This window comes from Tricharina praecox, assembly GCF_024521635.1.
Source record: "Tricharina praecox strain CBS 144465 chromosome Unknown BZA05scaffold_35, whole genome shotgun sequence".
Lineage (NCBI taxonomy): Eukaryota > Fungi > Ascomycota > Pezizomycetes > Pezizales > Pyronemataceae > Tricharina > Tricharina praecox.
In genome coordinates this window covers 1-52462 of record NW_026250437.1, presented here as the reverse complement: position 1 = coordinate 52462, position 52462 = coordinate 1, and the positions used below count along the sequence as shown (strand labels likewise).

At 54.3% G+C, this 52462-nt stretch overlaps 16 protein-coding genes across 16 annotated transcripts; 11 read left to right on the top strand and 5 right to left on the bottom strand.

Annotated features, from left to right (window-relative positions):
* Positions 1 to 700: 700 nt before the first annotated feature.
* Positions 701 to 1282, top strand: BZA05DRAFT_461690 (uncharacterized protein; the record flags this gene model as incomplete). Its single annotated transcript, XM_051487683.1, has 1 exon — positions 701 to 1282. A coding segment is annotated over one exon (582 nt), but the record flags the coding sequence as incomplete, so codon positions are not given.
* A 137-nt stretch (positions 1283 to 1419) lies between these two features.
* BZA05DRAFT_411281 (uncharacterized protein) lies at positions 1420 to 1934 on the bottom strand. The gene is made up of 2 exons (XM_051484978.1): positions 1811 to 1934; positions 1420 to 1756 (listed from the first exon to the last, which is right to left on the bottom strand). The coding sequence occupies exons 1-2, from the start codon at positions 1925 to 1927 to the stop codon at positions 1436 to 1438; spliced, it is 438 nt and encodes a 145-aa protein (XP_051335369.1). The 5' UTR covers positions 1928 to 1934; the 3' UTR covers positions 1420 to 1435.
* Positions 1935 to 3081: 1147 nt separating this feature from the next.
* On the bottom strand, positions 3082 to 4613 carry BZA05DRAFT_411277 (Tricarboxylate/iron carrier). Its single transcript, XM_051484977.1, has 3 exons — positions 4260 to 4613; positions 3412 to 4205; positions 3082 to 3355 (listed from the first exon to the last, which is right to left on the bottom strand). The coding sequence occupies exons 1-3, from the start codon at positions 4361 to 4363 to the stop codon at positions 3207 to 3209; spliced, it is 1047 nt and encodes a 348-aa protein (XP_051335368.1). The 5' UTR covers positions 4364 to 4613; the 3' UTR covers positions 3082 to 3206.
* A 1346-nt stretch (positions 4614 to 5959) lies between these two features.
* On the top strand, positions 5960 to 7004 carry BZA05DRAFT_411275 (uncharacterized protein). The gene has a single exon (XM_051484976.1). The coding sequence runs from the start codon at positions 6125 to 6127 to the stop codon at positions 6986 to 6988; it is 864 nt and encodes a 287-aa protein (XP_051335367.1). The 5' UTR covers positions 5960 to 6124; the 3' UTR covers positions 6989 to 7004.
* Positions 7005 to 12730: 5726 nt separating this feature from the next.
* Positions 12731 to 15686, bottom strand: BZA05DRAFT_321729 (fungal-specific transcription factor domain-containing protein; the record flags this gene model as incomplete). The annotated part of the gene is made up of 5 exons (XM_051480453.1): positions 12731 to 12932; positions 13377 to 13971; positions 14103 to 14718; positions 14787 to 14840; positions 15420 to 15686. Coding segments are annotated over 5 exons (1734 nt in total), but the record flags the coding sequence as incomplete, so codon positions are not given.
* A 293-nt stretch (positions 15687 to 15979) lies between these two features.
* BZA05DRAFT_411256 (uncharacterized protein) lies at positions 15980 to 16330 on the bottom strand. The gene has a single exon (XM_051484975.1). It carries the CDS (start codon positions 16260 to 16262, stop codon positions 16008 to 16010), a length of 255 nt encoding a protein of 84 aa, XP_051335365.1. The 5' UTR covers positions 16263 to 16330; the 3' UTR covers positions 15980 to 16007.
* A 142-nt stretch (positions 16331 to 16472) lies between these two features.
* On the bottom strand, positions 16473 to 17770 carry BZA05DRAFT_411255 (uncharacterized protein). Its single transcript, XM_051484974.1, has one exon. The coding sequence runs from the start codon at positions 17207 to 17209 to the stop codon at positions 16484 to 16486; it is 726 nt and encodes a 241-aa protein (XP_051335364.1). The 5' UTR covers positions 17210 to 17770; the 3' UTR covers positions 16473 to 16483.
* Positions 17771 to 33841: 16071 nt separating this feature from the next.
* Positions 33842 to 34761, top strand: BZA05DRAFT_186404 (uncharacterized protein). Its single transcript, XM_051479358.1, has one exon. It carries the CDS (start codon positions 33945 to 33947, stop codon positions 34416 to 34418), a length of 474 nt encoding a protein of 157 aa, XP_051335363.1. The 5' UTR covers positions 33842 to 33944; the 3' UTR covers positions 34419 to 34761.
* On the top strand, positions 34741 to 36956 carry BZA05DRAFT_186412 (phosphatase 2C-like domain-containing protein). Its single transcript, XM_051479359.1, has 3 exons — positions 34741 to 35261; positions 35321 to 36040; positions 36107 to 36956. The coding sequence occupies exons 1-3, from the start codon at positions 35062 to 35064 to the stop codon at positions 36702 to 36704; spliced, it is 1518 nt and encodes a 505-aa protein (XP_051335362.1). The 5' UTR covers positions 34741 to 35061; the 3' UTR covers positions 36705 to 36956.
* Positions 36957 to 37413: 457 nt separating this feature from the next.
* Positions 37414 to 39593, top strand: BZA05DRAFT_411228 (uncharacterized protein). The gene is made up of 2 exons (XM_051484973.1): positions 37414 to 38017; positions 38095 to 39593. Exons 1-2 carry the CDS (start codon positions 37753 to 37755, stop codon positions 39492 to 39494), a joined length of 1665 nt encoding a protein of 554 aa, XP_051335361.1. The 5' UTR covers positions 37414 to 37752; the 3' UTR covers positions 39495 to 39593.
* Positions 39594 to 39944, top strand: BZA05DRAFT_411227 (uncharacterized protein). Its single transcript, XM_051484972.1, has one exon. It carries the CDS (start codon positions 39665 to 39667, stop codon positions 39920 to 39922), a length of 258 nt encoding a protein of 85 aa, XP_051335360.1. The 5' UTR covers positions 39594 to 39664; the 3' UTR covers positions 39923 to 39944.
* Positions 39945 to 40788: 844 nt separating this feature from the next.
* BZA05DRAFT_431923 (uncharacterized protein) lies at positions 40789 to 42448 on the top strand (the record flags this gene model as incomplete). The annotated part of the gene is made up of 3 exons (XM_051486205.1): positions 40789 to 41029; positions 41101 to 41998; positions 42052 to 42448. The coding sequence occupies 3 exons, from the start codon at positions 40789 to 40791 to the stop codon at positions 42446 to 42448; spliced, it is 1536 nt and encodes a 511-aa protein (XP_051335359.1).
* Positions 42449 to 44236: 1788 nt separating this feature from the next.
* On the top strand, positions 44237 to 45001 carry BZA05DRAFT_422240 (uncharacterized protein; the record flags this gene model as incomplete). The annotated part of the gene is made up of 1 exon (XM_051485781.1): positions 44237 to 45001. One exon carries the CDS (start codon positions 44237 to 44239, stop codon positions 44999 to 45001), a length of 765 nt encoding a protein of 254 aa, XP_051335358.1.
* Positions 45002 to 45965: 964 nt separating this feature from the next.
* BZA05DRAFT_422239 (uncharacterized protein) lies at positions 45966 to 46346 on the top strand (the record flags this gene model as incomplete). The annotated part of the gene is made up of 1 exon (XM_051485780.1): positions 45966 to 46346. The coding sequence occupies one exon, from the start codon at positions 45966 to 45968 to the stop codon at positions 46344 to 46346; it is 381 nt and encodes a 126-aa protein (XP_051335357.1).
* Positions 46347 to 48616: 2270 nt separating this feature from the next.
* On the top strand, positions 48617 to 50783 carry BZA05DRAFT_448851 (uncharacterized protein; the record flags this gene model as incomplete). The annotated part of the gene is made up of 7 exons (XM_051487296.1): positions 48617 to 49293; positions 49363 to 49507; positions 49567 to 49877; positions 49948 to 50038; positions 50105 to 50293; positions 50369 to 50472; positions 50546 to 50783. The coding sequence occupies 7 exons, from the start codon at positions 48617 to 48619 to the stop codon at positions 50781 to 50783; spliced, it is 1755 nt and encodes a 584-aa protein (XP_051335356.1).
* Positions 50784 to 51616: 833 nt separating this feature from the next.
* BZA05DRAFT_448850 (glutathione S-transferase) lies at positions 51617 to 52336 on the top strand (the record flags this gene model as incomplete). The annotated part of the gene is made up of 2 exons (XM_051487295.1): positions 51617 to 51670; positions 51737 to 52336. The coding sequence occupies 2 exons, from the start codon at positions 51617 to 51619 to the stop codon at positions 52334 to 52336; spliced, it is 654 nt and encodes a 217-aa protein (XP_051335355.1).
* Positions 52337 to 52462: the final 126 nt, after the last annotated feature.

Below are 52462 nucleotides of genomic sequence, written 5' to 3'. Positions count from 1 at the left end.
GCATTTTTGTTGAATGTTGGCGGTGTATAGTAAGTGATCTGTCGTGAAGGACATCATACGTATTACAGCAAAGGCAAAGGCAACAGCTCATCTGTTCCGTGACCAACAAGTTACAACCTTCACCACTTCCTGTCGAGCGAGCTTCGAACTAAATGGAATCTCGCAGGTTCGATAAAGGGAAGAAATGAACTAAACGACACCTTCCATGTCAATAGAGCGACAAGATGTTGTCTTGGGCGTTCTAAGGAGTCAAATACGTAACATACCTCGTCACTCGGAAGTCCAGTATCTTCCGTTCGCCACGGAACGTCTCGTTTGCATTTGTCCGATCGTGTCGGCGAGACAACACTAATCCCTTGCTACGCCCTGTGGCTAGTGGCTGGTGCACATGCACCTTGTACCACACCCATGTGGCTAGTGATATCCGAGTGACATCGCCTGATTGCGTGTATGGCACTTCGCGACAGCTGTCAGACGTTTCATCCGATCAATCTGGCAGATACCTGTGTCCGCGATCGACTACTTTGTTTCAGAGAGAATCGAAGAGCACCGCAGAGTATAAGACACGTCGGCGCGCGCGAGATGCTGGAATCGTTGTGTCGATCCGCCAATTCTATTCTGTTTTCTGTTTCTGTTTTTGTTCCTGCACCTGCTTCTGGTCAAGCACATAGAAGGCGGCTTTTGTATTTGATCTTCACCAGCGAAGTTCCTGGCCCCACGTCGTCGCTGCTCTACCACTACATCGCCTTCATCATCCACACCTCGCTCCACCGCTCTCACCATCCTCACTTCTCTCCATTCTCACTTCAGCGCATCCACTTCATTTTCCTCACATCACCAACCTCACATCAAACAACCCCCTCCTCAGCCCGCCCCTCGTTCTCTCCACTGCATGGTCCGCATCCCTACGGACCTCAACCCAGCACCTTTCTCCCCCATCCCCTCACCCATAATGCCCCCGCAACTCCGCAGCTCGTGCGCGCCGCTCACAGCGACGAAGATTGACTTCTCCTTCACGTGCCACTGCTGCTCAGCAGAGTTCTACCTGTTCGGGCGTGCGCTGCCGGCCTCCGCGGCGGCCGAAACGCTTCACGAGCTGCACCAGCGCGGGATGCTGCCCAGTCCGCTGTACCAGTGGCACTGTCCGCTGCCGTGTCGCCATCGGGCCTGCGCGGAGTGTGTATTCAAGGTCCGCAGGAGTGTATGCGTCGACGGCGGAGTGTGGATCACTGCGGAGCAGCAGGAGTGGGCGGTTGTGAGGCCGGTTTGGCTCAGGAAATAGGTGCGGGATGCAAACTCGTCTGTTTTTTTATATGCGCTGGTGGCTAATACATACACTCTTCCTCCTTCAGCCCACCCACTGCCGCCTGCACAACCCTCCCATCATTACCCCCCCCCCCCCCCCCCCCCCCTCCCCTCCCTCTCTCCCCCAGCACTACACCAAATACGCATCATAAACCACCTTCGACCCGAGCCTGGCGCCGGAGGCAATCCACATCTTAGTATTGGTATGATTATACCTGCCATCGCCCGTTTCCATCGAGATGTAAAGGCGGAAGCTATACTCCGCGGGGGCGACCGCATCCGCCGTAGCCGGGTTCCCCAGGCGCTCCAGCACCTCGCGCGGCCCGGTCCGCCACCCCTGCGTGCGTATCGCTATGTACGCTGGCGGAACGTCGTTCGTCGCGAGAAGGTACGATGTGTCGAGGCGCGCGGACAGGTCGCCAATTACGAGCTGCGAGTCTTGGCCGCCCTCCTGTGTTTACACAGCATCAGCACCAGCTTTCTCTAGCTTTCTAAGGGAGCATACAACAACAACCCCACTCCCCCAGCTCGCCGCCCACCGCCCGCCAGTGAACGAGATCCAGTTCCGCTGGCCCCACGGGCCGGCGCCGACAGAGACGCGAGGGTTCAGATCGACGACCATCCGGAAGTCCGCCGTGAGCACGGGCACCGGCAGCGGGAATGCCGCGGGCGTCTCGTTGCGTGGGAGGGCGGATGCGAATGAGAAGTCGGGCTTTGCGGCGGGCTCGCAGGGACGGACGACCGCCGAGGCGAAGAGAGGGAAGGCCAAGGCGGCGAGGGCGCTGAGCAGGCTGAGGTTGGGGAGCATGCTGGCGACGTGTGGCGGGGAAGGGGATGCGGATGGGGAGATGGGGGAGCTGGATATGGCGAGGGGAGATGTTGCGGCTGCGGTGCTGGACACCTAGGCTGAGCAGTTGGGGGCGTGCAGGCTTCATATAGGTATGAATAATAGGTGCACAAATAGTCCACTGTCCGCCGTATGCGCACAGGACCGAATTGGCTGTGGTTTCCTAGCCCACCGAGCTTAATTGATCTGCTGTAGTGCGCGCTCTCCGCTTTGGCTCACGATTACCTGTACCCCACATCCCGTGCCCCATAACTACCCCGTGCCGGAAATCCCGTGTTCTCGATCCCCCGCACGGTCCAGCCAGTCAGCCAGCAGGATGCTACAACCGTGTGTGCGTGTGTATGCCATACCTGGACTCGAATTCCGCACGTAACCCAGTGTAGTGTAGTAGTGTGCGATTTCCCTCTCGCAGAATCTCGCAGAACCTCGCTTGAGTTACGCGCATGCACCGGAGGCGGTCGTCGGATGAAGGTGTATACCATACACAGATAGAGTATAGATCGAACTTCCCCGATGCTACCGACAACGTACATGCATGGTGACGCCCTCGCGACGACCATGCTCAGTTCGGTGTCACCATGATCTGAAGCAAATACCCGAGCCCGAGGTCTTGACCGGCATCTCGCCTGTGGTCTCGCCCGGCAACGCGCCTACATGATGTATGCATAACGGAGAGTGGCAGGGCGAGTTTTGCCGGGGATGGGAGGCTGTCTCTGTGTCTCTCCCTTGCATGAGGGATCGTTCTACACACAACGGGAGCGGCATCGGTATCTGGTGAGTGGTGAGTGCATGCGGTAGATTATGCACAGTATCTTGATGCATTGGATGCATCACGCCGACCGCACAGACTGAAAGTGGTATAATAGATAGGTGTCACGGCACGGAAATCGCTCCATCTTGACGGACAATCGATTTCAACAGTAGTTACGCCCCGCCCCGCCCCACCCCGCCACACCACGCCATCCGGATATCTAACTCTAATTCTATGTCCACTTCCACTGACCCAAGCAAGCACCGCAAACAACAGCACCGGTATGTAGGTATGATATGGTATCTAAATGCCGCGGTTGAACTCGACCTTGCTGTCGACGCCGCCGCGACCGTGGAATTCGGGCTCGAGACTATCGGCCTTGACGGCCTGGCGTTGCGGGAATGCTCCCAGAGCTAGGGGGAGCGCGAAGATAGAGGTGGCGAAGATCAGACCTGGAGGATAGAATTAGCGAACATGTCGAGAAGGAGAAGGAGAAAGAGAGACATACCGATATTGACCGGCAGCGCCATGCCCGGCCTCCTCTTCATCCACTCTGTCCTCTGCAAGCGCATGAGGAGCAACGGGGGAATGACCATGATAGGTGTAGCATTGAGCACCCTGCTGACCGCGGTCTCGCCGACCGCCAGAATCGCCGCCTTCCTGCTCTTACCCAAGCTCTCGGCCGGTCCTCCGTCGCTCTTGTCGTCGTCCGCGTGCGCCTTCTTCAACGGGAACACATCTATCCCCGCCGCGATCTCGCCCCCGCGCATCAACCCCACATTGACGATACCGGCCGACACCACCGCCGCGAACGGCACCAGCCTTCCGAGCACCATTTTCATCCCGGGGGTGACCCCACGGCCGACCTTCCTCCCATCAACGACATCGGCGACCTTCAAATTCGCAACCAACTTCCCCAGCCCCACAGCGACACCACAACTCGCGCTAACCGCGAGTACAAAGCTCGTCCCTAGCTGCGTCATCGACAGCGGGGAGGACTTATTGGCGTTTGCAGAGTTGATGCAAACGTTAAGCGTCTGATTTGTGATCTGCCAAGCGATGACGCCGCGCGTGGTGAGTCCGGGCTGCAGCATTCCCGCGGTGACCACCAGGTTACTAAAGATGAAGGCGCTCATGCGGAACGGCAGGAAGACCGGCGTCCCCGTGTCCGGGTGCAAGGTAGCGTCGCAGACTTTCTTTGCGCTCCAGAGCGAAGGCGTCATGGAGGGGAGCGCGCCGTGCTTGTACGCCGAGAGCGACGATTGCGACGCTGTGAGCGTGGATGACGAGGTGAAGAGCGTGCTGGACGAGTGGTCAGCGAGTGGGAGTGGGGGCACGCGGGTGCGGGTGGTCTACCGTGGATCGCAGAGGTCCGCGCTGTGCTTGACGCGGCCCCAGTAGGTGCTCAGGTCGTGGCGGGAGACGGGGAGGTCCCGGGGCCCGGGGATTGAGGACGACATCGTGAGCACTGGCGGCGTGGTGGTGGTGATTGTCGTTGCGTGCGTGGAATTGTCGACGTGGGGCTCCGGCGGGGGAAAGTTTATCTACTAGTACTCGACTTCTAGTTTGTCGATTAACTTAAGGCTGGTGGTGGTCCGTGCGACGATGCAAGGGTCAAAAATCAAGCTCAAAGCGGGTGGAATGAAACAGTACAAAGAACGTGCAAGGAAACGCGGGAGACACGTGGGCGGAATAGCGGTGCTTATGAAGCGCAACGGACTCGGTGTATCTTACTTACGGGCGAGAGCGCACGCGGGTGTGTGGTGGTTAGGTCGGTCGCGTGGTGCACGTGCACGTGCAATCCCTTTTCGGCCGTCACTTCGCGATCACTCGGAATCTTACCAGTAGAATCGATTTCCCAGATTCCAAGCACTTCGACCGTCCCATCTGCCACTCGTCTAGATCCTACACACACTTTACATCGCACTACGCTACTGACTGCCGCTTTTCATTCACTGTGCCACCGGATTTTCTTTGCGGAGGAGTGACAATCAAGTATGTGACCTGTCCGCCTGCGAGAATCGACTCAATGGCCACTCCCAGTCTCCCACCACCCCCCGCCGAGTGTTGTATCTATTGTTGGCTATCTGTGGTTTGCAATGTGCATAACGACCGACCCGTGGCACCACCACCGCGACCACCTCTCGCTGCCGCTATTCAGTATTGGGCATTCCCCTCACGGATAGACAGGAGCGTAAGTATCTAGGACCTCTCTGTGGGCAAGGAAGGAAACGTTTTTGTGCCACAGTGAAGAAAAATATCCACCAGTGGCACGGCGGGGTATGGGTGGACCGTGGATAAGTGGCTAATGACCCCGAGCCCCGCACTCTTCAGTGACAGGAAGGATGAATAAGCGGTTGAGCAGCTATATTACCCGCAACGAAGTCACTCGAATCCCCACAGCCTGGCTTGGAAGATACTTGGAGATATCGAACGGCTTTGTTGGCCACCTGTGGTTTGCATAACGACCGACTCGTAGTGGCACTACCGCTGCTGCTGCTGGGCATTACCATCACGGATGGACAGGTCTCCGTGGGTAAGGAAACTTTTTTTGTGCCACTGTGAAGAAAAATATCCACCAGTGGCACGGTGCGGTACGGTACGGTAGGTATGGGTGGACGAGTGGCTAATTACAGGTTTTACAGGTTCGCCGTCCAGGTATGTAGCATGTGGGATGTAGGAGTAGGACACAACGATGTATCTACAAGTCGCCTTTGTGCGTGCTACAAAAATACCCAGCGGACGTGGCGCCGAGGAGCCTCGCCACCTCTCCTCACTCTCCCGTTCTGGATCGATGTCCGAATACCGGGAAATCGTGTGGATTACCGCTATTATGGATCGGAGATAACACGCTGTACATGTCTACGCCTCCTCTTACGTGGTGATCCGGCTGTTGATCACCGATATACCTAGTCTTCGGTCTTTGGTTTGTTGATCACTGCTCAGTATGGGCCAGGGGATCTTTCGCCAGCTGTCTGTCCATGCTAGATATTCGTACAAGGAAATGGCGGTCTTCACGGGCTCAAAGTCTCAAAGTATATGGATGGTATTGTGTACCCAAGCGTGCTATGCATTTGTAGATGTATCAAAGTATATATACGCTCGTGTGAATCATCATATCACTACCACCATCACTACCACCACCGCCATCCTCATCATACTCGTCATACTCATTGTCTTCATCTCCCTCTCGATGTATCTACACTAAGTCATTAGCTACTATGATGGAGCCGTACACTCTCTCACTTCGGACTTGGCCATCCCTCCTCGCCGTTATACACCAACCTTCGGTCAATATATCCCTACTGAGTACCCGTAAGTACAGCCCATGTCCCTCCGGGCACCACTCCACGATCCCAGTCAAGATCGTCCACACCCTCCGCGAAGACGTTTCATGTTCCGCACGTGCCCTCCCCACTACCAATCACACAGCAAAGCGTCCTCCGTCCGTGCCTCGGTGCAACGCATATTTGTCCACATCGTTTTTTTCTTTCGGCTTCTCCACCTTCAAGTGCCAACCTCCTCTCTCTCCATTATATCCCCCGCCGCTGTCGGTTATAAGGTGTCGGTGGAGATGGCGATGGCGATTTCGTTCTGTCGTTTCGTTTCGTTTCGACGGCCCTCGCAAACTTCCCACTAGGAGTCCCCGGATCGTTCGTTCGGTCCACGCTTCTTCGGGCCAGCTTTGCATATCCACCACCACCACCCAGCATTCCCAACCCGCCCGTCTTCTTCCTCTTCCTCCTCCCCTTCATCGTCCTCCTCCTCATTCTCCTCCTCCTACTCCACCCGTCTTCGCCGTTCCTTCCTTCCCGATGTCGCCTGAGATTTCCGGGTTGTTGAACTTCCTCACTGAGCAGGAGGAGGTCGGGGCCGGACAAGCCCTTATATATAACAAATCAGTCGCCTCCACCACGGATAGCCCGCCAACGTCCATGCACACCATACATACACACCCATGGAACCCATGGAGATCGTTAAGTCCTAGTCCTTCGGACGAGAGCTCCCATCCCAACCCAACCCAACCCAACCCATCCACACTCCCTTCCACACACACGGACACGCACACGCACAAGGGCACATGATGTCAGTCATTCAGCCATTCTCTACGGTGTCGGCCCCGGCACTGGTATAATGGTGTGGTGGGGTGCGCCAGTTGATGCATGGAGTTGGGGGCCGGATGAGACTGGGTTCGGGGTGAGTGAGCGGGAGGGACGGAGGGAGGGGGGGAAGGGGTACGACGACGACGACAACAACGATGACTCTCGTTGCTGGTTTGCATCGGCGGTTGAATGGGTACTCCAAGCTCCAAACGACACTAACTACCGTTCACTTCGATCCCCCCCTCTCCCCAGCGACGTCAACCACTGCCGTGATTCTAGTACCTAGCCAGCCAGCGTTTGCATGCCGAGACCAGCAGTCGGGATAGCCTGGAGGCTAGCACTCTCAGTGAATTCTTGGAGTGAAGCTTTGCCGTCCGAGCTGGCCAGCACACCGATACCGACGGCTTGGAGAGTCCATTCACCATCAATCCTCCACCAACGTAGGTATACGTACCACCACTACCATCACCACCAGATATCGCTGTCGGCAGTCCGCCCTAGCCGGTCTCTCCCCAACACTAACACTGCCACCACCATCGGCGGTCCCTACTCCTCCCATTCCTTCGTCTCTCCACCACGGTGATCACGCGTCATCACTCGACCGAGACCTCTCTCCCTCGCTCGATGGAGCTTACAAATGCACATTGCTGTGGTTGCACTTCCGGCATAAATATGAAGGAAGCCGAAGAGGGGCGGGAGCGGGGCGAGGGCGGGTTCGAACACGGCCGAGATACGTTTGCGAAAGAAGTTTACACTAACTACTATGATAACTAGCTTGATCTTGTAGGTGATCTATGGATGGTGGATGGGCAGAACTGGGGAGCTAAGACGGCTAATTAGCCGCCAAGCCGCGCTTTGGGGGTGGATCTTCATGGGTTTACCCTCGTGGCAGTGAGTCTTCGTCTCATTCCGTCATGAACGGGAAGAGAGAGAGGCTCTCGCCCGTCAACAACGACGACGATGACGGGCGTCGGCTTCGTCCGAGTTGGCCGGCCGGCGCCCATCGACTCTGCACTTGGCCGCTTCGGTAGGTGTACCTGCCTATTCACGCTCAACTGCTCATCTACTCTCAAGTACCTATTCACTACTCATCTTCGCTCTAAAACGCAAGCTAACCGCACATAAGTTTTAGGATTCCGCCAGCAACAGCCATAACAACTCACTCGTCGATAGATGGATGGACGTACATGATGACAGATTATCTCCAAGCGCGCGCGCGGAGACAGACGATAACGGCTGGCGATGTTTCACTGCTCCATCTACCTACGACACGTCCACCGTGAATGGTTGGCTAAGCCTTATCATCACAGCCCTCAGCCCTCCTTGACATTATCTTCACGATCTGACGCGGTTGAACTTGGCAACAGAGGGGCAGGATCCCGCATCGCATCGATTCGATTACGACGGTTGTATGTACTGTACATACATACGGCCGCCACATCTACACACACACTTCGATGGTCTACCAAGGTACGGACGAGACAATATCATTTGGCTTGGGGGGAGGGGGAGGAGGGGGAGGCTAGGGTTCTTCCGTTCAGACACTTTACAGGGCCGCCACCCCCGAATACGGTACTCTACTCTCGACAAGTCCTCGCCACCAGGTTTCTCGCCGCGCCATCGCCATCTCCCGAAACCGTTCGTTTACCTCGTCACGATCACCGTCGCAGTAGATATCGCGCATCCTGTCTGTTCGTTTCCTCCCGTCAAACGCCGTCGCCACCAACTGCCAGCCAGCATATCTACTCTACATAACATCCGATCATGACGTTATAGTTACGGTTACGGTTATTCCCGGTGCGGTAAACCGTCTCGCTTCCCCGCTTTTCCCACTGACATAAAGTACACACAGCTTATCGTTTTTTTGTTTTTGCTGTTTGTTTTTTTTTGCTTTTGCTTTCCAGTCAGCGATTCCCTGACGCCAATACGTCACTCAGCCCTACATACGGTAGTGTACCTAATCCCCACTAGTGCTGGCTCCTGCCGTCCGTCCGCGCGCATCGCATCGAACGAACATGATCATCATGTTGGGCTAAAAACAGAGCAGATTAACTCAAAGCTTGCTGCAGCGCTGCAGCGCTGCAATGCTGCTTGCTCCTGCGTGTGCGGGATGTTGTATTCCCTGCTGCTGCGCCACCCGAGACTGGAAGGGAGTCTTACCAACAGCAAATAAGAGCCGTGCACGCGGGGGGCCTGACGGAGGGAGGAAGGGAGAAAGAGAACATGTCGGCAGAGGAAGGGAGGGGAAATTAAGACATCGGTCGCCCCCGCCGATAACCGAACCTTCGAATCAACGATTACGAGCCCGCCCGAAGGAACGGAGGAACTTTAAGGGCAGGGGGGCATAGAGCGAACGACAGCCCACCATCACTTACACACCCCACCGATGCTTCCGGTGTGCGGTCGAATCAGCTTGCTAAGCTTGCTAAGCTGCCCTTCGTGTGGCGCTGCGGCCTGCGGGCCTGCGCTTTCCTCTTCTCTCCACTCTCTGCGTCCGGGACGAGGCCGAATGTGTTGCGACGCCCGCTAGTGCAGGACAGGAAAAACAGTACTCTACATACGGTAGTACATGTGTTGACTCAGTGGCCGGATCGCAGTCCAGTCTGCTATTTTCGATAGGTAATAGGTACGTCGCGGCGCAAACAAGATACGGTACCTCGAGTACCTATACAACCGAGTTGGTGTTGCTGTTGGTGTTGGTGTTGGTCGCCGTTGTCTCACCTGGAATCGGGAATCGCCCGCTCACCGGCCACCACGTCGGGCTAGCCCATAGCACATTTCCTCGGAAGATTCGTCACAACGGGCAGAAGTAGGGGAGGCTTTCGATCAAGGCATCCACCTCCAAGTTCCATCTACATAATTCTTAGGTACTTGCATTACTCGACCTTGGAACTGGAACCAGTGCCCGCCCACCGAATCCTCCGCGCAACAAGGCTGTACCAGACTGGAGGGGACCGCATTCGATCGAGTCTGCAGCCTCGACGTCAGTCTCAGTCGGAGTGGGATCGAAATCGAAATCGGCCGGCCAGCGTCACTCGAAGCTAAAGTACTAGGTCAAAAGTTTTTGTACACCTCCCCAACAGCGCCACCACACCACAGACATATACCTCTCTAACACACAACAACTACACATTATAAGTAGTAATAATTGGCATATATCATGAATACATAACATTAAAGCTTCAATGAGACTTCCAGCTCGCTGGGCTGATTATTATATGCGAAGTAGGGTGGCTTGGCGGATTTCCCTTCCACCGAGGAAGGTCATTTTCCGCCGTAGATGCAGCAACCATAAGGTAGTATAAATATATGTGGGCCATCAGAAGGTCTCCCAAACCAGGTAGAGCACCTTAATCGAAATCGGCACATAATTCTGAGTTGCTGTGGTTGAGTAACACCGTATGGGAGAAAAGTTGGTGTTGAAACTGGTTGTCGCAACAATTTTGTGTGGGGGCCCCATACAAAATCTGAAATCACTCTCCAACCCGTGCACAACACCATACCATGCGCCTCCAGTCCGGAGCAAAAGTCGTCGGAATTCTTATATGTGATGCATCTTGCGATTCTGAAGCTTCTATGAAAGACTTGATGTTTTTCCGCCACGTGAAGGGTGTTTTTTGGTTGCTTGAAAATGGGCATTTTTGGTGTAAAACGGCCCCTGTACAAAAACTTTTGACCTAGTACTTTACATCATGTATCCTATGTAACGCACAGCAGACACACAGACAGAGACAATTACATATAGAGCCAAGGAGACACAGATAGAGACGCAGGCAGCAGAGACAGGCACAAAGACAGGCGCCACCTCGCATATTGGCTGCGTTCCCACTGCTACTCCTGCTCCTCTTGCTCCGTAGCGTCGACCGGGAGGATGGGAACTTGGAACGGCCGATTCGATTGGAAGTCAAGTGCGGGAAGTGCCGGATGCTGGATTGGATGCTGGGGATTATCGAAAGGAGGATCGGCGTGCATACATACCGTACATACCGCCAGATACACAGGTGCTGAGGTACATACATACTCAAGTACATACTTGGTCAAGTATTTCGATAAGGTAAATACTTGGATACTCATTGATTGACAGTCTGCCAACTCTCTCCCCCTCCCCCTCCCCTTCCCCTCCCCCACCGCCACCACCAATGACCACCAGCGACCACTCGATGGCCACCGTGGATCAGATACCGGTATCTATGGCAAAGCAAAGGCAAAAGCAAAAGCAAAAGACAAAGGAACGACGCGTGTCTCTACCAGCGCTCCGCCAAACGCAAATCTTTCGCAGTCTTGCGCAGTCTTGTGCATTCGGTCGGGTTTTTGGTTGGTTGGTTGGTGGCCGGGCTTTCGAGTTGCCTCAGTCAGTCCGGCCGGCCGGCTGGCCGGTCGATCGGTCGGTCGTCGACGGCCAATCGTACGGCGATAGGTCGGTTCGTGAGATGACTCTCATACTTTGAAATTTTTAGAGTAATCGTTGTGCCAAACGTCCTTCTAGAATTCGATATAAAAAAACATTCTAAAAAAAAAGAAATGGAGTGGAGAACTGAATGAAACCCAAAATCCTCCGTCCATATCCATGCCCACTGCAATCCCCCTCCCTCCCACCATTTCCACCGCGCCCCGCCCACCGGTCCCTTTTTTTTCTGCTTTTTATTTGATTTTGATCATCATCGCATTCGACCTTAAATGCTAGGTCATGGCAGTTACATAACCTCTTCCACCCCACTATCTACCCCTCCCCCCGTACCCCCGTCCATTTTCCCGGCCGTGAGTCGTGATCCTTCCCAATCCTCCCATCTTCCCATCTTCCCATAGAAACTCCCGCTAGCAAAAATCAAAAATCAAAACCAAAAACCAAAAACCAAAATCAGACCGCAATACAAAATCCCCAAATCAAAACCCGCGACAAACCAAAAAAAATCAGCTTTCCCGCGCCCCGTGCCACGTCCCATTCATTTCCTGCATTCCCGCATTCCCGTCCAACCTGCCAATCCAACCTGTCAATCCTGCCAATTATTCCCTCCATATCCCCTCCATATCCACCTTCCTCTAGCCACACAAATACATAGAAATCCCGAATCAACAAACTCCAGCCGGCCATTCCTCCAAATCCCCCACTCCAAATACCGCTCCCTCCAAATCCCTTATCATGAGAAAACCCGTCATGAAAGCAAAGCAAAAGATAAGCAAGACGCCAGTACGCAGAATGCGGAATGCAAAACAAAAACAAACTCCGAAGCAAAGAAAACCCGAAGAGCCAAGTAAATACCCAGAAAAAAAACCGAAAAAAGTCGGAAAAAGCCGGAAAAAGAAAAAGGAAAGCTAGTCATCGCACTCCAACAGCGCCCACCCTGCGGCGGCGCCGTTCATATCGACCTGCTCGACCTGGCCGACGGTCCTCGGACTGCTCCCGTCGACCTCAACAAACACCGAGTTCCAGTCGAACTCCTCGTGCATAATCATCATGTCCATGTGCTGATCGGGCATGACTACCACCTGCTGTTGTGGCTGCATCTCTTCTGCGGCGGCGGCGGCGGGCGGGGCGGTGGCGGCCCACTCGCCAAAATCCCAGCCAATCTCGCCGCCCTCCCAGGTGTTGCTGTTGGGGTTGGTGTTGTTGCTGTGGTTGTTGCTGTGGTTGTTATTGGTGGCGGTGGTGTTCTTGGCGACCATCTCAGCGCGGTGTCGCAGGCGCCCGAGCAAACGCCACGCCTCGCCGGGGTGGTCGGAGAAGAGGCTAAAGATCTCGTCGACGAAGACGCGGGAGCGGGGGGCTTCTGGGGCTAGTGGGCGTTCGTGGAGATCCAAGAGGAGGATCATGATGGCGTGGAGGGGTTGGTAGGTTACTGGGCAATACCAGTGGTAGGGGGCGAAGAGGGGGGATCGCGAGAGGTGGATGTAGCTTCGGAGGAAGGAGTGTGCGGAGCGGAGGGCGCTGCGGGGAATAGGCGTGGTTAGCTATTGGTCAGGATGGCAGATCAGGCTCGGATGCAAGGAAGAATGGATGCGGGGTATGCTCCGAGATCGTAACGTCGATGCATGGGGGTATTTCTCCGGTGCTTGCGTGCGCGTACACTACGCAGGGAGTGGGGAGAGGGCCTATGGTGGTGCGAATCACCATCGCTAGCACCCGTGGATAAGGAACGTTCCCTGGTTAGGGGACGGGGCCCTTAGAGTTACGCGGCTTCTTGCGTGGCTATCGGCCGAATAAGGCAAGTCCGTGGCGTCTTTCTCAGAGGCGAGGGCGAGGGCAATAACAAGAAGGAAATTGTGCAAAGGAGGAGTAGCCAGGCCGCGCAAGATGGATTTGCGGGATGTGGAGGAGGAGGGCCATGTGGTGGAGGAGGAGGAAGGATAAAGTAGAAAATAGCCAACATACCAATGTCTCGCGTGCAACCACATCTTGCTCTTGGTGCTCTTCAAGAACGGCTGGTAGAGCACCCCATATGCTCGATCGCTCATCATGCTCAACATTATGCGTGCCCACGAATTGAAGATGCCCTCCCTCTCAGCGCCATCGACTTCTTCGTGAGGAATGAATCCCATCTCTGGCAATCCTCTAGCCGGAATCCTCGCGATCCTCTCCTCGAGCTTACCTTTGAGCCCCATTATCATCTGGCCCATCTCGGCGATGTCGGCCTTCCGCGGCGGCTTGATCCCGAGCAGGCGGACGATAATCTTCCGCAGCAGCTGCGCGGTCTCGTACCTGCCGACGGCGAGTATCATGGCCGGCGAATTTCGGTTCGCGTCGCAAGAGTCCGACGGCTCGCATCCGATAAACTCGTCTCCGAGCTCGCTCACCATCTTGGTGTCGAACTGGTCTTCGCTGCTGCCACCCAACGGCGGAAGACCGGTGGCGATGGCCCCCTGAATATCCAGGTGCATTATGTGCCACCAAACGCGGCGGCGGACTTCACACTCGACTTCGCCGAGGCCGAAGAGGGAGCCGTCACGGTGCAAGCCCATCTGTTGTGCTGCATCGGATGTTAGCTTCACACAAAGAATCACTCGAGGCGGTACAGAGAACCGCTCGCCGCGATGGGAGTGGGGGCGGGATGGCAATCAATGATTAAACAAAAAAGAAGAGTGGGAATGGCTGGCTTACCGATGCGCATAGCCGTGCCGATAAACGAGCAGGAAGTAAGTGGCTCCTCCTCGCGGATCAAACAAGTCTGCACGATGAGAAACGCGATGAGCGAGTTCGTCGTGGGCGAGCGGGGAAACGCCGTGGCGGCAAGCGCGCTAGTCGTTGCAGCGAACAGATGGTTGACGACTACTTCCTTGCTACGGCCATCGAAGCTGGCACTGATCGCCTTCGCACTCATGGAGGCCGCACCAGCGTACAGGATCGCCAGGAGTAATGGGATAAATGTCGGATTATCCAGAAGATCGCCACCCGGGAGGGTGTGCGTATTCTCCGGGAACCAGGACCAAAAACTTCGCCACTCGCTCGAAAACGTGGGGACGTGGATCAGCGGCATTATCGGGTGAACTCCATCGAGAAAGCTTCGGTAAAGCACCTCGCAGCGCTTTCGGGATGGGATGGAGTGTAGGATCGAGAGTATATCCTTTCCGCTGTCGATGTTTCCGTAGGCGCGGAAGATACCGTCCGCCTCCGGTGGGGGCGTACAGGCCGAGTGTGGGGGCGTCGATACAGGTGCGTTATTTGTGCAAGAAGCTTCCTTGTTGGGGCTCTTGAGCACCTGGTTGAGGTCGGTTATCTACAGATGAAAGAAAGAAAGTCAGCGGTGGTTCTCGATAGTCGCAGAAGGTGAGTATGTAGGTGTACCTCATTGCTAAGTAGAGCCCAGAAGCTGGTGCCCACATATCTGCTGCGGCCGTTCTCCTGGATACTCAGATGCCCCATGGCGACATCCTCTCCGCCACCGTCCTTGCACGAAGCAAAGTGGGTCGAGCTCACGGTCGATGATCGGGGACGGCCGTGCGCGGACGACTTCTGCACCCGTGCCCGTCCAAGGACTGGCGAAGATCTGGGTGTGTACTCGGGTGACCCCTGCTTCTTGGATCTATTCGTCATGCCCTGTGGTCTCGCGTGCTCTTGCATCGTGTTGGACCAACGCCTGTTGGATCCATCGACAGCCTCGGTGTTGAAGCCTGGAGGCGGCGATCCGGGCTGTTGGCCATGCGAATACGCAACCTTGTACCACTGGTCAACGATCTCGGCGAGACGGTTGACCCTGGTCTCGAGCTCACCCTCCTTGATGGTGGTGGAGAGCAGGCTTGCCGGAGGGGCAGAGGTAGGAGGTGGTGGTGGCGGCAAAGACATGGGCAGCTGATCTGGCGACTGGAACGGAGAATTGAGGGCGTTGAAGTCGCTCTGGTTCATGGAGCTGGATCGCGAGTGAGAGCGGTAGCTGCAGGAATCATCGTCACTGCCCGAGGTGGAGACGGAAACGGAAACGCCCGAGTTGGTCCGCAGCCGTTTCGGCGACAATCCGGTGATCTCCGTCGAAGAAGAGGAGGAAGAGGCAGAGGAAGAGGAGGCCGCTTGTCGGTCCTTGTTCTTGTTTTTTGCTCCCTTACCGGTGTTGTCGGAATACACACACGGCTCCGCCATCTTGGAGCAGTTGCCGCACGTGGGATGCTGGCGATCACATTTTACTTTCCGCCGCCGGCACGAGTGGCAGGAGTACGAAGCTCTGTTACGATGAATCTGCCTATGCGGAGGCCGGGGGGTCTGAATGCCGGGTCCGCTTCCGGCCGGGAGAGTCTGCAGCACGGCCATACTGATGGAGTTGTTTTCGCTCGAGCAGATCATTGCTGGGGAGGATAAATCGAGGGCAGAAGGGGCACCTGGGTGGACCAATGCCATTGCGGGGAGTGAAGGATATCAAGCGGTCTATCGCGTCTGCTGACGGGACTGCAAAGCGAAGGGTCCGGAGAAGATATCGAAGAAGATATCGAAGCCAGAATGAGAGGGAGTTTTGGGGGCAGTTATTTAGATTTGGGGGTTTGTTGAGTGGGGGGGGGGGGTGAGTGGATTCAGAGCCTAGTTGATGATGGGGGAGCGGCCAGGTCGGACAACTTGTAGGCCGTTCAGAGCGGAGTTCGTATTTGGGCGTATTTTGGGGGTGGGAAGTAAGATATGTAGGCCGGTGACTGCAGAGGAGAGGCATGGTACGGACTGGTTCATCACGACGTCGACTGGCTGAGTGCGAGGGACCGACAACAATCCATTTTGGTCGGGGCAGTGACGCGCATAGGCCCAAAGCAGAAAGGTGGCCAAGGATGATTCAAGCTTCATCTGCACACACAACGAACAAGCAAGGTTGCTTTTTGGGGGGGTGGGAGGAGGGAGGGAATTGGTGGGAGGGGGAGGGGAGAGGGGTGGAGGGGGAGGAAGAGAAGACGAGAGGGTTGATGGAGACGGGGATGGTGGGGACGGTGGGTGGAGGGGGGGAGAAGGTGGTGGACGGGGATGATGGGGGGGGGGGGGGGGGGGGGGCACTGGATCCTTGAGGACTGTTAAGGCTGAGATGTGCAATGGCAAGGCGTGTAACGTGAGAACCGTGGCCACCCCCAAATCCTTGGAATTAGTCCGCAACGGAGACGGTGACTAGCGTGCACTCTGTAGTGGTGAGTAAGTGAGAAGTTGGTGACCTGTAAGTCGGCGGGCTGTGGCTGCGGAATGTCGTCTCGGGATATCAAGGTATAGTTCTCACGTCTCGCGTTGTTATTGTTGTTATTACCGTGGTTGTTATTGCAGTTATTATCGCCGTTATTATTACTCTCGTTGTTGCTCCTCGTCCTCCGCATCCTCCCCTTCGGGTCCCCACGGTCCCCACGGTGTTCACGCCGATTGCTGCACTCCCAAGCCGACCTCCCGATGTAGCACGTCCCCCGGGCTGGGTATCGTTCCAGTGGATCTACCCCGGCGCCGTGTCCCAGCGATGGACTCGACTCGACTCGACTGGTCCGACGGGCCCATGGGCCACGGGGAAAAGCACAGCACGACAGTCCGGAGTTCCCTATGCGTTTTCCTGCGAGGCTCGCAGCATCCAACCAGCGCTCTGAGCCTCGGTTGCACATCGTCCCCCAATGGCACGGCCGTGTTGATGAGTTGTACAGTACATACTCTGTACCGTGCAACGGAGCGACCAACGACTCGGAGCAGGGAAAGTCGAAGAGAGTGCTACCTACGCACCAGGAATGCACAAGTAATCCACGCGGCGGCGGCGGAGGCGTCGGCATCGGTCATGGAATCTTCAGAGCAGAGTGAGTACAATGAGCATCCCGTCACAGCAAATACGAACTAGACGGCGACGTTTGTAGCTAGTTAGTTAGGTTAGCCAGGGCCAATCCGCCCGCCCAGGAATCGCACCAGCCACCCTGGGGCCTGGGGCCTGACTCGATACGAAAATACCTACACGACGTGAGAGCGACGAATCACAACCGGCGCGCTGGAGCCTGGGATTTGGGATTGGCCGCACCGGGGCCCCGGCGGGGGGTTGGCGTGCAATAATAGCAATTCGCTTCTCCCCAAGTGTTTGTGTACGAGGTTGATCGCAGCCACTGTCCAGTGGCCACTGCACTGCGCTGCCCGGCTCGCTGGGAGGAGGGAGGGGTGTTTTTTCTCTTTCATTCTTTCGTTCTTTTCGCGTCGCACAGTTACTTCGACTCTACTTGCTCTACCTTCCCAGGCTTTGCGCGACGTTCCAAGCCAAGATACGAGGAGAGAGAGAGAGACAGAGAGAGAGAGACAGAGACAGAGAGAGACAGAGAGAGACAGAGAGAGACAGAGAGAGACAGAGACAGAGAGAGAGAGACAGAGAGAGAGAGAGGGTGGGATAGAGTAGAGCAGAATAGATTGAACAGACGGATGCAGCCAGTCACCACTTCCATTACCATTACCACCACCACCACCAGCACCATCGATCGCTGGCTTGCTGCCTGGAGGAAGAAGCCTGGAATGCAACCCGATGGATGGGTGTGTCTATTCCTGCTTCCACTGGTAGGCAGTGGTGAGTGGTGACGTGAAGGGAAATTTAAATACAGGGGCAGGAGGAAAACGTACTTCTCCATCACATCACGAAGATCCACCGGCCGGCGAGCAACGAGGCAGGAGGTTAATACTCGACCTATCTCGAGACATCCAATCGACACTCCGATTCTCAAGGCACTGTACCTACTCGCACATGTGTAGAGTACACGACTGTCCCTCCCTCACTCCCCCCACCCCGCTCGTACATACATCTCATACACACTCCATGTACATATACCGGTGAGCGTGGACGTCTTTACATTCTGGGCTGTCTTTCCGCTCCGGTGACCTTCTCGTGCATGTATGTACAGGCAGGTAACTAGAGCAACTATCAAAGACTTGTGGGTAGCGACACCCGCGTAGGCTCGATGTCTATCATACTCTGCTTCCCTACTCCAGAGACCAGTAGAGAAGGAGTGGGAGGTGAGACACTAACTGATCGGCAATGGCTGGCAACGACTCACGAGTGAAATAGAGAAAGAGAAAGAGGATTAGGCTGCTACTAAAAGCATGCGCAACCAGTGGTAGAGGTGCTAAGTCAAGTCAAGTATAAATGTATGCAGATTGATAGATGGGCTGGCTGGTATGATAGCTTACATATGCTCATGCTCATGCTCATGCTCATGCTCATGCACTCCATCACTCCCCCATCTGTACATACCGTACAGAGAAAACTGTACTGTGCCTGCTTGCTGTGTGCCGTGCAGCTGAAGCCTGAGAAAGAAAGCAAAGAAAAAGGAAAGGAAAGAAAAGCAAATACAACCGGCGAAGCCATCACTACTACGGAAGAACCTGCCTGCAAAAACCTCATGACCGCGCGCGCGCAACCTGACATACCGTACTCTACATAGCAATCGGCAATCGATGACTGACTGAACTGCACGTTGATGATCTTCCCGCCAGCCGGCTCCAAAACTGGCTGGCTGGAGGATACCGTAATTCCCACGCCTTCCCACGCCTCCCCCCCACACACCCACACACCCACACACCCACACACTCGTTCGTTCGTTCTTCCGGAGTTACATACTATACACGTGCCGCGCACATAGTGATGGTTACTGGCTGGGTGACTGGCTGGTTGGCTGGCTGGTTTGACCAAAAGTCTGATCCCTCAAGTGTACCATATCTGGTAGAATACTCGAATACGGCACGGTACATTCTCTGTCCCCGTCTCGTCCTCTCCTCGTCCTCCCGTCCCCCCTCGTCCTCCCCTCGTCCGCCCCTCGTCCGCCCGTCCTCGCCCGTCCACCCCCATCCTCGCACTTTAAAACCCGCGGGGTGGGATGACATGACGTTGGAATACGGCTGGCATACTATATACTATATACTATATACTACCTACTATATATCGACTGTAGTAGTTACAGCAGATTCGCCATCTACGTACTACCTAGAGTACCGGTATGTACGATGTTTTGTTTCAACTTTCGGCGTGCGTCGAATGCAGATTTAGTTTTAGAAGCTCCGGCCGAAGGGTTGGAAACAATTCACACGCGCGGGGATGCCGCGGGGATGGTAGAGGAGAGGAGAGGAGCCCTGAGCTTAGAAGATGGTTGGTTCGTTATACAGTAGAAGCCGTACAACACATGCGGCGTAAATATTACATACAGATAGAATAGAGTAGAGTAGAGTACCTAGAGTAGAGTAGGATCTTCGCGGGTATGTAGTAGTAGTAGCAGTAGCAGTAAGTAGGTAATAAGGTGCTCCACACACCCCACCTACACCGCACCCAAGCACAGTAGTCAGCAGCACCAGCAAGCAACGCAGCACGCGCGTCAGAAGTAAGTAAGTAAGGCACTCTCTACAGTAGAGTAGAGCACAGCCACAGATCTTCCGGTCGGTCGGGCGTGGAGTTTATCCGCCGGCAGGCAGCTCATGTATGTACAATACAGGGTAGGTATATTACAATGATGACCGTCCGGGATCAGGAGGAAACCTTTGCACTGCTAACGGTGGGTACGAGCCGAGAGTTGATGGGTACGGTAATAGACGAGGGTGTTTGGGAGCGGCAGTCGAGAGCACTGTTTGCCAACTGGAGTCTGAAGTCTGGAGTCTGGAGTAGGTACGACGGTCTAGCTGACAGTGTATTTTTGTCTGGTGTTTCTTTGCGTTTTTTGTTTGGGGAATTGTTTCCCTCTTTCTGTTTTCTTTTCTTTCTTTTCTTTCTTTTCCTTCTTTTCCTTTTTCCTTTCTTTTCCTTTCTTTTCGTTTCTTTTCTTTTCCTTTTTTATCTATTTTTCTTTTCTTTTCTCTTCTTTTCCTTCTTCTCCCGAACAAACCGATATTACCGATAATAGTAATTCGGCTTAAGCATCCCCTTCAGGCCACGATACGATTCAGATGACGAGCGCGAGAGGAACGCACCCAGAAAACCCCAAGTACCGATACGACCCTACGGTATGTATCATGTATGAAGTATGTATGTCAGTACCCACCACTCCGTCCCTCCGATCACCGCAAGACCCAAAGATCCGATACCGAGCGAGTAAAGCCCGAGCACGTCCCTTAGGTACTGTGTGCAGTGCGCGCAGTCTGTCTGCCTGTCTGTCTGAGACCTGCGGTTCGGGCTAGGCATGTGAAACAGTATTATGGGTCACCGTCGTGGTGATCGCAGCCCGTCGAGAAGGTTTCTTATCGGACACAAATCCCAACCTACTGTTACTGCTGCTGGCAGTGGTGGTGGTGGTGGTGCTGAGGCTCTCACGGGAATCCCGAAACCCAGCGCACCCAGTAGAGTAGAGTGAACCGTTGCGGAAGTACTGTATGCGGGGATCGAAACGGCAGAAGAAGGAAGTGATCCGCACGCCCCCCGATGTCAGTCCGCCTGGGGATCTACATACCGAATGCTGTCCGTAGATCTTTCACACGTTCATCCACACGTTCATCCATCCACCCATCTATCCATCCACCCGCCCATCCATCCACCCACCCATCCATCCATCCACCCACTGGAAACGCCAATCTCCAGAACCAGAATCCTCTCCCTGAGCCCTCACCTCTCTCTTGGAAACCGCAGCATCGCAATCGAATCGAATCGATTATCTTCCTGAGACGGTGAGAGGGTGAGACCCAGCTGGAGCTGGAGCAGCGGGGGGTGGCGGGGGGTGGCGGGGGGTGGGTTGGCGCAACGTGGTCCTCCCTGCCGATCCGCAATTGGGTATCTACATTTTAAGTAATCATTGTACATACCGGCTGCTGTTGCTACCGGCTGCTGTTGCTACCGGCTGCTGCTGCAAACTCGATTGCCGGCCTTGCGCGCAATCTCTGGTGCTCAGGTTGGAGGCGGAAAGAGGAAGGGAAACAGAAGGATTTCCCGGATGGGAAGGGAAGGCAAGGGAAAGGTGGGCTGTTTTCTTCTTTATTTTTGTTTTTCTCTAGCCAGGACCCCGCCAATAGTTACGACGGAGGCAAACACCCGTGGACACTGGACCGTTCACCGTGGGTCCCTCGGACTCGGCCCCCGCAGAATGCTGTCGGGGGGATGTGAAAGGTTCCGTCGCGCAGACATAAGAGCTCGAGACTCGAGACGGAGTGTTGACTCCATAGATGCCTGAAAGAGGAGGTCTCGCGGATAAACGATATTCCCTCCTCCTCCCCCGGGCACACCACAGCCCCCACATCGTATCCGGGTTAGTTGAGCGACGATTTCCGTTGAATAGAGTACATAACTCGGCGTAGAGTGGTGTAGATAAAGTAGATTGTGGCGTCGGGTGACATGTACCTACTGTACATACTCTAAAAACTAGTTACCGTATCTAGAGTACCTAGTATCGATCCCGACATGCAGTTACACGGAATGATCTACAGGGTGCTGGTTCCGGCATGTGTGGTAGGTGGGTATGGTCCCACTCTTCCCTAGAAGAAGAAGAAGACGAAGAAGAATCTCCATCCATCCCCCCATCACCCATCCCCACCACCATCACAAATCACCCCATCCACCATCTGCATTGCCGCGCACCGCACATGGGGGTTTCCGTCATGATCGCTGCGAGGGCCCGGACACCACTACGGCACAAACAACCACACAAACAGCCAAACAGCCAAACAACTATCACCCAAACAGCCGTGTGGGTGTGGATGGGTGTGGGGTCCACTCAACACTTCCAAGATCATGAAGAATTGAGACATGATATCATACAAGCTGTGGAGCGTCCACACACACGACGGTATACTACACCACGGTATAGCACGATATAGTTCACTACAGATACAGATAACAAGATAGATATCACCGTATCGACGGACACGCCAATCGGACGGAGGCGAAAGCAGTGAGTCCAGCTGAGGCGAAAGCGGCGAGGCGAAGCGTGGTCTCTGGATGGATGCCACTCGCCGCCGCACGTGTAATGGGGTGGGGAGGGTTCTCTGGATACTCGCCGCCGTCGCCACATGGTGGGTTCAAGGCGTGGGTGCGAAGCGTGCGACAGGCATCTCCCCCTTCCCCCCTCCCCCGCAACGAGGGGTCTCCCCGGGCCGATACTCGAGAACCAGCACCAGCACCAGTGTATTGCGACATCATCGGTGTCAGTGTCAGTGCCGGAGCCGATGCCGGAACATTCGACTTTGACTGAGGCGCTGAGGCGGGGCGAAGGCGACATCGATATCGTTCGTCTCACTGCACGCACGTACCTGGGTAGGTAGAGTACGGTGATCTATAGAGTACCAACCGCACCGTATCGTACTCGCCTTCAGCGGTTCCAGTCGAATCCGGGGTAGTACAGTCACATACATACATACCTTGGTGGGTAGAGTCTTGTCGTGTCTGGTCTGCTCCGATGTGACCGGACAGCCATCCAGATAGCTTGGCCATGCACTATGGCTTTCTGTCCGAGCGCTGCTGCACCGTGAAGGTGTGAATGGAATTTCCGCCTGCCAGCGGTCATCCTCCCCCCCCCCCCCACACACACAAAAGTGTCAGGCACCAGCCCAGCCAGCCAGCTATGTCTAGAGTACTCTAGGTGAGCAAATCCACTTCCTTCAGGCTTCCCCAAGTCAAAATGGCCAGGGACTAGCGGCCAGCTGCGTCTCATTGAGCTAAATTATAATTCCCTCCCATTACTCCCAAGAAGAGCCAGGCACCAGCCCAGGTGAGCAAATACCATGTAGAGTACATAGAATACACAGGCGCAGATGTACTCACTTAGGCTCGCTGCATGTCTCAAATACTCAAATACTCAAATTCCCAGCAGCGCGAGGGCGGGTCCAGTAAAGTCGCATCTTTTGCATCAGACTAATAGCGAAATCGCAGCCCGGAGGGTTTAGGTATACTTACGGTGGTACATAAAGTACTAGGTCAAAAGTTTTTGTACAGGGGCCGTTTTACACCAAAAATGCCCATTTTCAAGCAACCAAAAAACACCCTTCACGTGGCGGAAAAACATCAAGTCTTTCATAGAAGCTTTAGAATCGCAAGATGCATCACATATAAGAATTCCGACGACTTTTGCTCCGGACTGGAGGCGCATGGTATGGTGTTGTGCACGGGTTGGAGAGTGATTTCAGATTTTGTATGGGGCCCCCACACAAAATTGTTGCGACAACCAGTTTCAACACCAACTTTTCTCCCATACGGTGTTACTCAACCACAGCAACTCAGAATTATGTGCCGATTTCGATTAAGGTGCTCTACCTGGTTTGGGAGACCTTCTGATGGCCCACATATATTTATACTACCTTATGGTTGCTGCATCTACGGCGGAAAATGACCTTCCTCGGTGGAAGGGAAATCCGCCAAGCCACCCTACTTCGCATATAATAATCAGCCCAGCGAGCTGGAAGTCTCATTGAAGCTTTAATGCTATGTATTCATGATATATGCCAATTATTACTACTTATAATGTGTAGTTGTTGTGTGTTAGAGAGGTATATGTCTGTGGTGTGGTGGCGCTGTTGGGGAGGTGTACAAAAACTTTTGACCTAGTACTTTAGCTTCGATCGAGTTCCTTCCTCCCGTTCAACGCACGGAATACGGAATGGGCCTGTAGATACCCACCGAAAACGTGCCGAGTCAAGTCAAGGAAATCGAATCAATCCTGTGTTGCGAAGCCTGTGGTGCCGACTGCAGCGAACGGCGGCGGACTGCAGCGGACTGCAACGTGGGTGGATGACGATGCGGAAAAAGCAAAATGCAATGGCAAAAGCAACGGCAAAAGCAAAAAAAAAGAGGAAGGGGAGGAGGAAACGGGAGGAGGACGGAATTCGTCATTTCTTCCCGGGCGGGAATGGTGTTTCGGTTTCTCGTACTCTATGCACAATACCCTATGTAACCGTCGACTGCGGTGTACTACTTGGCTATACGGAGTTGATACTTGTGACTTACCTCGTACCGTACCGGTAATTTACTCTAGTTACTCGACAGAAAGAGTGAGGTGAACCTCTCGGTGTGCCCTAGATTCTTCTTTTCTTTCTTTCTTCCTTTTTTGGTTTTGTCGCCATCGTCTCTTTCCTTGCAGCAGCCGCCAGCTTCCAGAGCCGATGGCGCTGCGCACGCCGCACGCATGGGCAACGCGAGCGGGAATGGCTTGCTTGCCTGCTTGCGTGGGGTGGGTGGGAGGGGGGGGGGGGGGGGGGCTTTTGACATAACGGTTTTCCTCTCAAATATCAGCACCACGCATACCTGCTGCTCCACTCGCCGTCACCGTCACCCCTCCGGTGCGCACAGTCATACCAGCGACAATGTAGCAAGCCACTGATGGCATCGATGTCTCACCCTGCGCCTTTCCTGTCGCACCCCACCCCAGAGCCAATCAAGCATCTACCCCCAAAAAACCGCCAAGCCCACCAGCAGAAACCGCTGTGCTCTAGGTACGCTAGTGCCATATGTAGGTTACAGGTAAGCTTTTGCAGATCCGCTGCGCTACGCTGCCGAATTCGGACAATTGTCCGTTCCGGATCGAAACGCTTACTCCGGCCGCGGAGTGACGGGTCCCTTTCGGGATGGGCAACGAAGTGCTAGTACTCTACTCTATCTATACGCCGACCGAGTGGTTGGATAATTGGATCGAATGGTTGGATCGAATGGATGAGTCGTGTGTGAGTCGTGGAGAAGCAGAGGAGGAGGGGGGCTGTACTGCTCACTGGTGGCAGGCGGATTGTCAACTGCAACCAGATAGGGAAGAATACTGAAACACGGCTGCTGCTCAAACGAACCGTGTGTGCTCCTGTCCGGAGCACTTACATACCGATGTATGATACATACCGTATGTACTTGCTCGGCCAACCAGGCTATCGCCCTACAGTAATAGATGCGGCGCTTTGATATGTACGTGCTCAGCTTGCGGCTACCCGCCGTTACATGAAGATGGTTAATGGGTTACAGTAGTGAGATGTGCGTATGTATGTAGGGATTTATGGATCTACGAAGTGTTAGTAGTATGTATGAAGTATTTATATATGTCTGTATGAAGCCTGTATCTATGAGGTATGAAGTATGTCTGTAGGTACGACGTTACCATATCCCGCCAAAAGCTGTAGAGACCCGACTCCCGACTCCCGAGTACTACTATTATATACTCCACGCACCGTCCCAAGCAAGCAAGACTCCATCCATACCATACATAGGCCGGGAGATGCACAATCGCGCGTGCCGAGAGTACATACATACTTCATACATGCCTGACGCATCATGTATCGATCCGCCGGTACCGCGATCGCAGGATTCGATGGTGGGCGATTATACACGGGGGGGAGCAGGGCAAGATCATTCCCGAGCTGAAAGGGTTATCTATCAATCTGCAGCTCATTCCCGCGCATCCTCCCAAGCTCGAAGCGACTACTTTAGGTATGTTAGGTGATGTATGTAGGGCCAGGAGCTTGTGCTGTGCTGTGCTGTGCCGTGGACCCGTGGATCCACCTCCCCTCCGTAGATCCCCCACTAAACTACCTTACCCACCTCTCGTCGCAGATGTACTCCAAGTGCGATGAGCGCCGTGTCAACAGATCTGCCTACTGCCTATCTCCCCGGTTCTGCTTGCTCCACTTCACTCCACTGGTATGTATAGTTAGTACATAGGCAACCACGCACCGGTATAGCACATAGGCAACCACGAGTACTAGTACATACTACATAGGCAACCACGACGACAAACGATACGACACAGTAGTCTATGTCTCCGCCTCTGCCTCTGCCTCTCCACCTCTCCCTCTCTGCCTCTCCTTCTACGCTAAGCACAGCTGCTGCTGCGGCCGGGGCCCGGCCAGGCGGCGGTTCTTCCTGATGGGATTTTCATGTCCTTTTTGAGACCTTTTTCTTTTTTCCTTTTCCTTTTTTTTGCCAGTAGCTAGAAGATAACCTTCGTCCTCGGAGAGAATCCATCCGGATCAGCCCTGCCCTTAGTCACGGTCACGGATGGATGCAGATGCAAAGAATCCACCGAACCCCGCCAAGGCGGACTCCGCAGTTGAGTGGAGTGGAGTATGGGATATTTTGGAATTCCACCAGAAACTAGGACCGGAACTTCTTTTAGCTATATCAGGAGGATTAATCCGCCCCACTGTCCTGCCTGCCTGTGCTTTTTCGAGGCGCGGCGATTAATCATGACTATCATCGTGTCCGCTGCTGTGACCGAGACACCGGGACAAGGCATATATGATATGTATGTATGAGTGTATGGTATGGATGGATGGATGTAACCCCAACGCACGCAACGCACGCAATATGACGCTTCTTCCGACCTCCCTCACGGACTGACAGGGACGTGGACGTGAAGAGGTGGGGTGGAGCTTCGAGTGAGACTTTTCAGCTACTATTGTCTGTTTATCTGTCTATCTGTGCATGTCTGTCTGTCGGTATGTCGGTATGTCTGTACGTCTGTCTGTCCGTCTGTATATCTGTCTGTCTTTATGAACGTACCAATGGCCCTCCATGTTTTCGCCACGATATCACAGGTTGATCCTCGATCCTCGGGGATGTGTGTACATACTACACACATTTCCGAGCACAAGTCATAGCACGTTCATACATACAAACCATACAAACCATACAAACCATACAAACCACCATCCAGTGCTCTCAATCGTCCTCCCGTTCCAATCCAGTCCAGTGGGTTGGTTAACGCTGCCGGTGCCAGTGCAACGTGTACCATCCATCGTGTACGGTTTACCATCCATCCATCCGGCCATTCCATCTACCGTGTTCGAGATATGCCAACGCCAACGCCCATCCTGCCTCCGTGTCTGTGGGGGCCGGGTCATGTTTGACATTTGTTGAGTGAATACCACCACCAACACCATACAATAGGTGCTATACTCATCTGTGACTTGTAATACCAGCTCAGGCCGGCCCCCGACCCCCCGAGACGCCGCCTGGTTCTTGGGATCCCATCCATCCGTGCGTCCATCCATCCATACATCCACTCATCCGTGCGTCCATCCATCCACGCACACATCCATCCCATGCGAATCGGATCGAATCTGCCTGCCTACCTGTCTGTCCCCAGTCCTCCACGCCAAAGATAGAGTTCCGCACCAGGACCTGCACGTATGTAGCTGGTAGTTATAGATTATAGTTGACATCTTTGACATAGTAGACATAGTAGCCAGATGGACATGTGTATGTATCATAGGCCATAGGTACAACAGCAATCAGCAAGCAGCAAGCAAGCAGCAAGCAAGCAGCAAGCAGCGTTTGCATTGCCTTGCCTTGCAGCCAGCTTCAGCTCGGGGCTGTAGGTATGTACATATGTAGATGGATGAACTTTTCTTCACCGATGTATGGGATGTATGGATGTATGTACCGAGGCGAATGTATGGCTGACATTCACGCACGCACTGCCTGACCGCTGCCGTGAAAGTTGCAACTATTTACGGTGACGGGGGGGATATCCTAGGGAAGCAGTGAGTAGTGAGTGAGTAATATACCCAGTCCCGGAGACCTCAGACCGTTCGAAGTTCGATGTTACACCATCCCTCCCCCGACGACGGAGTCTCGGTAGATCCAGATCTAGGAACCACTGCTTCGTGCTGGGCCCTGTCACCGTCACCGTACTCGTACTTCACCGCCACATTCCAAACACAGTACTGCCACATTCCAGATCTACTGCTACTACTACTATCTAATTGATTACTTACATAGCAATCAGGCTAACCAGGCCAACCAAAGCTCTCTCCGATTTCGGGGAAGCCCGGGGGAGCCAGGTTTAATTTTTCTAATAATTTATAACGCAAGCAGCAGCAGCATCAGCTGTACATAGCAGCGGAAAGCCAGCGAGGGCGCTCTCCCTAGTTACCAACTGACTGTACTCTACCAACTCTGCCAGCGTCTCCACGCCCAACCTACTAATCTACAAATCCACTACAATCTATTGAAAGTTCTTGAAACGCGTGGGTCAAGCAGGTGCGTAAGTATTATTAGAATTTCACAGTGGAAGACTGGAAGTGAAAGTGAAGCGGAGTGATTGCAGATTTTTTTGCAGATTTTGCAGATTTTGCAGTTACCGGCGGTAATTAGGTAGTTGGTACTATACCCAGGTGTCATCGACATCGACATCGACACCGGCGAGAGACAGGTTCGACAGGCTGGGATGGGATGGGCAGAATGGGTATGATGGGATAGGTAAGCAGTAGGTATCTCGGCTTTCGAGCATCAATGCCGTATCTACCAGAATACCAAAATACTAGCAACATTCGGCCGAACCAGCCAGCGAGCGCCATGGCGAAGACAGCGAGGACAGCGAGTACGGCGAGGACATCTGCAGTAGCTGGTATGGTGGCCGGTATGTATATGGCAGCTGGTAGCTGGTAGTAGCTGGTACATGGCTGGTACATGGCTGGTACATGGCTGGCTGGTTATCGTTGTCACTGTCATTGTCGTTGTCGTTGTCGTTGTCCGACAGCTGAGCTCCGAGATGGGAGGATATACCCTGCATGCGTATGGGCAGTATATTGGCGGGCAGGCTATGATACAGTACGGTATAATATCGAAAGCGGCGAGGACGGAGGGACAGAGTGCGAGATAGCGAGGGTGCGAGTGTGCGAGGTGGTACTGACTCGCGGTATGTACTACATACTACTCACTCAACTCAGTTCAGCACGTGATTCCTCTCGTCCGCCGACGTCCCGAACGTACGTGCGTACATGCGCTGTAGACAGCTTCTCAGCTCGGTGGCTGCGCGAGGGCAAGGTGCGTACATACATGTGCTTCCGCCAAGTTCCTACTCGAAATAAGAAGTGCACGTGGCGCAGCCAAGCCACTTAGTCGACGCCCCCGTCCCCCACACGCAAAAGAGTCCTCTCCCGGAAGCCGGGCCAGGCCCGAGTGCGAAAATATGATCCTCACCCACCAACTCCACAACCTACTACTAGGCAAACATGCCAGCCACAGCCGCAAGCCTTGTAGTACAGTATCCATCAGATCAAATCCAGCTCTTACACTTGTGTGCGCGATTCGAGAATCGAAAATATTACTGTGCCATACGGCGTACGCCATACGCAGGGTTTCAGGTGCAGCAGTGTAGGCAGTAGTAGGCGGGCAGTGGTATGTAGAGTTTGTAAGGCCAGGGCTCGCTGGCAAGGCAGCAGTCTTGTCTTTTCACCGTTGCTCATGGATGGGCCACCGCGATTGATCACCGTCCCCCTCCACCCCCGCCACTCCCCCGCGCCCCATCTACTTGCTAATTTACTTAGTGGCCCGGAGCCCCAAGGCCGCACTGCTTTGGGCCTGCCAATTGGCCGAGATGTCACTCTACATAGGCCCCTGGTCCCGTATATGTGTAGAGTATATCTCAATATACATGTGAAATATTCTAGGTACGTAGAGTACACGAGTGACGAGCATCAACCTATCCATGATTCTTCACATGGTTCAGGGATGATGATCGTCACTGTAGCTATGTCTATGTGTGTGTACTGTACGTTACGTACTGTACATGTACTCTGACACCTAGATCTAGGCGTAGCTACCGAGGATTGACGAGAGCTTGTTGTGTGTACTGTGTGCTGGAAGCTGGTGGATTTCTAACTGCCTGTTTTTTGCTACCTATTCTGTGGAATTTTCTTCTTCCGTGCGGGTGGTTGGGCTGGCTGCGGGATACGGGGTTTGAAGGGCACCTTTTTTGTTTGTTTGTTTTTTTTCTTTTCTTACCTTTCTGCCCCAGGCGGTAAGGCGGCGAGGTGAGCGGGGATAGCAAGTATATGAACAGGAAACGAATGCGGTAGAAACTTCTTACTCTGTAGAAAGTACTATAAGCAAGGCATGGAGATCCCTTCCTTCCTTCAATCCGATGTCATCGCCCCACCCCACCCCGCCCCACCCTGTAGTTTTCTTTTTTCTTTTCTTTCTGCACTCGTAAACGCAGACGCAGACGGAGATTTGCTCAATTATTGGGCGCCGTGGCGTCGTGCGAGTCCGAGTCGCGAGTCGCGAGTTGCGAACCCGATAGATGGTTTTAGATGTTACTATTTCTTTAGAAACCCCCGCCGGGTTGAATCGCGAAATACGATGTGTACGGTATGTATGCACGCCTTATTTGTTTTTCTCCGCTGGGGAGGGGAGGGGAGAGGATTGACATTCCCCGAGAATAGGTACGTATGTACGTGCGTATAACCTATGATGCGCCTCGCCTCGCCTCAGCCGGCTGCTGGCGATCACCCGCATTAATATCACATCGGTACCTAAGGTACCCGTCCGTGCTCACTGCCCACTTAGAAACAATTCTCCGGGAAGGCGCCGGTACCCTCCGTGTTTCCTAGTACCCAACTAGGGCGATCCGAAGCCGACGGGAGCACTGGAACCCCGGGGTCCGGCGTGTGCCTGGGGGCGGGGATCGGGAGCCGGGGGGTGGGGAGGGAAAACACTTACCCGTCAGCGGCGGTCTATTATTGTACCCACATGCGCCGTGTCAGAATACCTACCGTATGTACTCCAACTAATCCAACTACCTCCGACGATAGCGAACAGAGGAGGACCAGAACACCGCCGGTCATATGTACGGCAACTACCGTAGATAGTCGTCGGTGAGTTTGAACGTTCTAGACGTCGCTGCCATGTACGGTATTACTCTACATACCGTGGCCGCTTGTCGCGCAATTTCTCCTATTGGCTGGCTGACAGCTGCCTGGCTGCCTGGCTGGTTAACGGGCAGGGGCAGCCCCCACCCCCACGGTGCACACCCTTCGGTTCTTAACATAGTAGTTAGAGTAGAGATACGTACTGTACCTACATACTTAGAATCCAGATAGATAACCCCTTGAAACACTCGACTACCAACCTACATATATACCTACAGGCTACAGGCTAACTACCGTGCATATATATGTCCGTGACGTCGAAGGCGTTTCTAGAAAGCCTCTCCCCGCCCAATGGACCACAAGAGAGGGATGCATTCCGATGCGATGGGATGAATGGGCCATTTCTGCGTGCAGTTAGTAGGCGGGCTCGGTTCGTATTCGCTGGGGCTGTGCTTTGCTACATAAGAGAATCTACATACCAGCCACTGCAACACAGTAGTACGGTCGTCGGTATCCAATGACTGTACGGTCAACAGCCTGTACTGTATGAGCCATGACATATGTATTTTTATTTATTCCGAGGTGCGTAGATGTGTAGATGTGTATGTATAGCGCTCGAATCGAACCGACTCACTGTTGTACTGTTGTACGGTACTGTGCTTCTTGGCTCTGCCATGTGGTACAGATATGTATTCGGTGATTCCGTGTGCGAACCCTGATAGGTCGGATCCGTAGGAGCAGAATCAGGAGGAGGAGGAGTAGAAAGACGGGGCTGAGATACGGTAATTGGCTCAGCTCAGCTGCGGATTGGTAGCCTTCCTGCCGATGATGATGATGTCGATGATGATGATGGGGACACAAGTGTACCTACCTCGGTATGTATGTACAACCTCCGTGATCAGTGCAGCCTGCGCTTGAGCTTGGCGCGCGTACCGTACACAACCACCTCGAACGAGAAGCGGCGGAGGAGCAGCGGCGGCGTCTGCGGTCGGTGGCGAATAGCGACTGGTCCTCCCCTTTCCATGCTACCGTATCGGTCCCATAGGAGCGAGGGGCAATGTGAGGTAGTTTGGTCGGACACGAGCGCGGAGGAGCGAGGGGGGGCTTGGCTGGCTGGCTGGCTGGCTGGCTGGCTGTTGGTAACTTGGTAGGCACAACGGTCAACCTGCCGGAAATACCATATGCCGCCACACAGCACCCCTATTGTTCGTAAAATTGGGCACTCGTTAGGGAGGCGGCTTTGACGATAGGTTCGTAATCGAGCGGTGGGAGTGGGAGTTATTGCGTCTTTGGCCGTATAGTGATTCCCGATATTATAGGTAGCCTGTAGATACGTAGGAGGAGTTCTTTCCGTGCGTACCTTTGTACATACTGAAAGTGGCCATTGAATGTACATAATTCTTTTCTCGCGAACTGAAAGTAGCCATTAAAATTTACACATACATGGATAATTGTCTTCTCGCGAGATTTTCACACTCATTATTTTTTCTCTCGTTCAATCGTCGTTGCGTCCCCATCGATCGCGATTGCCGGACGAACATGTATCCACGTTTTTGTTCTGGCCTGCAATTGCTCTGGGCGGGTGATGTTGCATAACGCTCTGCCCTGGTGGCACAAGCATGTGGCGTCAGTGGCGAAGCAGTCACACTTCTCGCCTGATCTTCAGCCTAGCGAAGTCGGGATCCTCCGCCGGAACGCGAGGCGGAAAAGAAGAAAAACAGAATAGAAGGAAAGAAAATTCTGCCGAATATCGAGAAGAACTCGAGGAGAAAGGAAGGACGGTACATTTCTCGGGTACAGTTGACGCGCAACCCGGTTGAAGGCCGACTCTTTCCCATCCCACGATCGGTAGTTATCTCGGGGCCTCCATCTAGAGTACAACTCTTTTCTCCGCATCTTCACAGGTCCCCCCGCGTCCCCCCGCCACCCCGCTCCAGCCCCAACCCCCGCTCCAGCTCCCGACACAGCCGCGGAAGGGTCCGCTTTGCGAGACCGACATCTCCATCTCTCTTCTTGCTCGGTTGAACATCGAGGTCGTGATTGGTGCAGGTAATTTACCATAGAGACCGCCCACGACTCGTGTCGATCCCCCCCTTCAGCCGCCTACGTATCGATCCGTAATCCATGACACCTGGACGGCTTTGATCCGTTTCTTGCGCACGCGATTGATCCGCCCCCCACCATACCATACACTGCACCGTACAGTACCGTACGGACCGCCATCTGTCCTCCATCTACCTATCTCATCCCTCGATTGCGACGCGCGCGCGACGAGACACGGCACGGCCGACACAGCAGACCAGCAATCGGACCAGACGACCCGACGGCAGTGAGGCTCAATCAGGAAACGCCAATTGAATTTTGGGGATGCCGACCGTAATGTACCGTTACCTTATACCTACTTTGGCTTGCTGTCGTTCTGTGGGAGGGACCCGGGCGACCTGTGGCGACCCGCGGCGACCCCGAGGTCGCGATGCAATGGGGAGAGGATACGATACGGTGACTGACTGTCACCGCTCTGTCCCGCACACGAAAACTGACGTCGCAAGTATCGAAAAGTTGATAGTAACTTCTTAGTGGCCGCTTTGTTTGCTTCGGATTGGGATTGGATTGTCGCCCGAGAAACGAGAGAATACCTTCAATCGTATAACACGGCACAGCGGAGGAAGATCGGCAGAGCGTTGGGTACCTATCCGTACCCGGAACCATACGACGGCGACACACGCTCGGCATCCCCGTTTCGTGCGAATCCGACAGTAACCCCTGGGCTCGGCGCAATACGCAGCGAAACATCACCAGTAGTGATCCGGCACCTACGAAAAACAAGACACCGGCGAACTGTTCTCCCGATCAATCGCATCTCCCGTCGTACTGCCGCTGTAACTTTCGATACCCACCACCACCCAACTCGAGAAACCGAGACGGAACGGACGCACTCCCGCACGGTGCAGAGCTGCAAGCTGCAAGGGTTGCTTCGGAAACCCCTCCAGTGCGCCCTGCATGTCCCGCCATCAGTCTCTTCATCGGCTGCGAATGGCGAGCCCCGCAACAGCAGCGACAACTGTGGGGTTTTGGAGAAGAGGAGGAACAGCAGCGGCAGCAGGTCATCATCGCCACCACCGCCAGCTGAGAGGCGACGAGCCAATTACTTCCTGGGGACTCCCCGATACGTATTGTAGGTCACGCCCCACACCCCACCATACACCCCACACCACACCCCACACCACATACCACACGGAGCATGGCATGGAGCATCGTCTGTCGTATACACAGAGGTACCGGGCCCCCCGGACTTTCTTGTTTTGCCTCTCCTTCCGAAGCTTCTATCCCCCCCCCCTCTCCCTCCGCTGCCTCTTCCTGCATCATGGCCTATCAATCGCCACATTGCCATCACGGCTCCGGATTCATATTTATCCGTTCTGGATCCATCACACCACCCTCCCTCGCACTGTGCCACCGTTGAACAATGCATGAGATATGATCGTCGCACTCGGAGCATCATTTACCCGAGCCATTCATGATACGAGTATTCCCTCTCACGCAGGTGCCAAAACCTGTTGCTATGACCGCTCCGGTATCAGCACGCATAAGCAAGCGCTGCTCCCCCTGGTTGACTGGCTTACCACCTTCCCTTCCAGAGCTCTGCGGAGATTCAACCCCCCGCACGTAGTCTGCATCCGCGCTCCACAGGCAGGGTCGCTTGCGCGCCTCTTAACACTTCCTATTGCGTTCCTCTTATCACTTCCTGTTGCGTCACTCGTATCTATCTCCTCAGCCTTGCACACACTGCCTTACTTGGAGTTTACGTCCATCACAGATTCATACTAATGCTGTCGTGCAACGTGTAGTCTACATATCGCGCTTTTTCTCGTCTACAAATGACAGGGGAGCCAGAGAATACCTCCGCTCACCGCCGCCCTCGGCAGATATCGATGCATTACGAATCACTGCGACTCTGAGTCACTCGAGTACCTCGCAGCTCGACGGCGGGAGTGCAAGAGATCACCGTCACAATGTCGTCCCGGAGTGTTTGTACCGGGCCGGTGATCCATCGGTGTCGTCTCGCATATCGGCTTTGTCGCCGGCCCGAGTATCGAATTTCCAGCATGGCAGTGGCATGCATCGGGAATGCATAGTATCGGATAGAATACCGTCAATATATGGCAACGGTCTTCTTTCCGGTGCATGGGTCGGAGAAAGTATTGGCAAACAGGCGCAGTTCGGGACTGAGCAGCGTCGTGGTTTCCGAGATTACTTTACGGCCTATCTTCCTGGGAGCTCCTTACATCCTGACCCTCCACCGCCAAAAACCAAGAAGTGAGTGTAGTCCCTCGTCTCCGTAAATCAGGCACGATGGGAAACTGACGCGTGCGCAGGCCGGGCCAGGAGGGTGGCAAGGATGGCGAAAATGACCGCGCCACAACGACCGTACGGATTCCACTTCGCTCCGCAAAGCATCACTTCGGCGCCACCCGGGCACGGGGAACACGTCCGCAAAACGAGGATAATTACCAAGCCGGTGTCATAGAGATCCCGCCTTTCTCGCAGGTGAGGGACACCGATCCCAGGCCGGTTGGTGTAGTGCCAGGACACGAGCCAAGTGTATTCTACTATGCAGTGTTCGACGGCCACGGCGGGGATGCGGCCAGTGTATTCCTCAAGGACTATCTGCACCGGTATATCGAGGAGTCTTCTAAACTATTCAATCCCTCGAATAAAATTCGTAGCGCAGTTCTTCCCGAAGAACCCCGGCCGAGTCGGGCCGAGGAGACCGACGAGCAACGAGCCGGGCGTGAAAAGCGCGCAGAAATGCAGATGGATCTCGTGAACACGTGGAAAGATGTGGGAGGTTATTTCCGGCGGTTCAAGCCCGACTTTGGCGGCTTGCGCGGCTGTGGATTTAGAGACGGTGATGGAGGGATTGAGGCTGTGCTCATGTATGCATTTTTGCGTGCGGATCATGACTTCATCACTGGGACGAGGCCGTGGTTTTTGCCCGCCGAGGAAGGCTCGCAGACTCCCGCCCCACCACCCGGAGAGAAGATGACGAAGTTCAAGGGCGGTTCAACCGCCAGTATTGTGTTGCTGTCCCCCTTGTGAGTCGTGACCCCCTCACGCATACACTTGTCGCGATGTGATAGAGTAACTAACTCGGCGATTAGTACTTCGCAGCCCTACTGGCACCCATCACAAACATCAACAATAGTGACCGCGCACCTAGGCGACACCCGCGCCTTGCTTTGCCGAGTGTCCGACGGCCTGGCTTCCCCGTTAACCACCAACCATCACCCGTCCTCCCCTTCGGAGTCCGCGCGTCTTCGTCGTTACGCAACCGCCTTCGTCTCGGACGCCTTCGGCGAAGAGCGTTTCGGGATCCTCGCCAACACCCGTGCTGTCGGGGACGTTGGCCAGAAGCGCCTCGGCGTCACGGCCGAGCCAGACATCAACGCGCGGCGGCTCGCACCGGGAGAGTACGCGTTCGCCGTGCTGGTCAGCGACGGGATAAGTGCTGTTCTCGGTGATCAGGAGATTGTCGATATCGTTAAGGAGTGCAGTACCCCCGAAGAGGCGGCACGGGATCTGGTCGAGTTTGTGGATGAAGTTGGTGAGGTCGGGGATAATGCCACCGCCCTGGTGATTCGACTCGGCGGATGGGAGAAGAGGTGTGAAGGCGGTGAAGGTTGGCAGGGAACCAAGGCGCTGAGAGAGTGGAGAAGGAATGAGGCCGATGAGAGGGGTGGACGTGGGAGGAGGATGTAGATGCACTCTTTTTTTCCTTTCTTTCTCTTGGACTGTTTGGCTTGCATACATACTACATACATAGATGGAAGGGTTGGTTATTAGATGACGCGGGGGAATATACCATGTGTACTTAGCAATGGGTACCTATTCTACTATACAATGAATGATACTGATTCGACAGAGATGGCCCTCCCATCCATCACGCAGTTTTTTGATGTGAGGCAACACTGCCATTCCATGTGGGCTTCTTTCACGAGATGAAGGAGCCCATTCACCCCGGTAAGTACCTATCCATGGGCAGCCAGTCAGGGGGTGGTGGAGTTATGTCTTAATTACCCGCAGACAGCCTGTCCTAGCCTAGACTACGGCGTGAGACGCACTGTGAGGGTATCTATTATGTTTTTGCCGCCTGGGATAACCAGCGTGAGGCAGCGACCCAGTTCTCCCATCTTCTGCCTGGGCATCCACGACGCACAACGATAGTGGTCAGTCGGGAGAGAGAGTGGACATCAGTTTATAGTATTGTCGCCTCCCGCCTTATATACTAGACTATGGCTTCCAGAAATCCGCCGTTTCCTGTCAGTTCTGCAATGGTCAGACGTGATCGGACCTTCATAGCGAGTGAGATTATATGCAACTGTAAGTCTCGCGTAGGCAACCGATGTGATTGCTCTAGCAAGCCGCCCCCTCGCCCCACCCCCACCTTCATCGATCGACGTTGCCGTATCCACTCTCGCCACCTTTCCTCAAAGAGTCCGGGTTGCCCTGCCCCTACCTCCAGCGTCCATGATTTTCCTCCGGTCTCCATATTCTGCTTACGCAAGCCACTCTGGGAATTACAAACGACGTGCGCACCATGTCACCGGAGTTCCGGTGTCATGTCTCTCCCCCCTTCTTCCCGCGCATGTTCGCCATCTCCATTTCCCACCCAGCTCGAACCGCACGAAACAGAACAGCAAAGGGACTCCGATACCTCTTGTATCTACCTACACCGGCGCAAACAAAATCCGTCGCAGCTAACGGTACCTGCGAGCCGCCCAAACATATCTGATATCGCGTGTGAATTATGGTTCTCGTAGTGCAGTCTGCTGCTACTGCTCAGCGTGCGAGTTCGAGCTTCAGCTACCGCACCGACTTATCTATGGCTGCCGCTGCCGCGGTGTATGACCAGCACACGAATGGCGGTCTTCCCCGGTCGCCACCTCTCAGCGCCGGCGCTGCAGAAACCGGCCCGACTTCTACCTCGCCGTCCTCGTCGGCTTCCCCTCCGACCTCTGGCGCAGCCACCGAAGTGTTCACTTGCACTGTCTGCTCAAAGAATTTCGAAAAGCGTATGTTGGAATAATCAGATCCGCCTATCTCCCCCTCCAGTCCTTGCAGTGGCGCTAATCGGAGTCGCGATGCGTAGGAACATCGCGCGACCGCCATACGAGACGATGTCGCAAGAAGCGACCGGAAGACGTGATTCCGCGAAAGAAGAGCTGCAACCACTGCGCGAGCTCAAAGGCGCGGTGCGACCAGCGACGACCACAATGCACCCGCTGCCGAAGCAAGAGTCTTGGAGGTTGCGAGTATGCATACCAACAGACTCCACAGGAACAACAACAGCAGCAGCAGCAACACCAACACCAACAGCACGCGTCGTTACAGCACTCGTCGCCCGATAATGATCACCATATCGATCTAGGATTCACAGATCCGATGCTATTGGGAGACGTTGATATGAATACGTGTATGAACGGAGATATGTTTGGATGGGGTGATGCGTGTCCTGCGCAATCTCAAGCGCAACAGCTGATCCGACGACAACCAAGCCCAAATGATTTCAGCACATCTCCCAGTCATTCTCTACAGATCAACACTCCAACAATGACGATGGGGCACTCGTCCTCCTCTGCCTCGCCGGACTCCTCGTGCGACTTTGGACTCGTCGGCCTCTCGCATAGCTCTCAGGCGTCAGATCAGAACTCCCTCATCACACGACAGCCTACGCTTCCGTCGAACGCATATCCCCAAGTCGAGCTCGTTACCCGCCTCCTCGCCTCATTCCCGGGACTGCTCAAGAAGCCAACAACAGCCCCTCCGTTCATCCACCGACGACGTCTGCTCCCCGGCAAGCGGGCCGAGCCCCTTGCAAACGTCACAGCCCTCGTCCACATGACATCCGTCAAATCTGCCGAGAACAAGACATTTGTTTCGTCCATGATCCTTGCCGAGTGGGGCCGTCTAGAGAAATCCATCATCAACCACGTCGGCGAAGAAGGCTGGCCGCTCCTTGAGAATTTCCAAGCGCTGGTGACCCTCGGGCTGTTGCGACTGTTCGACAACGACATGGACATGAAAGATGTACACGGATTGGAGACATGCGCGGCAAGGGTCGGGTTCGGTGGGCTTTTCGTCCCCGAGACTGGTCCGTTGCCCGATACCGCCAGTAGTTGGGATACGTGGTTGTTTATCGAGAGTAAGCGACGCACCTTCATCACCGTGTTCCTACTCGATCGGCTCTTCCATTATCGCAACGGACTGTCGCCGCTGCTATGTGACGGCCTCGGTGCGGTGCTGCTTCCGGCAGCACGAAAGGTGTGGGAAGCCGATACAGCGGAGGAGTGGGACGAGGAGATGGAGAATATCCGGTGCTTCCCGGGCTGGGAGGGTCGCTGTAAGGGCGACTGGGTGACGTTGTCGGAGCTGTGGGAAGGCTCGCCGAGGATGGGCGCCTGGTATGCGGGCATGGACGCACTGTCGAGTGCCATGATGGCGGACGCGATTGTTGCCACGGGTGATCACTTCAAGACACACAATCGTTAAAGTAGCGATCGGGTGGAGTCTAGTGGGTCGGTGGGGTATTGGTGTTTCGGCGTTTTCGGGGAGATGGGTGGAGGGGCTACATGAGACGAGATTGGGGGGTTGGGGGTGGAGTGGGGCTTTCTTTATCTGTCGATTGTGTGCCGTTGGTCTGGTTATTTGGGCCCGTGACTATGTATGTTTGCTTTTTCTGCCTGTGCTTGATAATCGCGCTCCTTCACTTTTTTTTCCGCCATGTAATAAATACCTCTTTGCCGCGCATCTCCGCAATCCCTTTAGTGTCCACTGTGCTCTATCGAGACAGGCGAGGGGCACATAAGGTTGAGCCATACCGTACAGTACTATACAGTTGTGTTGGGACATGGCGAAAAATTAGGATTTTGATTCTCCACACACAACACCACATCATACGTTTTGGTACCCCATTCTGAGTAGACTTTTATACTTTGCCTGCCTCATTCGGAAGGAATGATAAGCTTTCAATTAAACAACTGGCCAGTTGGTACTGGTCCACTATACATCACCGAAACCACAGCCCTGGTGCGGGTTCACCGTTAGGTCGGTTATCAAGCTCGGTTCCAAGTCATGACTTAGATGCCGGTACTCTACGAAGGCGATTCGTACCCGCCGTAGAAAATCTGTGGGGTGCAGGTGGCGTTACGACGGATCCGGGAATTCCTAACCTCCCCGCCACAAACTAGGCACAGACTCGAGCAGATGTCCTCTTCCCACCGATTCCTATCCCGCATCGCCCGTCAGAAAGGGCCCACAGCGAGTACCAGTACACATGTAGCGTGACCTAGGCGGGCATCCATCTCCATCTTCTCCACCATCGGCACTAAACTCACCTATGCCATGTCACTATTGGCGGCGTTAACTCAGCTAACGACACACGGCTAGCAATCTCGGCTTCTCGGGATCCACAGGGCTTCCCCACAATCCACGCCGCCTCCACACGCCGTAGCCACTTTATCCAAGGGGGGGGTGGGAGATTTTTGCCCTTCCAATCACAACCGAACACCGACGCGACGGAGTGTGCGGATATACCATAGACGGCGCGGGAAGAGAGATGGAAAGGCATATGGACCTGCCTGGATAGCGTGCGAGTGCCTACTGTAATGGCGTGCAGGCGGACAAATGCAATGGCTGGCCGTTGGTTAAAAGGGTCTCTTTTGTGCTTTGGATTCCTCGACTCGAGCACTTGCATTTCCTGTCTGCCCGCATTGCATCCACGGTTCCTTTTTCTTCCCCTTCCCACTGGTCACTCATACAGCTTGCTTGCTTGCAGCCGCCCATCATGTCGACCGATGCGACGAACCCTACGAAAAAGTCGATTGTCATCATCGGCGCCGGAATATCCGGCATCATTCAGGGGGCCGAAATCCACCGCAAGAAGGTTCTCAGGAACCCGGCGGAGGAGCTGATCATGTTCGACAAGTCCGGCGGATTCGGCGGTGTGTGGTACGCCAATACGTATCCCGGCGCTGCATGTGATATTGTCTCGCATATCTACAGCATCTCGTGGTTTCCTAACCATAGTACGTTCCGATTGAGATTCCTTCATCCGTGATCACTCTTGCGGCTGCTGATTAGGCTCAACGTTTGTTAGATTGGTCTCGGAGATACTCGCCGCAGGACGAAATCCGTGAATACTACGACCGAGTCGCACGGTACTACAACCTCCACAAGTCCGCCGCGTTCGGCCACAGCGTCGTCTCGGCGATTTGGGACGACGCCACCCTCCTCTGGAATGTCGGCGTCCGCAACGAAGCAACCGGCGAAATGCACTACTACACCGCCCCCGTGGTGATCTCTGCCATCGGGCAACTGAACCGCCCTAAACGCGCGCGGATCCCCGGCGCCGAGTCATTCACCGGCCCGCAATTCCACACCGCCGAATGGGACCACAGCGTCGACCTGACGGGCAAGCGCGTAGCGATCATCGGCACGGGCCCCAGCGCGGGGCAGGTCGTCCCCTCCATCGCCCCGCAGGTAGAGTCATTACACGTCTACCAGCGCTCCCCACCCCACATCCTCCCGCGACAGGACTACCAGTTCTCGACGATGATGAAGGCCATCTTCCGCTGGGTGCCGCTCGTGCAGTGGTTCCACCACCTGTACCTCTACATCGACCAGGAATTAATGCCGTACCGCTCCGTCCACCTCCCCAGCAAGGAGAACGAGCTCGCCACCCTGGGGGCGAAGATGCACATGGAGTCACAGATCCCGCCGCAGCGACAGGATCTGAGGGAGAAGCTCACGCCGAACTACGCATTCGGTTGCAAGCGGCCGCTGTTCTTGGATAACTACTACCCGGCGTTCCTCCGCGATAATGTCACGTTGACCACCTCGGCGCCGCTGAAGATCACCGCGGACTCGATCATCACCGCAGAGGGCGAGGACAAGATCGATGTCATCATCTGGGCTACTGGATTCCTGACACAGGATATGCTGGGCCATGTCGATATCCGCGGCCACCAGGGCGTCTCGCTCAGAAGCCAATGGGGGTTTGTTTTCCCGCACTCCGATCATGATTCATAGATAACTAACCTTTCCCCAGCGAACACGCATCCGCCTACCTCGGCACCAGCACGCACAACTTCCCAAACTTCCTCTTCGTCTACGGTCCGGCCACCGGTCTTTTGTGGGGCAGTCTTACCTTCATGTTCGAGACGGAGTCGCTATGGAACGTCAAAGTGTGCCAACGGATTTTCTCTGAAGCGCGGCGCGGTAACCGCGTTGCCTTCGCAGTCAAGGAGGAGCGCGAGCGGAAGTACAACGTCGAGATGCAGGAGAAACTCAAGTCGCTCGCGCTCAACGATCAGAGATGTACCAGTTTCTATAAGAACTCCCAGGGTGTTGTTACCACGAATTTTCCGTGGCGGTTGGCGGAGTACTGGAGGCGCCTGCTGTGGGTCGAGTGGGTCAATTATGAGAAGTGGGAAATGAAGTTGTAGGCGGGATTGGATGGGGTGAAGGGAGACGGGGGTGTCTTTGCTGTATATATTGCCTTTTCTTGATTATTTGTATGTACTTTTTTTTTCCGGCGGCCGAATAGCGAGTGGATTTCATGTTTACGGTTGATGATTTAAATCAATAGCAGTATTCACCATGACCGTGGGGGCCGAAAGTTTCAAGGTGGTGGTTTTTACACGAACGACGATGATGCACACGAGCTGGACGATGTCGATAACTCAACGTCATCACCAACCATCACTCGATGCCTACCCTTCACACTCTAATCTACATAGTTTCCACTCTATCGAGAGGGGAAATCGTAATTGCATGAGCCTCGGCTTTTCTGTTTTCAAAAATGTGCTCAACTGAAATTTAGCTACCTATGCTAGGGGAATCTCGGTGGATAAAGCAAGGATCGTAGACGCTGCCAATCCAATCTACCTACTAGAAGCAGACTACAATGGTAAGAGGTCCTTGGTAGGAAAAGACGTCAGGTTTCTTACGAGATCATAGTGGCAAGACCGCACGACCCACGAGGATTTCTCAGTTCCCATTCACCCTGGACGCTGCTGCTTAGGCGACGCTGCTGGCGTTGCCCATTCATTGACGTCAATAGCCTTACAAGAGCTGATCCGAGCCGAAAGGCCGTCCTTAGTACAATCGGCAAACTACATCATCGTCAATCTACGGTAATTCCGCGAGATCTCAACTCCGCCGTGAGTCTGTGAGCCCGTGGTCAATTTACAAATTACCGACAACCGAGTGCAGGTTTTCCTCCCGACTCCCGAGCCGCATAATAGAGTAATCGTCGTCGTCAGCTTCATCAATTGCAAGTCATTGACGAGATCACAATCGCATTGGTTGTGGTGATTGATTGTTAGCACCGCCTACATACGAAGATCTCCTCGGTCTTTAATCTGTGTAAAACATTGCACATGTAACTACCCATGCCAATGATAGAGTACCTATATTGTCCTGGTTTGCAGTTGGGCGACGCCCGTGCAATGTCCGGGTTATGTACGCGCTCGCGTAGTCGGAGGCGGTGGTGGCTGACGCGGGTTCCTTTCGTGGCATCATCTTCGTATCGTTGAAAGAACTGGAATCAAATACCTATGACACTACAAACGGAGAATTAGATGGCTGGTGGCTCTCAATCGCTGTAACCATCTGTATGTACGTGCCGAGCTGGGGCAAGGCCAGGCCAGTACGGTGTACCTGCATTCGTGCCGGACTATGGTAAGCTACCGAAGTACCGTAGCAGGAACAACCTGGAAGCGAGTATCTTTCTACATACGTCCAGAATCTTGCTCTTATGGATGCGGTATCAGATATATCGTGAGGATTTCCTAACAACCTGTCTTGAATGCAGCCGTCAGCCTGCGGGCCGAGAAGTAGCAGATGCGGCGCACGCGTTTCCTGGACGAACGTTTTTCGAACGGTAGGAGATGATCCCCATAGAAGTTCATCTTAACGAGTCCATCCCAATGCCTACGGATGCTCCGCTCATCCGCAAACCTCTCCTCGGTAGAAGTTGGATCTCTGTCGATTGAGCTTGATGATCCTCGTCATCGCAGAAATTTCACTATCATGGCGATGGTACCATGGCCCATGATAGACAAAGACTTTGTGAGTATAACGCGATCACGATACAATGGCCAAAGTCATGTATAAAACCCCCACGAGAAGCCCAAGAATCGAAATTCTGTTCTTCCACCAGCGAAGCTGACAGAGTCAGATATCCAGCCCATTACCTCCCATCTCTTCACCCCACTGCATCGACTGCAAACATGCGTTCTTCACTCCTTGTTCTCATTACTTCCTACCTTGCGTTGACGCAGGCCGCGCCTGTGGCGATTGCGGAACCGCAGGACGACCCCAAGCCCACTCCGGCGCTTCCATCTAGCTTCCCCACCGCCTGGCCCTCGGGAATTTCCAAGCCCACAGCTTTCCCGACCGCATGGCCTTCCGACATTCCCAAGCCGACTGCTTTTCCGACTGCTTGGCCCTCTGGTATTCCCAAGCCCACAGCGCTCCCCACTGCCTGGCCATCAGGCCTCCCCAAGCCGTCCGGAAAACCAGTGGTTCCGCGCGCTGCCGAGGAAGAGCTTGCTCCTCCTAAGCCGTCCAAGCCGACCGGCCTCAAGCCATCTAAGCCCGCCGGCGGGCACGCTGGCCACAGCCACGGCCCCAGGCCGACGAAGTTCACAAAGCCGGCGGGCCCGAAGCCGACTAAGCCTGCTGGCCCGATGCCCCCAAGGCCTTCCGGGGTAAAGCTCTCCGCTGGCAGTCCGAAACCTCCTATGCCATCCGGTATCAAGCCTACGCTGCTCGCGAAGCCGTCTGGAAAGCCATTGATCCCACGCGATGAGGTCGTTTCTCTCAAGCCTTCTAAGCCGATCAAATCCACCGGCCCAAAGCCAACGAAGAAACCCACTGGTCCGAAGCCCTCCAAGCCATCCGACGGACACGCCGGTCACAGCCACGGGGCAATGCCGAAAAAGAAGCCTTCTGGTCCTAAGCCCTCTGGTGCTCCCAAGCCCAAGTCCACCTAGATGGTTTCGCCTCTAGGTATAAGAGTAGGGTGACGAGCTGGATGCGGACCTGTTCTTGTGTTTTAAATTTTCCTATGTATTGTAACTTGTAAGCTCTCGGAGGATGAGGTGGAAGGAAAGAAAAGATGGGTTGATTCTCGTCGTCTAGCTACGGTCTATGGTATCTGGTTTTTTGTAGTAGCAGTTCAATTGACTGGCTACACTCATTCGTTTCTGTTACCTAACTTTGACTCGGGAAAGCTGGATGTAGGCAACTGCCATAGCCATCTACCGTTTTGTCCTAGCCGCCATGGTCTTGACGGGCCGTATGAAACAATACATTGTTGTTCTCTCTCTCCCTTTGCCTTTGCCGTCTCTGTGGTCTGGGGAAATTCAGCTTGCATACACACCCGATGCCGAAAGTTTTAGGTATGATACCCAATCTGCGATGCACTGCCCATCACCAACTTCGAATTAATCATTCTTCGATTTCATCACCTCACTCGTCGGAGGCAACATGGATTTTCAATAAGCACCGAGCGGCGAGCCCCAAACCAACCAACATTTCTGACGGGCAATCCAACAAGTTACAGCAATTTCGTAGATTGCATCACTGAGAATATTGGCCTGATGCATCCTCTAGTTGTCTATACCAACGCACGATATTCATCAAAACCGGCTGGTGGAACTACTTTCTGCCATCACAGCGACCGGCTACGGGTGCATTGTCGCTTTCGGTTCCTGGAGAGAATTCATAGCCATAGCCTAGAGATTTCGGCGAAAGCGAGATGGCGTAATTGCGATGCAAAGTGGAGTCTTTGTATCAGTGAACAATCCTTATAAAAGGGACGTAAACTCCACTGAGAATTCAATCTTCAGCCAACAGATCGCATCCACTCCAGCCCCGATTCCACGTTCTCTAGCCTCTCTCCGCTTCAACACCACACTCCTTCTATTCGACCACTCCACTACCAGTAAACCAACAATGCGTTTCGAAGTCATTCTCTCGATCGGCTTCGCCGCTCTTGCCCTGGCCGCACCAGCGGCTCAACACGGTGAGCATGGCCAAGGATCCGTCACTAGAACCGTGATCCTTCCTACCCCTACTCCCCCGAAGCCCACGCCTACGCCACCGACATACACGCCCAAGCCGCCGAAGCCTACTACTAAGCCCCCGTCGGTTACCCCCAAGCCGCCGAAGCCGACTCCTAAGCCCCCGTCGGTCACCCCTAAGCCGCCGGAGCATACTACTCCTAAGCCGCCAACATACACCCCGAAGCCCCCGAAGCCTACCCCTAAGCCCACCCCCAAGCCTAGCACTACCAAGTACACCCCGAAGCCAACCCCCAAGCCGTCTCACCACTAGCCGTCCGGGGGCTATCACGGCGGATACGGCCATTCTGCGCTACTATTCTCGATGATCTTCGGAAAAGTGGGAGCGCAGAATACGGTTTTCATAGGATCTGTCGTGGACGTGGAGCCTTAGTTGCAAGACTGTCTTTTCTATATGTCGTTTAAAGCTGGATGGCCGCGATGAAATTGATTTCCTGTAGTACCTTCCTTGGCTTATGATGCAAAATGATGACTGGATCTTCATTCATGACCGGGAATCATGTGCAAGTGATATCGTGTGATTGGGTCTATGAGTGCCGTTGTTTCACCCCATCCTTCCAACCGATGGGCTTCCCGAGTCTTCATTGTACTCTACCATCCGCAAGCCATGAGTGCCTCAGCTGCTATAGTACTGATAGCCCCTGCGCAGTGCGCACCCCAAGCCTTCCCTCAGATCCCCCCGCACTCATCCCCCGGTATGACCGATTCATGGTCACAAACTCACCACCGGTTGACGAAACAATCGAAGGAAGGGATCTTCCCTTATCAATTACCTCGCTTGCCCGATCATGTAGCAGTTGAGCACGTAGGAACTGGTAGGCTGGCTATCCGGGTTTGCGAGGCTGCGCACACTAGTAGTCACACTGAACCGGCAATGCGGGGCCAGCTACCTAGGCAGTTAACAATGGAGAATGCCACTTGGAGCTCGCGTTTGTGCCCCTCATGACCATGGCCGGCTCCGCTATGAATAACTCATTCAGGCTTCAGTCACACCTACCGCCGTCTGCCCTGCTCGCAAGCCCGTCCACTGCGGGCCATTTATATATCCATGGCATCCTGGTCCATGGCACCCGCATATACCCGGTCCAGAGATAACGCGGTAACCATCTACGTGAGTATTCGACTGCCAGACCCGAACCTGGCACCGGTGGGGGGTACACGTTATGTGCTCTGGTATGTGCTCTGGTATAATGATAACTTGTAGTTACAGCCTGAATTCCACGCCTGGGCACGTAACTACCATCCCGCCCTTCCCGGAGCCGGGGCATGCTCGAAGGCTTTAGTCACCTGCACCAGCGGCACAGCGAGGCGTCTATCCAGGCGCGATTGTTTGTTGTACCCAGTCCGCACATGTAAAGCACAGATCTACCTACAATTTCGTCACGCACATCTGTGTATATATCCGCAACTTTTCGCTCCGGAAACTCCGACGTGCATCTCGTGCCCCAACCGAGCTGGTGGCACAGCGGTACTCTACGCCGCCGTGCGCTAGGCCCATCGAGGGCGAAGTGGGGCGCCGGATGCTGCCCCGGAGTTTGCAGTGTGCACGCCTCTGCGAATTTCTGTCTCTGTATATAGATATAGGCAGCTTGTGTTCCCTGGTCGATTGCGGGGTAACTAGATAAATGGAATATATACATGGAGCCAGAAGTTGCGACGCATCTATAGAGGGTTTGGATTCTCGGATCTGGGCTTTTTTGTTTGTTCAATCGTAGATATCTATGTAGCGTTTGACCTTGGTAAGTACATAGATCATACCGGTAGTTTGTTAGCTGCTGAAAAGCCGTTTCCACCCCACTACATACCAGCGGGGGTGGCACGTGAGATTCCCTTGCGCCTCCAGTATGTACCCGGATCTGGGCTGCATCCAATGGAATGTGCCTAGAGCATCTTCGCATGAGTGCTCGTTGGGCAAAGCTGGAGCTTGGAAGGGGCGGTGGCCATGTCTCATATCACGGTATGCGCGTCGTGAAGATGCCAATCACGATTCACGGCGATGCTCAGTATATCACCGCACTCGGCCGCACAATCAGGCGTATTCAACCGCGCGAGTCCCCACCTACGCGCACAAGATCAGCTATCAAAGTTCCCTATCGTGGGGAAGAGGAGCCGATCTTCGCGTGGTGACGGCGGTCCCCACAGCTCGGCTGTGGCTGGCTGTAAGTCCATAGATGATTGTGGGGAATTTTTCATCTGCGTCGCAAGTGCCTCGGCATCCAGGGTTGTTCCCAATCGATCTGACTGATTGGGGGATGTGACCGTTCCTCGTAAGCGAAAGCGGAGTGGATTTAGACAAGTCAAAGTCATATAAAACAAACTTCCTTCATAGCGGAGGTGTTCTATTCATGTCTTGAAGGAGACTGTGAGACAGAAAGAGAGAAAGAGAATAGAAAGAGAAAGACAGAAAGAGAAATAGAAAGAGAAAGAGACACAGAGAGAGATAAAGAGAGAGACATAGAGAGAGACACAGATCGAAACGCTCGAAACAAGTCACACGTCGCAACCGCCTCCATATCCGTCACCATGTCGTCAGTGTCCGATTTCCTGACCGCCCGGTCCACCTACAGCCTCCGCTCCCGTTGGTCCCTCGATATCCCGGTTACCGACCTCTGTAGCTACCTCTTCACCTCTCCCACCGCCGAGCTGTCACGCACGCCCATCTACCTCGCCGCCGAGAAGCCAGAAACCCACAATCTGTCTCTCCACTCGCACCGACGACTCGTCAAGAAGATCGCACGTGGCCTACGGGATGCAGGATTGCTCCCCGGCCAGCGAGTCCTCGCCTTCTCGGCCAACAATGTCTTCTACCCTTCGCTATATCTCGCCATCCTCGCGGCCGGCGGTGTCTTCACGGGCGCAAACCCGATATACACCACACGAGAATTGGCATTCCAGCTGAAGGACTCGGGTGCGTCTTTCTGCATCGCGAGCGCGGCATCGATCAAAACGGCCGTCGATGCGGCTGACATAATCGGGTTGGATAGAAGGAAGGTGTATGTGTTTGACGACGGGTTGCTGTTGGGCGATGTGGACGGCGGAACCGGTGTCGATCGGTGGACATCGGATGCAGGTGAGCCGGGGAAGTTGTACGGCGTGCGACATTGGAGTGAGCTTGTGAGTGATAGCGATGACTTCCATTGGAAGCCCTTGCAGACGATGGGGGATGTTCAGCAGACTGCGGCTATCAACTATTCATCGGGGTAAGGATCAGCATCAGAAAGAAATAAAAACTTCGTATATGGGACCTGGATTAACCATAGGCCTTGCAGCACAACCGGAGTCCCGAAAGGTGTTGAGATAACCCACCGAAATCTGATCGCGAATACCATCCAGGTTCTACACTTGGGGCACCTCTCGCCCACTCTCCGAGAATTACCTTCTCGCCAGATCGGAATGCTGCCGATGTACCACGCGGTAAGTCTGCGCTACCCGACCCCACCACCCATCTGCTGGCCACTCACTGAACCCGTCAGTACGGACAAACATATTATGTGATGATCTGCCCCGCCCTCAACGTGCCGCTATACATGATCCAGAAATTCGACTTCCTCGAGTTCCTGGGATACATCGAGAAGTACAAGGTCACGTCGATCGCGGGGGTGCCACCCATCATGATCGCGCTCGCCAAGCACCCGGGTGTGTCGAAGTTTGATCTTTCGAGTGTTAGAGCATTGGGATCTGGCGCAGCACCGCTGGGAAAGGATGTTATGAAAGAGGTCGAGGGGAAGTTTCTGAAGAGATATGGCGCGGATATAAGAGTGAGACAAGGGTGGGGGATGACGGAGTAAGTTTTATCCCCAGGTGGTCATGATGATTATGAGGATGTGGGGAATCCCTAACTCTTCCCCTTTCAGGACCACCTGCTCAATACTTGGACATCACCCCGACGACAAAGAGGACGATCAAGGCTCCGTGGGGGAGCTTTTAGCGAACTGTGAGGCCAAAGTATATACACGCATCCAAACCCCCCGACCGTTGCTCAATCCTTCCAGATTCACTAACACCGGGTAGATTGTCGATGCCAATGATGAAACGATAGACCTTCCCGCCGGCGTCCCGGGCGAACTCTACGTCCGTGCCCCTAATGTTTGCAAAGGCTACTACCGCAACCCTAAGGCTACGGCGGAGATCTTTACAAAGGATGGGTGGATGCGGACGGGCGACATCGCGTATTACAACTCTATCGGGAAGTTTTATATCGTCGATCGCAAGAAGGCATGTTCACATACCTATCCGGGTACCTGGCCTGCCGCAACAGCTAACGGTAGATGTTAGGAGTTGATCAAGGTCAAGGGAAACCAGGTCGCTCCCGCCGAGTTGGAAGGTGTCTTGCTCGACCACCAAAAGATTGCCGATGTAGCCGTCATAGGAATTCCCTAGTCAGTTCATGCTCCATCTCGCCCCCTCCTCTCCCTCCCTCTTCGTACCTCCGACTGACACGATTCTTCCAAGTGCAAACGACGAGCGACCACGAGCTTACGTAGTCCCGATTGCCAATTCCGGTCTGACACAAGAGGATGTGAAAGACTGGGTGAAGGAGCGATGCACGCGTTACAAGTGGATAACAGGTGGTGTCGTGTTCCTCGACGAGATTCCGAAGAATCCATCTGGAAAGATCTTGCGGAAGGTGTTGAGGGAGAGGGCGGCGCACGAAGTCGTCGACACCGGGGATAGCAGGGCGAAGCTGTAGCTGTCGCGAGAGCGATTTTCCTACGGCCGTAACCTGTATTTACTCAGATCAAACAACTGAGCTCCGTGTCATTCGGCAATATCCATCGGGATAGGATCGAGATGGATTTGTCAGAAATTTCGTGCTACCGAAAAGTTGCCGTGGTGAATTTGGTTGTTGCCATCGGTCGTCCGATGCGATGCAGGGATGCGCGACGGCGCCCCTAGCATCTGTGTCATCGCCCACGCTGCGACTTCGCCCGCAATTACCGGCGTCAATTGTGCCGGTCCGCATGTCGTTTGTGAGCATTGGTTGCTCAGCACGGTCCCGGAATCCCGGAATCCCGATCAGATGTGACACGTAGATGATGGATTACCCTAACCCTCCCTGTCATGCGGCTCCGTTACATATTAACTTTTATTTTAAGTTGCCGCATAAACTCACGAAGAGTCATAACTTTCTCTTCGCGTACGATGAGCTCCCGATCCGATAATTATTACCCCTAACAGGGGTCTTGGCTGGCGTTTCGGAATTGAATGGTGTTTTTCTGGGAAAACATAATTACCATATTAGGATATTTTCCATGAGTGAAGCGCGAAAAAGTAAACTAGGAGGAATTGCTAACGGAGAAGGTGTAAGCGAATAACTGAAGGCTGAACTTCGCGCGCCCTGAACGAGGGATGGAGGGACGGGATTGCGGGGTCGAATATTGGATTCCATGTCATTGCGGTGTTGGGGGAGGTATATAAGAGTCTACGAAGTCGGGCATTGGAGACGGAACAACAGCACTCAATCCAGCACATCCAACCATCACATCACATCCACCACGCTTCTACGTCATCAAATCATCTACAATGGCTCCTTTCGCATCCCTCCACACTTGGGCCGGAAACCCTCGTATCGTCCCGGTTTGTCCCCCATTCCTCGGTGCGTTGCCTCTCGTGAGTCGTGACCACTGACTTCTCCGACCGCAGGCCCTCGCCGCTGCCAAACTCAACGGCCTCGAAATCGAACTCCCCGAGTTCAAGTACGGCGTCAACAACAAGGACCCCGTATGGGTGGCCAAGTTCCCTCTCGCCAAGGTCCCCGCCCTCGAGACTACTGGCAACCACCCGCAGTTCGTGGTGGAGAGCGCCGCTATCGCGCTGTTCCTCGCCGACTCGGGCCCGTTCCGTGAGCAGCTCCTCGGCGCCACCCCGGAGCAGCGCGCAAAGATCAACCAGTGGATCTTCCACGGCGAGCTCGAGATGGTGCCGCACATCCTTACGGGGCTGAAGCACTCGAGGAAGCTGGTGCCGTTCTCGCAGGAGAACGAAGACGCGGCACAGAAGGGAATCGACAGAATCGCGGCGGTCCTCGAGGAGCAGCTGGAAAAGCACCAGTGGATCGCCGAGACGGAGAAGTTCTCGATTGCCGATTTGATCGTCGCTGCGACGTTCGATATGGGACTCAAGTCCTGGTTGAAAAAGGAGTGGAGAGACGCGCATCCCAAGATTGTTGCTTGGTACACCAAGGTTACTGAGATTGAGGCGTTGGAGGGAATTTTCGGTGAGCAGAAATTCACGGAGGAGTAGAGGGGTTGAGGGCAGGATGGGGATACGTTATACAGTGCTACTAGATAGTCGGAAATGTATACAGCTGCAATAGCTTCTCTTGTGTATGGAGACGGGGACCAGTGATTGCATCTCAACTCGCTTGTA

Coding starts and splice junctions, on each gene's coding strand:
- BZA05DRAFT_411281 (XM_051484978.1), bottom strand. CDS start 1,927: ATGGTCGTCGATCTGAACCCTCGCGTCTCTGTCGGCGCCGGCCCGTGG. Junction 1,757..1,810: donor GGGGGAGTGGGGTTGTTGTT/GTATGCTCCCTT, acceptor GTGTAAACACAG/GAGGGCGGCCAAGACTCGCA.
- BZA05DRAFT_411277 (XM_051484977.1), bottom strand. CDS start 4,363: ATGTCGTCCTCAATCCCCGGGCCCCGGGACCTCCCCGTCTCCCGCCAC. Junction 4,206..4,259: donor GCGGACCTCTGCGATCCACG/GTAGACCACCCG, acceptor CCACTCGTCCAG/CACGCTCTTCACCTCGTCAT. Junction 3,356..3,411: donor GGCGCTGCCGGTCAATATCG/GTATGTCTCTCT, acceptor TCTATCCTCCAG/GTCTGATCTTCGCCACCTCT.
- BZA05DRAFT_411275 (XM_051484976.1), top strand. CDS start 6,125: ATGATGGAGCCGTACACTCTCTCACTTCGGACTTGGCCATCCCTCCTC.
- BZA05DRAFT_411256 (XM_051484975.1), bottom strand. CDS start 16,262: ATGAAGCTTGAATCATCCTTGGCCACCTTTCTGCTTTGGGCCTATGCG.
- BZA05DRAFT_411255 (XM_051484974.1), bottom strand. CDS start 17,209: ATGCCGACGCCTCCGCCGCCGCCGCGTGGATTACTTGTGCATTCCTGG.
- BZA05DRAFT_186404 (XM_051479358.1), top strand. CDS start 33,945: ATGTCCCGCCATCAGTCTCTTCATCGGCTGCGAATGGCGAGCCCCGCA.
- BZA05DRAFT_186412 (XM_051479359.1), top strand. CDS start 35,062: ATGCATCGGGAATGCATAGTATCGGATAGAATACCGTCAATATATGGC. Junction 35,262..35,320: donor CCACCGCCAAAAACCAAGAA/GTGAGTGTAGTC, acceptor ACGCGTGCGCAG/GCCGGGCCAGGAGGGTGGCA. Junction 36,041..36,106: donor ATTGTGTTGCTGTCCCCCTT/GTGAGTCGTGAC, acceptor CTCGGCGATTAG/TACTTCGCAGCCCTACTGGC.
- BZA05DRAFT_411228 (XM_051484973.1), top strand. CDS start 37,753: ATGGTTCTCGTAGTGCAGTCTGCTGCTACTGCTCAGCGTGCGAGTTCG. Junction 38,018..38,094: donor CTCAAAGAATTTCGAAAAGC/GTATGTTGGAAT, acceptor CGCGATGCGTAG/GAACATCGCGCGACCGCCAT.
- BZA05DRAFT_411227 (XM_051484972.1), top strand. CDS start 39,665: ATGTATGTTTGCTTTTTCTGCCTGTGCTTGATAATCGCGCTCCTTCAC.